Source organism: Biomphalaria glabrata, chromosome 1, assembly GCF_947242115.1.
Source record: "Biomphalaria glabrata chromosome 1, xgBioGlab47.1, whole genome shotgun sequence".
Classification (NCBI taxonomy): Eukaryota; Metazoa; Mollusca; class Gastropoda; family Planorbidae; genus Biomphalaria; species Biomphalaria glabrata.
Genome location: NC_074711.1, coordinates 21,201,985 through 21,257,977, shown reverse-complemented (window position 1 = coordinate 21,257,977; position 55,993 = coordinate 21,201,985). Strand labels below are relative to the sequence as shown.

Sequence of the window (55,993 nt, the reverse complement as noted above, 5' to 3'; positions counted from 1 at the left end):
ATTAATTTCTCTCTTCCCACTTTAACTACAAAAGATGGCGCTATTCTGTCACGTGTCTGTTTCCACCCGCGCGGAAATTCCAAGCGAAAGAATTGCAGAGATTTCCCTAAGCCCAGCGTAACATCTTTCAATAGGGTGCTTCCACCTGGACAGCTCAAACCAGCTCTAATACCTGCCGGACAAAAACAGGATTATACAGAACACAGTTGGGATCATTTTGAAAAGATGAGATCTATTGGCTATACACGTGAGTTGAAAGGGAGATTACTGTGTCGATTAAGTCTTTCTGGTCCTTTATTGTTGGTCTCAGAATGTCACGAGCCTTGACTTCAGAATCAATCTTAAAGCATCAACTTAAAGGATTAAAACGTGACTAGTTAAAACTTTATTAGAAACTTTGTTATCAAGTGTTTTTTTTTTGGTGTGTGTGTGTGGGGGATTTTTGTGTCTGTATGAGAAAGAAAGAGAGAGAGAGAGTGAATAGAGGAAGAAAATGAGAAATAATGGAAAGGGAGAGAAATGGAGAGAAAGGGAGAGAAATGGAGAGACAGGGAGAGAAATGGAGAAACAGGGAGAGAAATGGAAATGGAGAGACAGGGAGAGAAATGGAGAGACAGGGAGAGACAGGGAGAAAAATGGGGAAACAGGGAGAGAAATGGGGAAACAGGGAAAGAAATGGAAAGAGAGAGAAATGGAGAGACAGGGAGAGAAATGGAGAGAAATGGAGAGACAGGGAGAGAAATGGAGAGAAAGAAAGAGGAAGGGAGAGAAAGGGAGTAAAGGGGAGAGAGATGAAGAGAGGGGAAGGAAAGAGTGGGGAGGAGAGAAAAAGAGACTGGGAGGGAGAGAGGAGGAGAGAGGGAGTGAGAGAAAAGGAGCTAGAGAGACTGTGAGGTAGAGAATGTGAGGGAGAGAGTGTGAGAAAGAGACGGAGAAAACGATATGGAGGGATGGATAAAGAGAAACACACAGATTAATGATTCCTCTGTTATGGATTTGAAGAATTAAAAGAAGACTCGTGAAAGACGTTGACACGAAGTACCTTGTGATGTACCTTCAGCCTGTTGGACAGAATGTTCTCAAAGCCATATTTCTTCTTCTCGTCTCTTTATTCACATGTACACTATTTCTTTGAGTCGATACATTGTAACACAATGAAAGTCAATATTAACCTTTAAAAAGTTCTAGCTTGACTGGCATCTATACAATTTGAGATAATGTTTATCTTCATTCAACAGAGTTGTATTGATATAAATAACATTTAGAGTAAATTATGAATTATAACTAGCATACTCCTTAGTTGTAATTGTAAATTCCATTGCGCCTGAGTGATATAATTGCGGGTTAGGAATCTACAGATATAGGGCCACTATTTAAATGTTGAATAAAATGAAAAACACACAATTTTTTTTCGAGCTTGCTTTTTTTGCCCAATGCTCAAACAGTACTCAAAACTTATTTGAACTTCCATAACAATACCCTTAAAGGTAATTATAATTCACATATTTTCCATATGCCTAATTGTTTTGTAAGTCAAAGCTCATGAAACGCAGGGAGTTATCCGTAGACTTATGTATACTACTCTTGACTGGACATGGAGATATTTTAACACTACAAAAATGTTGTGAAAATTTTTTAGAAAGTTGGATCAAGGCGTTGTTTTGTAAAGTAGTTAAAAGAAGTTACGGTATGTTTTTTTCAACCCTAACCTATGTAACATATAATTTAATTTATAAATCTAGATCTAGTACTTGAACATCAACAGTAAGAGTACTCTCGTCTCATAATTATTATTTTGCAATTTTTAGATACATAATCTAAAAAGATCTAGGTAATCAATCTATTTAAATGTACATAAGATTATTTAAATCAACATGAATTATTTCGATCTAGGATTTTTGAAACATTATCTCAATGGAAACAAACTGGAAATGGCTTTGTTTCATATATTTGCATGAATATCCGAGAAATGATTTTGCATTATTTCTAATCTTTGAAAACTAAAGATCATTACTTTTCTAAGACAGAAAAGATTGATCGGGGCGACTCCCATTAGAGCTTGAAAAAAGAGTTTACGTACATAAAAATCTATATATTGTTATAAACCTGGTGGTGGCACAGATGGGGGTAGTGGTACGTGTGTAGTCAACCGACGCAAATCGCCCCAGGCCAGCGCTAGACGAGCGGTCAACCGTGACGAGCTACGACGGTCAGTCGAGACGAGTGTCAACATGACGGTTCGGGAAGGATTGCCGTCGTGAACAGAGCTCAGGAGCGTTACGAGGGATGTAGTCATGTGACGAAGCTAGAAACGTCCAGCGACATTCTGTCCGGTTCTAGAAGGCCAGCAGGGACCCTATATAAAGAGCGGAGATGTCGCAGTCAAGACGGTTCACGTCAGAGGGTTCACGACAGGGTTCAGAGCCCGGTTCACTACAGTCCGGTTGACTACAGCTCAGTTCAGCGGTGTGGTTCTGTACGGAGCATTACGACGGTTCAGTGCGGAGTACTGTCAAGTACAGTTGAGACGACTGGCGTCTTGATCTTGGTCTGTGATCGAGTCCGACACAACGAGCCTAGTGTGTGAAGTCAGTCCTGAACTGTTGAACCCAGTGCAAGCACGCAACGAGACGTAGAGGCCAGTGCAAGAGTTGATACGGCGGTACGGTTTTATCAGAGAGATATTTGTACAGTGTGCGTTTTGCCTATTGTACAGTATTGGCTCATATTTATTCAACTATTAAAGTGTTACGTTATTTTGGAGACCTGAGTTTTCAAGTTCTTTAAGTTGGTGGTATATGGTGCAGTTTGCAGAGAGCCTGGATAGTGAGATTCGTAACAATACATATAGGTCCGTGAATCGATCAATCGCGGATAAGAATTTATTTCAATTTTCCAGTCTAGATATAATATATGTCTATGGAGTTATTATTTTTCAAAAGAAACGTAGAGTTGCTTGCCCTTGAAATACGTTCACTAGCTACAAATCCTTAGAATACACATTAGAGTTACAGTTCTTTGATTATTAGTTTATTGTGTTTTGTTTGTTTGTTTGTTTTCACTCTGTAGTCCAACACTAAACGCAGACAGGAAATTCCAGTGAATGCTTTGCCATCCACTTTACGCTAACAACCTGGTCTTCACTTGCTGAACACCAGTCATGAATAAATAATTTTCAATTAAAAATCAAGTATCCTCTGCAGAGAACATTATTTCTCCGGGAGTTAAACCCTTCTACTCTTAAGATAGTCAAACGGCTCTGTTATTATCAGGTTTTAAAAACTCAAGATAGTTGGATGTCGTCCATTCTCAGGTTGTTTTCCCCTCAGTTTGTGATGTGAAGAAATATCTCAACGCTCCCCAGCACAAGGTGACTTTATCGGAGCACTCATGTTACGGCAAAGCTTGAGTTCTCCGGTACTGCAATATTGATGACCTTAAAGACTTTTTAGAGGATACAAGAAGACGGCGGCGACTGACTTTAAATTACAGAGAAGTCGCCAAACATAATTAGATGAAACCCTAAGCTCGGCTGGGGATATTTCTTTGCAGTCATTCTCATCCAATCCACTTTCTAGATTATAGTCTGCAGTGTGTACTTAATATGTCCGTTAGTATTGTGGTATTGTTACTGACTTGGTAAGTCTACGTCTTTAGTTACTTTATGGATTTTTATGTAAACAATTTATATAATAGACTGGAGGAAAATGAAATTAATTAATTGCTTGTTTCAAAGAACTCAAAAGAAAGAAATACAAATACTTACACAACTATAAAATAAGAAACCTAATGTTCATGTTTCGCTGGTCCTAACATTGGAATAGTCGAACCTAGTGAAACATTGGAAAGAGAGGGTCCCGTTAGAGTCCCGGCGTAACATTTTAAAACTATAAGTTTTCAGGCGGAGTGGTGTCAGTTCTTCTTGTCATTTGGTGCATTCTACTTTTGGCCTTGTGAGAGTCGAGCACGGCCAATAGCTTAAACCAGTGATGATCAAAATACGGCGCGAGGTCCAGATCCGGCCCGCGACGTGGCCTGCCGAAACGTCGCCACAAAATCTAGAAAATCGCCCTTCCCCCCCCCCTTTTTTTTTTCCAAAAAAAAAAAATTAAAACGTTGAAAAATGTACCTATGTTGAACATTTGTTTGTGAAATAGGACTCTGAATGTAAAATCTACTAGCAAAAATTGGACGGATTTTTACTTTTTTTTTATGTGGAACATCATGATAATAACCCAACATATTAATTTATTAGCAAATAAAAGATTGTTAAAGGATCGATGGAAAGGTTTACCCAAATAGAGACAAGAAAATGAGCCGGTTGCTACGATGTTGCTCAAATTTTAAGTAGAAAAAATAATCAGGTCAATTTGATTTCGTGTTTGTATCTTTTCGTTGATATGGAAATTAAATTGGCCCGCAGGTCGAATAAGGGTGGACATCACTGGCTTATACTATCTCTGAAGTAAAGCCTCAGTTAGTGATTTCTGTTTATTTCAGCAGCTTTCCATAAGCTACACACCAAGGTAAAGACACAAAAATGGAGCAATTTATATATGCCTTCTTGTGCGAAATTCCTTATGATACGAAAAAGTAAGATCTGTCAATTTCCACAAGCAGCGAGCAGTTAGCGCGATCAACATGGAAAAACATGCGGACTCCGCTCAGAGTTCTTCGCTGCATCCAATGCACCAGCCACTTCGCCTTACATTAGACAAGCATGCGTCCTGCTGACAAGGTTAGGACAGCAGCAGACAGACTGATGTAAGTACATACCAGACTCTCTGAGGCTTTTGGCACTTGTTCCTGCCTCAGTTCCCGGACGTTACACTTGAGTCATAGTAAAGTTACCTGAGTCAGCGAATGACTCCATACAACAAATAGTCGTTCTGATTGCATAAATACCATACGAGACACTTTTTTTTAACTATTCGAGAAATAGTGTCTAATTTTGGTTTAACATTGAATTCAAATTATATGGCGAGAAAACTAATATAAAATAAAGGAAGGATCCCGGATTACAGATGTCATACACTACCTTGGAAGAAAGAAGGTTAAAAATGCAACGGCGCCTGATGATTACAGATGCCCAACCTGTGACCGCAGCGGTGTATCAAGGATTGGCCTTTTTAGCCACACAAGAAGTTGCAAAGAAAAGACATTGTCTCTCGAGACGTAAAATGCCACAGAATATAAACTAACACTTGAAACAAAGATAAAATGAGATTGATAAGTTTTAATTTGTAGGCATGTATAATTGAGAGAAGATCGAAGATTTAAATCCTGTGACTATAGTGTTCAGAAGTGATTTAAAATGACAATACTTTCAAAAAGATATGTATTTAATTGTATCACTTTAGCAGGTTATCGGGTGCTGCTTCACAGCTCTAAACAAACACGCGCCTGCAGTACTCAAATATGAGACCCTTCATCTTTTTCTGAACTATTTCCGTGGTAACTGGACCTGTGAACAAGTCTGACCACAGGCTATTTTCTTGATGGACTCTTCGTGCACGTCTTCAACATTTCTCTCACCCCCCCCCTCCAACTACTTCTGGGCACTGGAAAGAAAGGAAGGGTAGGGCGCTAGAAGGCGTTTCTCCCCCACCCACCCACCCCCCCTTTTTTTTTCTCCCTCCGTCGTCGCTGTACTCGATTCTTCTGTTCTACTCCGGAAGTTTCCAAAGGGAGGCAATGCATGCGCAGAGACAGTTGGAGTTGATCGCAGTTGGTCGTCAGTTAAAAAAGGCGCATCTGTTACAATTAAAGTTCAAAGGTCAGAATTGGAGGGTCCCTAATAGCGTTAGTGAGTGCTTCAAATTGTTCTGCTCACGCCGTAACTAATGACTGCAAGGGAAGGGTGAGGGGAGCGGAAGATGACAAGGGACGTTACTCTTTGGAAGGGGGGTACAGGTGCACATGTGCCATTTTCTCCGGAACCCCAAGCTGTGTCGTGTGACGGACGAAGTGTCACAACTGTCAGAAGACATTGATTTAATATTTCGTAGTCCATCAACCTTAGGATGGAAGAGCGTTTAAAATCGATTGTAAAAGCAGTTCAAAGGCTTTCAGTGGTTTAATGCATATGTACAGAGAGAGATTGTTATGGTCGTAACTCTTTTTCAAACTGTTTGGGAAGTCGCCCGGAATCTAGGAAAATCTTTTCTGTCTTAAAAAAGTAATGAGAAAAAATGCAATTATATTTTGCGGTTTTTAAATAGAATGGGCGATTATTAATATTGATCACAGCACGATATATTTACGCAAATCTATGATATAAAGAAACTTAGAGAGTCACTAAAAGAAATATGAGAAAGCTCCAGACCTTTGTTAACAGATGCCTACCCCGGATATTAGGAATTAGGTAGCCAGAAAAGATAACTACTATCGAGTTGTGGGAGAGAACTAGACAGAAGCCCATAGCCCAAGACATCACAAAACGAAAATAGAGCTGGATAGGACACACCCTGCGAAAACCAGCTACCAATGTTGCAAGGCAGGCACTTGACTGGAACCCACAAGGAAAGAGGAAAGTGAGCAGACCCAAGCAAACCTGGAAGAGGTCAGTCAGCAGTGAAGCTGATGGTACTGGAATGACATGGGAGCAGATGAAGAAAGCTGCTCAGAACCGAATTCGGTGGAGAGGTGTGGTTGCGGCCCTATGCTCCCCTGGGAGTGCACAGGATTAAGTAAGTAAGTAAGTATGATATAAAGCCATTTTCTGTTGATTTTAATCATCTTTTAATTCTAGATTATACATCTAATAAATTGATTGCATAGATCTTTCTAGATGTAGATTTTGAATCTAAAAATTGCAAAATGATAATTATGAGACGGAAGCGCTTTTAATTTCGATGTTAAATTACTCGAACTACTAGTAGGCCTACTAGATCTAAACATATGTTACATAGGTTAAGGCTGAAAAAAACAACAACACTTTACCCCTTACACGACTATTTTGTATAGTGCTGGAGAGCTCCATGTTCAATCTAGGTATAATATATATAGGTCTGTAGTTGTGACATTTCTTTAAAATTATTGTTTAGAGCTTAATTTATGCGTAATAATTTTTTAAAACATCTGCACAAGAATAATTTCTCCTAGAGGCTCATCGAAATTCGATGTCTTGAAATTAATTTTAGCCACCAAAAAATGTGCTTCAGAGAAACGAAACCTCTCCGCATACCTCCCAAATATCTAGTTGGATTTTTTTTTTGTTTCTCTTTTTGCAAGTTAGTTTAATCTGGTTTAGTGTGAAAGCTTTTAATATAAGATAATTGTAGTGTCGCGCAGCAATTCTGAATAAAGTGGGTTCAAATCTTACTGCTTGCAAGTGCTGTTGGTGTACCGTTGATCTTCCTCTCGCTATACAGTTCTAGTTCAAAACCATCTCCTTATAAAAAGAAAGACTTAGTATTTCAAACTAAAAGATGTCAGCGCTTCCCTAAAGATTTTTCATTGGTGTAGATGTCCGAAAAATAATTTCAGCTTTTTTTTTTAAAGTCGTGGGCACTGGGGGGGGGGGGCAGGAAGTCATCCCTAACGCCGTCCCTTTTTATTTCTCTACGTGATTCTCTCCCAGGTGGAAAAGTCGACACAGAATTGTATTGAATCGTGTTGAAACATCGCAAGTTTGGTTGCTATGTCCTCTGGTTGGTCAAGGGTTGGGAAATAACTGTTCTGTTGATCTTTATGATTTGACTCTTGGTGTCTGGTGTTCTTCTCTCGATCGTATCCTTCTTTTGACCTGCAAGTCCTCATAAGCTGAAGTGACCATACCATCCGATCATACCGATCACTTAACAGTTGTTAGGGTGTCGTCATAGATCTATGACTGAAAAACATCTTCCTTTAAAATCCGTTACTTTCAGGTGAAGGAAAAAGAAGTAAAAACAAAAGACAACAAAAAACTATAAAATGTCGTCATCAACTCTTGTGTTTCTAACAATAAATGAGTGAAAGTTGAGCAGCTCTAACTATTATTTATTATGCTGTAGGCGTGTCTACTATTTAAAATGAGACAGTCATCGTCACTACATAAGTTCATTTTCTTATTTATAGCATCTTATTTTACGTTGGTAGGCTTAAAATGATATAATTAGCTATGAGTTTAAAAAATATATTTTATTTTATATTTTTGTTTTGTGTAATAATTGTTACAATTTTATTCTGGTTGCCAGGATTGCTTATTATAATATGACCTTCTTAGGTCATTGAGCTCAACTGTGACAAGCTCGGGGATGGAGTCAGCAACTTCAGATCATGAGAGCGTCATTTCGTTAATAGTGAAGATTCGTGTTTATCATAAGAGAAAAAAAAATCATTGATCTACTATTGATCCCTATTCAATGTAAAAAGTTCAAACGTGTGTTAAAAATATTTGATTCTAAACGAAGTTGGCCTGTTTTATGAGCTCCACTACAAATAAATTAAAACAGTTTGTGTCACTTTTAACTCCTATGGCTACTGTCAGGGACATACTAACTAACTACTGTAATACTTTCACACATTAAATACACATTTTCTTTTTACACTGTGTACTGTGTAATTATTTAAAATTGTTTTCTATAATACAAGAAAACTGTACCGAACAAGTTTAACAAGTTGAAATACAAGAAAAGCGAACATAATATTACGATATATTAAGGCCTATATTTTACACAATAAAATTACATCTACCGTTCATGTATTTATGCCGCATCTATCTATCTATCTATCTATCTATCTATCTATCTATCTATCTATCTATCTATCTATCTATATATATATATATATATATATATATATATATATATATATATAAATAATGTCTCTAGACACTCTAGTAATATGGCATTGATTAATTCAATCCATATAGACGAATGCTGATCAGTCCAACAATTTCATTATGCCATTGATGTTCGCTTGTGTTGAACGCATAAATTTCCATGTATTAACACTTGGTCATCTCCAAAAGCCCATATATCTCTGAATCAGAAAAGCCCCAAATAAATCTCTATCCACTTTATTTATCCACAACTTGTCCTCAACATTGCACCACTCAAGAGATAATGCTTGATCCATCCCGTCCTGTAGTTTTATATGTTCCTCTGGCCAAACAGTTATGACGGAATGTTGTGTGGCTGTGTGTGTGGCTGTGTGTGTGTGTGTGGAGGGGTAAGGAAGGAAAGGGGGGGGTGCCTTTCCCGAGCCAAAACACTCCATTTCTTTTTTAATTTCATAACGGGGTGAAAAGGAAAGAGGGGCGCTTTTCAATGTTTATATTAGCACCCTGGCTCATTGTCGCGTGATCTCCTGATAAGTTTAGATGAGCTGGTGAGGGGGATGGGTGGAGGGTAATCTTTGTAGACAGACATTATTCCGTCTTCGGCTTCTATTTATCATCTGTGTACAAGTCATTTGAAAAGCTGACATTTTGGGCCCAGCTCGGGGACACCTTAGGGGACGTGGAGTTTCTCGCCCCCCCCGCTCCTACCAGGGTTGATTTGACTTGCACGCTCACGGCGGGAATGAAAGCCTGGAGGTTCTGTCCGAATCGAAACGCAAACATTAGTCGCGGGTAATTCCCGGCCTCTCGGACCCCAGGGACGGGCGCTGGCGAGAACACAACCCGCAGCACAATTTAGGGGAAGGAGGGAAAATTTGTCTCCAGTGACCCCAGGACGGAGGGGGGGGGGGGGTAAGGGGAAGTAATAACGGTATAACGTTACACTTTCTGTAGTCAAATGAATTACGGGTCATGATATTTTTGAACAGTTTCTCCAGGGTACCCTCCCAGGATGGATGGTTGTACGGTCCTTGGGAGCGTTCTGGAATGATAATTCGGCACTAAATCAGCTTCATTCATAGCCTGTTGTCTTCGTACATTCAGACATACACACTACTGAAAAGAGATGCACTCGGAAAATATGGCTTCCACCATTAGCATACAAGTGAACGTCTAGTAGTTCCCGTCAAAAGGCAGGCAAGAAATGGTCTAACAAAACTCATTGGCTGTAGTTTACGAGAACCAGCAGATATGTTAAAATGGTTCTAGATTCTGTTAGCGTGCCTGGACTTAGGGGTTGCTTTATCATCCCAGAATTGAATGTTGGGAAATTGTTTTCTTTTTTTCTTGACTACAAATAATTCATGTTTTTACTGGCTAACTAGACAGTTGTTATTGCGTTTACTGTGGAACATCATTTCCCATGTGGTGCATTTGAATGGCACATTTCTTGGTTTGTCTTTGCAGATATTACATTTACTTGGCTAAATGTTTTCATGCTATTTTTTCTGTCTGTAAAGTAACTCTCACAAACGATTGGCGATATATATATATATATAAGTGAAAATCCTCATGAAAATTAAAGCGGAATGTTTTGTTTGTATTTAATATTTCACTAATCATCTATCCATCCCACAGGAAACACATTTTTACGAAGAAAATGGACCAAGCTCCTATAGCTACATGAAGCAGGAATACGGATTAAGAGTTGATTGAATTCTTGGAGTTGAGAAAAGGACTAAGCTCCTATCTACATGAGGCATACATACAGATCAAATATACCGACTTCTTGGATTTGAGATCAACTTCTGTGTGCAGGAGCTTTACGCTCTGTCGTTCTGTACAGTTGCTCAAGTCCTATTGTTGTCCATGCATGCATTCAATCTGGTTGTCTCTCTATCTCTTTCGCTCTCTATCTCTCTCTCTTACCGTATCTTTTTCTCTTTTTCTTTCTCTCTCTCCTTTTGACTCTCTCTCTCTCTCTCTCTCTCGCTCTCTCTCTCTCTCTATGTGCAAGCACTGCTAGTAAAACTTGACCAGTTGTGGACATAATGAAAAAAAAAACAAAAACTGAAACTTCCCACTGACAACGAGTTGCTATATGACTAGAACCGATCAGTGAGTACCTGCTATTTGAAAGACTATCAAATTAGTCTAAGCTCTCAATTGTCACTAACAGTGGGTCTCAAAATTGTTGGCTTTCTGTTCACTGATGACACCAGAATGTTTTTTTTTTTTATTGCCACTTCCTCTACCCCACGCCTATTTCCTTACTATTGAAGCAATGTATCGAACACATATCTTTATTTCTGGACATCGCGTTATATGTTCCAGAACATTCATGTCTCAAATCAATGTCAAAATGTTGATCAACATAATGGATGGTCAATGTAAAATAAAAAGAACTTTAAACATTCATTATGAAACACGAAAATACACGTAGGCCTGCCAGCGTTACAATGACAGCGCGAACAAAATTGCTCCATATAGAAACCTTGACACCTTCTATATTTATGGTAATTAAACTCAGTTATAGACAACTATTACAATCACTGATCTAAGACACTATGAGGGAAATAAATCAAACAAACAACTAGCAACCAACTAATGATTGCCTTTTTTTGTTGTCAGGCCAAACAGAACAACAACAAAGGTTCAATACTACAGCTATTTAGTTCTCATTGGAAGTGGTCCATTGAAACATTGGATGTACGGAGTAGAAGAGTTTAGTAGCACAGTAAGTTGTGATGGAGCAATGAGCCTATCACGTGAATAATTTCATTTAGCAACACAGCATTGAAAGAAGAATGAATACTGGTATCGAGTTTAATTTGTAATGGAGTAATGAGTCTATTATGTGATTGATTGTATGTTTTTTAAATTAAAATATTTTACTGCAACATTTTTAAGCTCATTCAGACACTAATACAAGTTCTTAGGGGGAATAAGTTTTTTTCTAAGTCTGTTGAAATGTTAATACTTGAGATAAACAAAATAATTAACAGAAGCTTTAACATTTGCCCTGTGTGCGTCATAAAACTGCAGAGGATCAGTTCAATAGGAACGAACTTGTTGTTTGTTTGTTTGTCAAATGTTTTCCATGTTTCGGATGTTCCTTCAGAGTTGACGATAGTTTACTTCCTAGACCAAACCTCCCGTAGGACGACGGGCGATGGGGGCGGGCAGGGTTTGAACCCGGGACCATCAATAAATCCAAAAGACAGTTCAGCGCGCAAACCGCACGACCAGGCAGCAAACAAGTGACTTGGCAGACTTTAGTTCCTTGGCCAGTGACCCAGTTGTCAGAAGTTTATATGATCCTATGTCAGAAACAGGTTCGACAACGATTCTTCAAGGCATTCCTGAGTCAGCTAGGAAAACCAGTGACTTGGCAGAGTTTAGGACATTGATTAACATGCCTCACTAGGTTGACATAGGGACACGCGTAGGACGTGATCATCTTATTTTTGAAGTAACCACTGTATTTTATAAGATAAGAACCGCCGTTTCAATAACCTACAAAGTAAAATGTAACAGGAAAAAAGTAAATCCTTATTTTAAGAAACAAAATAAACAAACACTCGAATGTTTACTTTGAAAAAAAAAAAAGCGTTCAACTTGGAAACATGATCTATCGATTGAATTAGAAAAACAAAGTTTGAACTTTAATATGAAAGGAAGACATTAGTTGAAATATCATTTTCATTAGGCTCGACGCAAAAATAGGAATAAATGATAATGCTGGGAAAATAATGGAGTAGGTGATTGAGTCGTGACAAGTGAAACTCGTTGCATTAAGATGTGCATGAAGAGCGGCTCAATTGCTTGACTGGAAACTATGATTAAAATGCACACCCAATGATAAGATCCAATATCATCGTTTTGCCAGACAAGCACGAACGCACACACTGACGGACAGCTGGATCAGAGTCTCCCTTTCTAGTGTATTTTCTATCTCTGTGTTACTCATAATTACAAGTAGAATTGGTTGCTTCAATAATACATAGGCCGGCTATATGAAAATCTCATGGGGGATATTGTAATTGAAGAAAAGGAAAACACATTTTGAAAATGTCAAATTTTCAATATTTTAATTAGTTGAATTTTTAAAAAATGAATTACAATTTAACCATTTTTTTTTCTTTTACCAATACCACAGATAACTCTGCGAAATGGCGGGGAGGGGAAAAAGTTGTTGTTTACGCTTAATTAACTCCCCTGTTGCCCGAAGAGTGACAAGAGGAGCAATCGCTGAAAAAGAATTATCTCACCCTGAGTGTAATTTTAAAGACTATGAGGACTTCTGACATCCCAATGGGAGACAGCTATTGAGTTAAAGCGATTGGGCAGGTACAAATTTGAACCACAAATTGAGCGCAATCGGGGGATAGCTATGGACGCTGTTCATTGCTAGTAATGAGATTAACCCTTGGCCGAGTAACACCCAAGAGGTGTGTGATCCGAAGAGAGAAATGCTGCCTGTATCCCCAGCAGTTGACAGTCCTCATCAATGCTAACTGTAGGCTTTGGGGAGTAGAGCTAGAATTGAAACTGCCACTGGCCTTCAGCTGTACCAAAGAAAAGAAAAATTGTTTTGGTTGAAATACACAATACACTATTTTTAATTCTTCTTTTTTTTTTCCTTATTGTGAATATTTTTTTTTTACATATATATTTTTTTTTTTTTAATTTCATTATTTTGTAAATTTCTGTCTTTGTAGGTCTACTCTTCATTTCCACCAACTTATTTATTTTACACACACACAATACATGTATATATAGAGATAGATTCCTTAGTGTTTTTTGTTTTTGTCACGTTACAACAAATCTTAGAAAATAGATCTATAAAAAAGTTGCTTTTTTTCTGTCCTAAATGGGGTCTGTCCATCAATACATACGGAAGTAAGTCTGTCAGTTTATGAGCTCAGAAATTAAAACTGCTAATGAAATTTAAATTCATCATAGTGTTTCATTAAGAAACTTTCCATCAAATTTGAAGAGGGAAAAAAAAAGGTTACCATTGCCACGTATGGTCCCATTCTTTCTTCTTCTTTTTCGTTTTAAGTCACTATTGTGTTGGGGTGGTTCAGATAATTAGTCAGATAATTAGTCCAATATCTTTGAAGTGTTGCGCAGTGGTTTCCAGATCAAGTCTTGTTTGGGCTTCTCGATAGAGAATGAAGCTTTTAAAGAATGTGGTCGGCAAATCTAACCAATCCTAATAATTTTCAGCTTCCGAGAAAAATGTTGTTTCATTCTATCTGCTTCTGAATCAAAAAATAAAAACCAAACAAAAAACAAACCTTATCTCTATCAGAATTTGGTCTTCGGAATGTGAATGCAAACAATATCGTTCTTAAAACTAAATATATCAACCTTTTTTGTTTTTGTATTTTTTTTTACAAAATACCATTTGTAAAACAGTCAATTATATATGTAGAACAGGTATAAATCTATATTACTCCTTATGGGAGTACAAACAATTGTATCTTTGAGGGGAAATAAATAAATACATTTTACCTACAATTTTTATCAGATATATATAAGTATACATAAGGTTTTACGAATTATATGTATATATTTGCACAAATAAACTCTACAAATAAAAAAAGCAAAAATGAAACACCTTTTACCCCCGCCCCCTCTCCGAGAACAAAATGTTGGTTAATCGAATGTAGTCATGTATCAAGGGGTGAACTGGGTATCAAAATCGGCCCGGGCATTTCTATACCATCCGGCCCATAATTTATATTTTATAAGATTGACATCCAGTTCTAAGTCTATCTGTCCTCAAAATCATTATGTTAAATTTGATAATGTATCAATAGCTGTACACATGCTAACAGTAACACTAAGTGCTTATAAAGAATAAAGGCTTTATGTTGCTTTTTAATCTCAAAGTGTATAGCCCCTAAAAGGATGAAGCTCTATGGATGTAGGGCATTGTAGGCTATTACATTATTTTGGGAAATGTGTTAGATTAAATTAGTAGGCCTTAGTAGAGTCTGTAAAAGACTTAAAAAAAAATATTTCGCTCAGAGGCCCCTTCCCCTGAAAAAGGAATACTATAAAACATTTAACAGTGGTATCCATGCGGCCCTTATCTTATAAAATACAGACGTGATTTAAAAAAAGAACATGCTTACTGTGGTCCTACCGGCCCACCGGGCATTTGCCCGAATGCCCATATAGCCAGTCCGCCCCAGCATATATCTACTACTATTTTAATGATTGAGCCTTTACATCTAAACCCTAGACTGATCTAAACATAGAGACGGTTCCTGAAAGATAATCAATTAAACTCTTGAAAGAATTGAGCCTACAGGCGGAAATATCCGAAGACGTATTGGTATTTATTGGTTCCAGATCATTTTTTTCTCGCTTTCTAGCCAAATTAAAATGTATTTCTTTTTATGCTTTAAAAAAATTATGAATGTCAAACTGAAATTTTTCGGTGTGGCCAACGGGGTAGTTATTCTTTTCTCGGCGATATACTTCAACTGTTAAATTTCTAGGAAAATCGTTAGAGCCGTTTTCAAGATCCGTGTCCACCCAGGTTTTTGAGCCCACCAGAAGGTTTTAGTTTCCTCGATGGTATAAGTTTTAATAACATGCAGTGGTTTAAATTATTTGATGGTAGTACAAACGAAATGTCTACGAAATGTTGACAGCCATCTTTTAGTTACACTGACGGACAGGAGATTAGCAGGCTCAATGGCGTAGTTAGGATGGAGGGAGAAGGGGGAAGAATTTGAAAATCCCCCCGGGCCCCCACTTGAGAAGGGCCCCAAATGAGTGTTTTTTTTTTTTTTGCATTAAAAATTAAATATTATGCAAAATGCAGGGGCCCCAAAAGAGTTCAAGCCCCCCCCCCCCGGGCTCCCAAACGATGGAAAATTCCTAGTTACGCCCCTGTTGTACGATGGGTGTGGTGAGTGATCGCAGGCTATCTTGCTTGGACTGAACATTGTGCACGGTGGAAGAATGGGTTAAGGTCATTGTTAGTTAGTTGTTCACAGTTTGTACTATTCCACACATAAAGGTTCCCTACGACTTTTTATTAACCCAAAGGTTAGGCTTAGTTTTTATTATTACAAAACTAAGTCAACTCACTCTGTCTGTCTGTCAATCTATGTGTCTGGTACAATTTTTGTACACGTTATTTCTCACACATCTAAACTCGGATCAAGTTGAAATATTGCACAATTATTTGTTGTACCTGTCAAAACAAGAATCTTTTTTTTAAATAACCAATTAATTAATTATGTATTTCTTTAGAGAATGGGAAAGAAATTGTATTTTCCAGATGTGGCAGTATGAGTTAAATAAGCCCCCTTTATATTTTGTTTAAAGAATAAGGTCTTCGCTTAAAAGTTTGAAACTAACAATAGATAGCTATGAAACCTTCTACCTTTATAAGCACTTCACTGGCACAGTGGTTAGTGTATTGGCCTGAGGAGGCTTGAGTCCTCGAGTTCGGATTCAAGTCGTTCAACTTATATAACATTTTAGAAGCTAGCTTGGTAACGCACCATTTGGAATTAACATAAAAGATCTTTAAACACTAAAGATGTAATTGATATTTAAATTTAAGAGCTTGTGATATAGACGTCGAGATATCTATTCACTTAAAATCACTAAATCTTTTATAAAAAAAAATTAGTCACCGCCCCCGAAAAAAAACCACAAATATTATTAATACAACAAAATAAATAACACTGGCCTTTATACAAAATTACAGTTCAGTGTTAAAAAGATTTAAATTCTAGACATTTCTTTGATAACTCCTGAACACATCAAACGTTGTGAAACAATATACATAAGAAAAAAATGTCATTCAAATAGGCTGCAAGTTTTAAAATGCGAAGAATTATTTCATGAAAGTGTGTTAACATTCTATGATGTTGTCCTCAAGAGTGAATTTGTCAAGACAGTGGCTCAGGTGCATGTACAGGACAATATAACAAAAAACAATTTTCTTTTATGGTTACTTTCAACTGTGGCAGCTAGATCTACTTGTGTCTACAAAGAAAAGTAGCTAAAATATTTTGATGTAAGAAAAAAACCAAGGAAATATGTTTTCTTTCTCTAAATAAAGATACTTCCCAAGTCTTCTAGTCCTTGTCATGTCTGTCATATATCATGCTTTTTTTTTTTTTAGATGCCAAGATTCTTTTTTATTTTCAAAACTCCAGTCAACGATCAACAGATTCTAGCTATTGGCGAGTTGACCTATCACAACCTTCTAGGGTGAAGATGCAGTGGGACACAGAGTGAACTATTTTATAGAAATCGTGTATCAAATATGACAAAGTACCACAGTGGAATAATTGGTTTCTTTTGTTACTGGTGTAGTGGTAGCTATCCATGACAGCTATTGACAACAGATGAACAAACTCCCGCAAGCCATTGTTTAACAGTGATATAGTGTCATTCTAGTTGACCCTCAGCGTCCCCGCCCCCTGCACTTAACAGCCTCATCTGTGATGACCACATACACAGCAATGGGGGTGTTTGTACACAGGTGAGAGACCCGACTCCGTGACGCCGACATAATGTGGATAACCCAACATAGTCATCTGCCACCTGCCAGGGCCTGGACTAACTGGACTGAACAATCACTATTATGACCATAGTGCTTTTAGGTAGTACTTCATTACAGCTTTCTCATATTGTGTTCCCAAGCTATCTTCTACAACCCATTTCTCTCTCTCTCTCTCTCCTCTTTCTCTCCCCCACCCCTTTTTTTTTCGTATCAGTCCATCGAGTGTCCTACCACCGTGAGCTCATTTCATGCCTCCAACTACGAGTCCGACTATAATTTTCTCCTCCCATGGCGAGCTAGAGGACGTTCGATAACGGACTATGAAAGTGGTGGACAGAACGAGGTCCCTGCTGCTATTTGTTTCAATTGAAAGACTATCAACATACAGGGACAAGAGATGTGTCGAGGTAGGGCAAGGTGGAGATCATACAAGCGAGGGCGGATCTGTGACATCATAAGGACACAGAGAGGGATACCATTGCTAGGTGAATTTTTTTTGCCAGTAAATTTAGAGTTATTGTTATTATTACTTTTGTATAACATTCTCCAAGTTTTATAGGATTCTCACTATGCCCTGGTGTAATTTCTTTTGCGCGCTTGTAGCGAGAGGGGACGCTTTACACAGCTCACCAAACAAGCTCAGTTAGAGTAGAATCTCCATTACAATATGCCTAAGTCTAGTCTACAAAAGACTACATTTAAACATGATATTGTACATTCAGTAAAATAGCCAAGATGTTTATGTCACTCTACCATACATTCCAAAACTGGAGTGCGAGAAACAATGTTTTATTTGCGTTTGACATTCTTTAAGTTTTAAATCTCATTCTACATAAACTTTTATACACCTGCAGATGGATGCATGCAAAACATTATTTTAAATAGTTTTATTGTCAGGTAATAATAAGATCAAGCTTGTTTAATTCTATAAACAATAATCAGCACGTTTACATATTGAGCTAACTGCAGTCATTTTTCAAATACTTATTTTTTTAAATCGCTAAGGTAATTAAAAATGGGTGCTGATTTTTTTTTTTTGTAGGAGTAGCTAATTTTAGAAAAGGTATATAAAAAAAAGACATTTAAAAAAAAGAAAAAAAAAAAGGGGGGGGGGGTGTTGGTCAGACAAAAAGTTTCAAGCTTCAGGTTTAGTCTACTTTTGTGAATTTATTATTGAAGTGGTGGTATTAGTGTGTGTTTAATCTTTTCTACTTGGATAATTTAAACGTTTAATTTAGCATAGAGGTATGCAGTTTATATACAATAGTTCCCAGCATTTAGAGTTCGGATGTGAGTTTGGTCTGTCTGGTGAGAACACGGCAATCTCGTGGAAACGTAACCAGAAGAATGTGACGATTTTTATAGCCTAGCAACCACATAGTGTGAACTCTATAGAGAAAAACTTCAATGACTGCATATAAAGAACATGAACTCTAACCTAACTGTTAAGCCCAGCTCAGAAATTAAAAATAATATTATACAGTACCTGAACCTCAAGTATGTAGGGAAATAAAGCTAAAAAGATTTCGACTGAGTAATTTGTCTAAATCACAATATGGAAACATAAACGTGATGGCGTTAGATTAAACATGAAATATAGTGGTAAACCTAAAATGTTTCTAGTCCCCTTTTTTTTTTATTGCGACTCTAACAGAACCCTATGTCGACTTGATACCATTGGATGGAGATTCATTGTTTTAAGTCTTACAGCAGCGGTTCTCAACCTTTTAAGCTCGGCGACCCTTTTTACAATCCCCCATTCTGCCGCGACCCCCCCCCCCACACACACACACAGCAATAGAAGAATAGACAATAACAATCCATATTTTCGATGATCTTAGGCGACCCCTGGCAAACCGTCAATCGACCCCCAATGGGGTCGCGATCCACAGGTTGAGAACCCCTGTCTTACAGTGAACACTTTGTTGCTAATGACAAAAAAGACTCTATTAATTTAACTCCTTCCTACCTACCATGTTTGTCTGACCTGTATCAAGACGAAACATAGACACGTTTCTTGACTGTATGCCAAATGTGTCTGTCCTCTGGGTCAGACTATCGCTCGTGATTTCCCAACTTCTACACTACGTTATTCAACTAGGTGGAGAGACGAATACAAAGATGAAGACATATACAATGATAGTTCTGTACTCAAAACTACAGGAAAACTGATATCAAGGATTCATGAGGCTGCAATGGAATACATAACATTAACATAGAATTGTTTTATTTTTTTAAATTTTGTTTTTAATTAATTATTTATATTGATGGCTTGAATTAATCGTAAGTAATTGTAATATTTGATAATAAAGTTGGTAAAAAAGAAGCAAAAAAAAAAATGGAGCGCAAAAAAGAGGCAAAAAAAAAAAAACCCACAAAAAAGGCAAAAGAGGGCATAAGCCCGAGATTCTTATGGTGGAACTGTCTGATGAAATAAGCAAAAAGCGTAGCTTTCCAAATAATAATTATAATAACAGACATTGTCATCTTTACATAAATTTCAAATCTCTATATATTTTAGAATAATGAGCAAGCAATCAACATTTATGATTCACTAATTTACAAATAGATGTAATGGGAAACATTCATGAGGAAGTATAGCTTTTCTTTTGATCTGGATACGTGCGCATGTCCCTCTGCTAGACAGTGAAACTCTGTATTTCTTACAAGTGTAGAGTGTTGAGTTTACGAGGAGCAGACTTCATTTCTAACTAAATATGGAATCATTTTGAAATCTTAGTTCACAATATCTCGCTAGAACACACAAACTAATGTTGGAATCACTGCGTTAGCCAACCTGGTCTCCAATGGACGGATATCAAATCTGCCCACAGACTTGTACACACATTCTCTTTAACATAACACCACGGGATTACTTCCCTTTCTGTGAAGGTTTCCAATTCGTCAGTTCCTGGAGTCTCTGAAGTCATCAAATTCTGTAACATTTTTTTCCCAGTTTTCTTAGAATTTGAGAGTCTATCAGTCTGATAGTAGTAATATGACTAGTAATAATTGCCACACATGGAATTTTGGTAACACAACAACAAGAAACAATGCATACACATGAATTTTAAAATATCCATCCCTATATATAAATCCTTTGGAAAATGAACTTATTTTGGGTATAAGTTTTATTTTGTATTTGAAATACCAAATTTATTTTGAATAGATTAAATTGACCTTTCTGAGAAAAATTGTATTTCTATGTGTAAATTCTAATCTGAAGTATGTTTGATGCAACATTTAATTCTGTATGTTGTATGATGTCTACATCACGGGAAATAAAGAAAATCCAATTAAATATGTGTAAAACAATGTTTGGAACTTTTGCTCTAGTCATTATAGGATTCTTTGTCGACTATCAACTGCTGCACATTTTATAATAATTTTTTTTTTATTGAAAGAGTGCGAGAAACGCTGAGTGGTAAAGCGCTTGGCTTCCAAATCGAGGGGTCTCGGGTTCCCCACTTGATGAGGATAAGGATTTGGAATTTCGGGATCTTTAGGACGCCCCTGAGTCCATCAAACTCAAACGGAAACCTGACATTAGATGGGTAAAGTAAAGGCGGTTGGTCGTTGTGCTGGCCACATGACACTCGTTAACCGTCAGCCATAAAGAAAGATAACCCTACATCATCTGCCCTATATATCGCAAGGTCTGAAAGGGATACTTTACTTATTTATTGAGGCAAACAATACATAACCTGGAATTACATACAACCTTGTTTGAAAAAAAGGCCTACATTTAATATAGTTTAATATAGTATGAGTCTTCCAATTTAGATGAGTTATGCCAGTGATGCCCAAAATACGGCCCGCGGGCCAGATCCGGCCCTCGACGTGGTTCCATCTGGCCCGCCGAAACGTCAGCACAAAGTGGAAAAAATCCCTCTATAAAAAAAAGTTGAAAAATGTGTCTTTACCTATTTTAGGGCTCTGATATTTTCTCTGATGGATTGATACCATGACCTTTAACGTTTGTGCGTTTATGAACAGGGACTCTGAATGTAGAATCTACAAGGATAAGTGGGCGGATCTTTATTTTTTGTGTGGAACATGATAATAAGCCACACCTTTGTTTAAAGAGAAAGTGTGGCTGTTTAAAAAAAATAACAACATATATTTCGGCATTATAAAATACATATGGCGACATCCTTGGTTTGAACCACGAATAAAAGATTGATTAACTACAACTAGCGATTGTAGGATCAATGGGAATATGTACCAAAAAGAGACAAGAAAATGAGTCGGTTTTAAAGTACCTACACTGTTTTTATTAGAGAAATGAAGCTATTTTCTGACGCTTAAAATATATAATCGTCAAATATCACATGAATGTATTACTAATTAAAATGACCCGCAGGTCGAATTAGGTTGGGCACCAATGAGTTATGCATTTGTAGGTCAATCGTTCTTTTTGACCTCCTTCAAAACTGATTTAACGAAAATACTAATATAATTATCTAGATTGAAAAAAAAATAGCTTAAAGCATTACAATAGCGCTGGACAATTTGTGAACATAATTGTAGGCGTTGACAAATTGTCCAATGTCGGAAACGTAGTGGTCAGCAGGTGGCGGGCGCATACAAATATGATACCTCACTACCAGCATGGTGGCGGCTGATTCGTCTTTCGCGCCTTGACGGAAGTCACGTGGTCCGACATTGCGTTTCCTGGACACAGATTGCAGCGTGTACCTCATTAGTGAACAGTGTCGAGTCGAACTCCATCTGAGACCACAGACTATCATTCTTCATTTTTTGTAGATTTTTTTTTTCCTCCTTGATTTAAATCTCCTAGTTGAAAACTTGTATGCACCCTTCCCACCCCAGTCCCATTAGAGATTGAACTATTGTCATCACTAGACTCTCATGTCTGTTTCCTCTCATAGCTTGTACTTTAAAGTCTGTATTTGAACGAACTAAAATACAGACAACAAAATGGTATGAAGACAAGAAGAAAGACTATTTTATTATATGTAAGCTCTACAACGTAAAACCTATTTCTACTCTAACCCAAATTCCACTTTCTGACAATACTTTGGTAAAATGTTCATACTGCGTCTTCATAGAAAAAAAAAGGATATATAGTGATCTTTTCTTCAATTTTATCATACAATCTTTTGTTTGGCCAGACTTTGTTCAAATATTCTGGTATACAAACCTTTGAAATATTTAAATCTCTTGTGAAATGGTCTTACTACTCGAGTTAGTGTTGTATTTTTTTTCAATGGTCAGAAGTCAGGAGGTTCTCATAACGTTCAATCAACAATTCGATGTTGTGTAGTTTTACAAAGCTTATATTACCTCGTCTGTCTGTCTGTCTGTCTGTCCGTCTGAATTCTTTTACGCCTTTTTTTTGTCTGCCACTTTCGATTCCCGGATCAAGCTCAAACATTGGACAATTATTTATTGTCGATGACAACACATGAATCAAGACAATCAACACACTAGTTAATTACTTAGTGGTCATTAATTAATTTTGTTTTATATGGGAAAAGGGAAATAAATCTTGCAGTGTTGAGAGAAATTGCCGTAATTGGGTAGTTCTTTACCTTATAAAGCTTTGTTGTTTGTTTGTTGTTTTTTTTAAATATTTTTGAACTATATTTGACGTGTTTCTTATTTCATTGAACTCTGTGTAAGTGACACGAAGTCTGTTGTTAGAAGGAAGAAATATATTTGTGCTTGGTAGATATTACTTTAATTATAAATACACATCCTTCATCAAAGTCAGGCTTATCTCTTGTGTGCACAACAACAACACCCGAGTTCAATCAAGGTAGCAGAATGTTGATTTAGTCTTCTTTTCACTTTTCCTTCACTCCTCTGCCAATAAAACAAATATATAATCAAATTGTTGTGATTAGTTTTGTATTAACAAAGATAACAACATATTATCTTTTTCTTTCATCAGAGAAATGTTGAAATATTTTAAATATTTTTCTGGTCTTAGAGAGAGAGAGTGAGAGAAAGAATGAGAGAGAGAGAGAGAGAGAGAGAGAGAGAGAATGAGAGAGAGAGATAGAGACAAGTAAAAGGAGGAATAAAGAAATTTACAGTCAAGAACAAATCACACAAAGCGAATGACAAATGTCTCTATATCTACAAGTTCAATATCTAATCATTTCACAAACAAATTTACTGATCACAAGATTTAGATCTACATAGACCAGTGTTGCTCAACCTAATTCGACCTGCGGGCCATTTTAACTTTAGACATGCGTGTTGCGGGCCACATCAACAAAAAGGTACAAAAAGCGAAATCAAAATTCTCCTGAAACTAGTTGAAACAATTGGATCTAGTACTTACATTAGTTAATGAGATATTAAAAGTCTATCTTATTTAATGCGTCTAAAAATGGCTTAATGTCTCTACTTAAAATGTGAGCAACATTTACCATCAACTTTTTTTCTTGTCTCTTTTTGGTAAATATTGCCATCGATCCTCCAATCTCTTGGGCGTCGTAGTTGAACCAATCTTTTATAGGCCTACGTGGCACTCACCAAGAAGACCTTCATATTTTTGTTTAATAATGCCGCTGTATATGTTGTTGTTTTTGAAACAGTCAGACTTGATTTACAAAACAAATATGTTGGCTTATTATCATGTTCCACAAAAAAAGATCCATTCACTTTTCCAGGTAGATTCTACATTCAGAGCTCCATTTCATAAACTCTTAAACGCGCAATCATTAAAGGTCATGGTACCAATCCATCAAAGAAAATGTGAGGGCCCTAAAGAAGAAAAAGATACATTTTCAACTTTTTGTGCCGACGTTTCAGCGGGCCGGATGGAACCACGTCACGGGCCGGTTCTGGCCCGCGGGCCGTACTTTGGGCATCGCTGACATAGACTATTTCTGACACCAATGTATTTTCTCACACTGGTCTAATTAATGATCAGTCTTAACATGTAGATCCAGATTTTGATAGCATACACTAAAAAGTTCCAATGACTCACTTGGCCTTCTTCCACTCAATATTTGTTTAGACCAAGAAAGAAGAAACCCCAAAACACATACACACAAACAATAAGAGAAGTGAATAAAAAAGAATGGAATCCTAAATGTCGCAATTATCGCCTTTCTGTCTAGACTGCCCATGTTTTCACTCCGTAATGCAGCGTTGCATCAAGTCGGTAAACAGTTTCCTCCCCTTCCCTAAGGCCTGCCCTCACATTCCAGCGTCCCCAAATGTATGAGTCTCCATCTCGAGGTTTGTTTTAAAGACCACGAAATCGCTCTTCTGCCTGATTCGTGGAAAACACGAATTGGCGCTGGTGCCATGGGACAGGCAGACAACTGTATGTAGATCTAGTCGTCTGGTAACTTTTAGAAAATGTAGACAATACCAATAAAACTAAATGTTGATTTAACTCATGACTTTGAGATCGAGTAAATGTTCCTTTAGCTTCATCGTGCACATAGTTTCAATCATTTTTATTTGGACATGTGGTTTAAACTAATATTTTTAATAAAACATTTTATTTACACTACTTAATTACATTATAGAAAAAAAAAAGGAAAAAAGTCACTTTTCAGCCCATTCGATCTATGGAAGCAGGTGATGTAAGGCTCATCTGTTTCTAGGGCCGAAGAATGTATGGTACCTGAACTTAAATTATATTTGTAATACTAATTGAATTTCTTTTTAACTTTCGATGTACAATATTCAGTACTATATGAACACAATAATGTGTAAAATATTTTTTAGTTAGTAATAAACGAATGACATAATCACACTTATATATATTTTGTATACATATATTTTTTAGTATAGTTTATTATAATATACGCAAGTTCTAGTGTCAATGTTATATCCTGATTTAAAAAAAAAATACATATGAAAATCCCGATGTTCAAAATTCGCAGAAAGTGAAAGTTAGGGCCCGGTGCCACTCAACCTCCACACCCCCCCATACATTGTGGACATAGGTTTTTGAAATAGACGACATCCATTCAAGAAGTTGAACACTTTTATTGTATTTTTTTGTTTGTTTTATATAAAATATGAATCCCTTTACAAAGTTTCCAGTTTTCTGTAATATGCAGCAAACTTTGTTTGTTTAGTTCAATCTCCAAAGATATTATCTTTATAGGAAGTTCAATACAATCTATCAAGTTCGTATAACTGGCGAAACTTTCAGAACAAACGTTATATCCAAAATATCATTTTCCTATCTGGTAAAAAGAAATTAAGAGTTACATTTCAAATATTAGGTTTATAAAATAACATCATTAAATGTGTTGTCGAAGTTATTGCGTTCCACCATTGCCTGTCCTAATAAATTGATAGAAATTTCTAGAATAAAAGATATTGATACAAAAACTGAGTCATTGTATTTCGAAGTTATGAAGTTGACAAACGTCCCTGAAAGGCTAGAAGTAGGAGCTCTCCCCTCTCACTGTGGTCACCCTGCACCCAGCTGCCCCAATGAGGCTTCTCAAATAACCAAACTGAGCAAAGGACTGTATCGGTCATTAAGACCTGCTCACACAACGAGAATTTACATCCTGAACTAACTCTGAAAGAATATTACTGAGTAGGAATGAGGGGAGATACGATTGGTTAGAATGAGATCCAAGTGCCCTGACTATGGGCCCCTGGGCCCTGAATCATCCAGTGTCTAATGAGAGGCTCCAGCTCAAAGATTAGAGTTCGAGCCTCGTGGGACATTGGAGATGAACAGTCCAGATATTCTTTTAATTGCGTTACTTTTAATGACAGCCTTTTTTTCTTTTTTTGACCTGTCTCTTACTCTGAGGACGTTTAGTTCATTGTCAATGGATTGAACATTTTTCATCTGTATTTGTATAATCTTGCTATAGCCATTTCAGCAACACTTGAGTCTATTATAATATACTAGAATTTCATAAATATATATGTGCGCTAATTTATGTTAGTTGTTTAGTACTAAAGAGATATTCCACACAATATCTAGTTCTTATAGTTGGTAATAGTATACAATGAAGTATACATCGAATGTTTAAACACACACACACACACATATTATATGAAGAAAGCTTTATTCGGTTGTATTATAGGTTTCTTTCCTAATCCTGGGTAATACATACATTGATAAGTTAGAAGTGTGTTTGTATCGTTCTTGAAGTAACCAGTGAGGCTAATAGAACGTGTTGACATAACAGAAGAAGAACTTCATTTGATTCGAGAGAATGGCGTCTTATGAAATCAAATGGCACGCGATCTTCGGTGTTTGTTGCTGTTGTTGTTGTTTTGTTTTTTGTTTTTTTTTTGTTGTTCTTTTTTTTTTGTTTTACCAATATCTACAGAAGACATTGTGAAGCGTGTCAAATATTACAAGATGTGCTCGCATGCTCGAACAGACAAACCAGTGAAAGAAAGAAGCTAAAATACAATTAACCCATTTCTAATTATGTTCAAACAAAATAGTAAACTAAAGACTCATAATTTATTTTTTCCTAAATTTGTAACATCACTATTTATTATATATAGCTCCTATATGATCTTCTTCTTCTTCTTCTAGCTTTTAGCTGCTGAGCTGTGAGCTCTTTTGCTGACTGTGCCAAGGAAAAATGATGTGCTGTTTTCTTCAGTTGTTCAGCACTGCCGTACAGGCATTATACATAGCCCCTATATGATAAATATCACAAAACACGCAAAATAAGAAGTAATTCTTTTTCTTGTATTGTCAATTTCCTTTTCCTATGAATGAAAAATAGAAAAGAAAATGGTCATTGTGAGGATTGGACATTAAATCCACACTGCACCACGGTCTAACCATTGAGATAAGTAACCTCACAATAAATGGTCAACCATAAATACATAGACCTAAATGTATAAATAACATCTTTAGGAATAGAAAATAAAAATGATCGCTAAAGAATTGTTAGTAAAATGTTGTACATGTTTCGGATGTTCCTTCAGAGTTGAAGATAATTTACTTCCTAGTCCAAACCTCCCACAGGACGACGGGGGATGGCAGCGATCATCCAGGTACCCCGTTCTTTCTCCCCCTTTCCGACTGGCCCAGACAAGTGATAGGATCATAGCGTATTGAGAACACCAAAAGCATGAAATCGCGCTAAACAAAAACAATAGGTAAAGAAATATTTCTAATCGCTCAGATTAATTATTGTTAGTCTAGATGTATTAAAAATTGAATTACATGACTGATCCAAACTAATTGATACAACTAAGATCAATATAAGCTTTTTTTTTAAAGTATTTTTTTTCATTTTGCTTGTTTTCAACTATTTCGAAAATGTAAAAAGTAAGAATTGAAATAACGAAACTATTTGGCATGTGCTGGTCTTTTCTTTTAGACGTAACGAGAAAATAATTCTTGCGTGTGCTGAAATTAATTTTTTTGTAGATTGTACATCTGTCACCATGAATGTATTAATGATAAAAAAAGGGGAGGGGGGATGCATGAGGTTAATACTTTACCCTTACCCACTTTGTACTGTCACGAATCGACAGCGCAGTTAGCTGTGAACTTGTTCCAATAAGTCAATTCAATAGGAAATCTAGAATTATTCACGTGTTAATTAATAATAAACCAATTAGATATCGAGGTCAAGCCGAAATTCGCTGATGTCAGTTTCTAGAGAAAGTCTGGAAAAATCTCGAGAGAAACACTTCAAGGTCTAGAACAAACGATTGTAAAAATATAAATAGAAAATGTATTTAGCCAAGATCATCGGGAGTTTGGAAGTAGCAGCTTAAAAGTAAAGCTGCAACTAGAAATGTGAGTTGAGTTGAAACTTAATTCATTTTATTCTTGTGCTTTGTGGCTTCAGTGTAACTGTGAGAATGTTTAGTGAATACTCATTCAATAATGCGAATTTATAAAGGAATACTGAAGATAATATTTGTGTATATAGTCAAGGAATATTACTCACGTGATAGAAATAAATATTGAAGCCTCTTCAGTGCTTTGATAATTCTGAATTCCCGGCGTGAGTTCGTGTTTTGTGTAATTAGAAAAATATATAAAAAGTAAAATAAGAATTGTACAAATGACACAATCCCATAGTAAAAACACACCATCAGTCCATCACATTGGCCCATTGTTACATCTACAACGGGCTATACACATTCGTCAAATACAGATTGCTTTTCAATCATACTCTGTGAGTAAATCTTGAAGACAAAAAAAAAACAAGGTTACAAAAGACAGTTTGTGTGGAAACACAAACTCAAAATCGGCCCGCGAAGAGGTCCACCCAGGCAGGCTTCCATATTTTCAGAAAGAACATCAGAATGAAATTATATCAAAGACAAATGAGAGATAGAATAGAGAAAGAATGTTAACAGATCTTGTGTAGTTCCTTAACAGTCCCGCAGATCAAAGGATAGGTGAAAGTGAATGTAAAGTTAGATGTGAACCTGGCCTAACTAGTTCCCCTTTCAGACCTTGTGGTAGGGCAGATGATGTAAAGTTCATCTGTTTTTGTGGCCTACGGTTAGCGAGGGTGTCATGTAGCCAGCACAACGACCAACCGCCTATACTTTTCCCCAACTAATGTCAGGTACCCATTAGAGTTGAGTGGACTCAGAGACGCCCAAAGATTCCAAAGTTGAAAATCCCAGTCTTCACCAGGATTCGAACCCGGGACCCCGGTTCGGAAGCCAAGCGCTTTACCGCTCAGCCACCTCGCCTCCCCTGGCTTAAGTGATGTCTTATAATTGATCTAATTGTTTTGAAAAGGATCAATCTCTTATTCGAATCCTCAAAAAAAAAAAAAAAAAAAAAAATTCTCTTTAAAAAACTGCTTGCATAACTGATTTTAAAAATTAGATTTTTCGCTTTCAGAAAAAAAAAAGTAGCCGTTGCATCAGAACTTTGAATGGTCTAAAATATAGTGATGTCGGATTTTCAATATCTTTTCTAGTTTACGAGATCTAAACGGGACGGACGGACAGACGGACAGACAATTCGCACAAAACTAATAGCGTCTTTTCCCCTTTCGGGGGCCGCTAAAAAAACAATATTGTTACTCAGAAGATCTATTACATAAGCAATAAGCAACCAATCAGAAATGAGTAGAAAAGTATTCAAAATATAAGGAAGAAAGGAAACACAATGAAATGTTGGAATGAAATGTTGAAATATCAAAAAGTTAGGGTTTAGTTTAAGAGTTACACTAACACACGATGAGACATATTCCTTACATTCAAATGTATGGTCTGTTGTTCTAAGTGGGATATACAGTGAAACCACCCGTACCTACATATGATTTATCCCCTCTCTTGGCTAGAGTGATTAGTCAAAAGTGAAAGTGACTTTAGAAATAGAGAAAAAGAAAGTCAATAAAATAATTGAAGAATCAAAGTTTAAAAAACAAAGCAGAGAGGAGAAACAATAGTGGAATGAATACCATAATGGTGATAACAATAGTGAAAGTTATTCCCCCTTGAAACATTTTTTTTGTCCGTTGTAATTTTGAGCGCGCCCCCCCCCCCACCCCCAGTCTCTATGTCTCTAAACACTCCAATAAGATGAAACTTCGGGAGAAATTACGAGATCTCGGGAGAGCGTGGAGTTCATGAAAGTGAGCCCAGTGGTTCGCCTGGGCACTCCTGGTAATGGAGTAAAGTACCCGGGGCACCACCCAAATTGTGCTGTAATCATAAGATTAACGCCCTTATTTTGCCCACATAAAAGAATGTAATTCCATTAGCCCCGAGTGAAGGGAGACACCAGGAAGAAAAAAAAACACTAGCAGATATTCCCTTCTTTAAAAAAACACAACACACAATTTGAAGCGGAACAAAAGAGGGCTGTAATTAATCTAAGATTGAAGAAGAAAAACTGTAGCTGTTATATTTTTATAGTCCGTTAAATTTAGGAAGTTTAAAAAGAATAGTTGACAAGTGATTGGATAGCTAGGACAGGAAGTTTCTCCATTTTAAAACAATTCGGTCGTTACATGACTGGAGTAATCGCTCTTGGAAATGCAAAAAGAAATCATTGTATCAAGAATAATTCAAATTGTCGTCGCGGCTATTCGATTATTTAGACTTTTGGATCGCTTTTAGAATTGAAACCGAATTTGGCTTCGGGGAATTGAGAATAATGGATAAATCGAATAGTAAAACAACGCATTCGAAAAGCTCTACATTGTTCACATAGTTTTTTTTATTTGGCTTTGACTTCAAAATGTTCTGTTTTTACAATTCTTTTTATCAGCTTGCAAATTCTGGAGATCGGAAACGGCTCTAACGATTTTCCCAGAAATTTGACCGTTATAATTTTTCAAAGTATAATAATTTAATTACTAACTTTGGTCTGGTGGTCTAGACAATCTTTATCTTGAACACTTTTACACCTACGTCAGCGGGTATTCCCGCATATAGTCACTAAAGAGTGAAATAAATAGACGCTAAGGAACATTCTGGTTAACGCCTTCTAAGTCTAGATCTATAGACCCGTCTTTTAATTTTGCCATCTTAGGAGAAATTGCCGTTTAAAAAAAAAAGCAACTCTTTTCTTGTTATTTGTTTGCTTTTAAAATCGGTCACAAAATGTAGTGTAAACAAAGAGGATGTTTCATCACATCAAAGTCCACTCCCTTGTACAACTGGTTCTAGAGCTTCCTTGACACCAATGCTGTAAGGTGAGCCCAAACTAATGGCCCCCTGAACTATCTCGTGTTACGTGTAATGAAACGAATAGATCATTTCACAAATGGATCAACCAGCGAAGTGTTGAACTTTAATCAAAAATATAGTATAGTCATGAATAATTTATACTCTAATATACAGAGATACATAAGTAACACTAAGTAATGACCTTTCTTTTGTATTAGATACATGATACTCCATTAAAATAATGTCTTCAGTTTCATTCATACAAATAGCTAGTTAAAGAGGACAAGGGGCGGGAAGCGACTAGTACAGGTTCGTAAAACATAAACGAAGAATTACAAAAGGGAAGTTAATAAAGAAGTGATCCAGTGAGTTCCTCTCTCCTTCTCATCTCTTTTAGAGTTCATTAGCTGAAGTTTCATTTTCTAAGTCAATGCAATAGTTCATAATTTGTTACTAAATTTTAGGAAATCGAATAGATTGACAATTAATTCTTTACATAATACCAAGACAATAAAGGTTAGAAATGGGATATTCAGTTCTTCACATAATGTAATCGTATTTTATATTTGTTATACAGTATTGGTCGTTGTAATTAATGCCACAATAATTTCGACAACAGCCACAAACTACAACAGAATGCCATTATTAGAATATTAATGATACAGTTTATGACAATATATATAGTATCCGTCAGAGCAGGTCATTGTTAATGGTTTTCTGTATTTTTAAAACCAGAGTGACTTCAATTGTTATTACGGCAGCAAGCATTGTTATCATAAATAAGAGCTGGTTTTCTTGTCATAAAAACTGACATTATTATAAGAACAGCTCATCTACAGCTGGAATGGTTCAAACTGTAACCGACACTAATAGCAAGTTAACAATGAACCGAATAACTCTTCTTGAAAATTGAAAAAAAGTGAAGTAAATAGAATAACTTACAAGGAATTACAACAAATGCCAATGTTTGATCATTCTGCACGCATTGTTACTAGGTATTTATAGCTCTATTACGTACGTTCCTATTCTGTTCAGTCCCTGGCAGACGACATCCATCATTTTCATAGTAAGACATTTTGTCATTGTTTTGTTTATTCCATAACAGTCATAACAGACTTAAGTTATAGACATTTAATATCTTAATAAGCCACTAAAATGCAAGTTCCATGACTAATAGAATACAATGTATATAATTTTGTTCTAACATCTAGATATACAACACATTGATTAAAAGGAAAATTTGATTCTTTGGACTATGGTAGGATTAACAAGACTTTGGAAGATGACGGATGCGCTATCGTAAAAAGCCCCCACCCCAAGATAGTGTGTGTGTGTGTGTGTTCGGCTAAACTCCATCTGTCCGCCCGTGCCGAGGAGCCATGCATCAATTTTTAGGGATAATCCAGAATCCTGTAATTCTCTGGCCTTAAAGCATGACAAACTACAGTTTGTATTAATGTCAGCATGTCATAGCAAAGGATGAGGAGAAGGGTCACGGACTTCAAACGTCTGGAGCCTAATGAGTATCTAAAACACACTAGTACAAACAATGCATGTCTGCTTATAAATCTCTTTTTTTTTGTTCACATTTGTAATACATGTTTTGCAATTTACTTTTACGACTGTTGTGTGGTGGGATGTCCACACTGAGACCAGATACGGGGTCTGCGGGTAGCGCTGTAAGCTTCCATGGCAATCCTCTGAGTAATTTTCTCCAAAATCAGTTTCTCTTAACTCTTAAATATTTATCTTGTACTAAGTAGGCCTTAAATAGTTATTTAACCAAGCACCGAAAAAGTTTTTACAATAATTTTGATTATACGATTTTTATTTTTGTAAATATACCTGATAATTTTGAAAATACCACACAATCGCTAAATGATGTTAAAAATGGGAAATTGGAGGAGGGGGGGACATACAGTAGGCAGGGCAGGCGGGGCTGCTATCTCAGGGATGTCTTAATAGATGGGCCTCCACAAAAGAGGTCTAAAAAATATCCAAATGTCGACGGTCAGCAACTTGTACGTTGTTTTGTATTTTAAACCTTTTTTTTTTCAAACAAGAATATTTTCAATCTTACGGTTAGCAACATTGTTATGTTTAATCTTTATAATGCTGAGCGGTTTTACATTTACCGCAGCGCATTAAAAAAAGATGATCTATTTGATGTTTACAAGCTCGACTATCAAACGTGTCTTAAGAAGTGTCCGCTTGTAACATACTCGCAGAAAGGGAATTAGAAATAACAAGCTCCTAATGACGAGGGGACACAACCGGCTATAGGAGTTAACCATACTAGATGTTGAAAGTGATTTACTCGGTAGATATATCCCGGCGAGATCATTAATAACTTTTCGTCGAAATAAGCTGGAAATTTTTTATTCGTTAAACAAGTAATTTAGTTTCTAATTAAATTGTATTTGACTTTTACATCTTACATCTTTGTTGAAATGATTTTATCTCGTGGCAATACATTTTCAAAGACGGAACGGAAAATTATAAGGGGCCTCCACTCCGTTCTTTCTCCTGGGCCTCCACTCCGTTCTTTCTCCTGGGCCTCCACTCCGTTCTTTCCCCTGGGCCTCCACTCGATTCTTTCTCCTTGGCCTCCACTCCGTTCTTTCTCCTTGGCCTCCACTCCGTTCTTTCTCCTTGGCCTCAACTCCGTTCTTTCTCCTTGGCCTCCACTCGATTCTTTCTCCTTGGCCTCCACTCGATTCTTTCTCCTTGGCCTCCACTCCGTTCTTTCTCCTTGGCCTCCACTCCGTTCTTTCTCCTTGGCCTCCACTCCGTTCTTTCTCCTTGGCCTCCACTCCGTTCTTTCTCCTTGGCCTCAACTCGATTCTTTCTCCTTGGCCTCCACTCCGTTCTTTCTCCTTGGCCTCCACTCCGTTCTTTCTCCTTGGCCTCCACTCCGTTCTTTCTCCTTGGCCTCCACTCCGTTCTTTCTCCTTGGCCTCAACTCGATTCTTTCTCCTTGGCCTCCACTCCGTTCTTTCTCCTTGGCCTCCAGTCCGTTCTTTCTCCTTGGCCTCCACTCCGTTCTTTCTCCTTGGCCTCCACTCCGTTCTTTCTCCTTGGCCTCCACTCCGTTCTTTCTCCTTGGCCTCCACTCCGTTCTTTCTCCTTGGCCTCCACTCCGTTCTTTCTCCTCGGCCTCCACTCGATTCTTTCTCCTGGGCCTCCACTCGATTCTTTCTCCTTGGCCTCCACTCCGTTCTTTCTCCTTGGCCTCCACTTCGTTCTTTCTCCTTGGCCTCCACTCCGTTCTTTCTCCTTGGCCTCCACTCCGTTCTTTCTCCTTGGCCTCCACTCCGTTCTTTCTCCTTGGCCTCCACTCCGTTCTTTCTCCTTGGCCTCCACTCGATTCTTTCTCCTTGGCCTCCACTCCGTTCTTTCTCCTTGGCCTCCACTCCGTTCTTTCTCCTTGGCCTCCACTCCGTTCTTTCTCCTTGGCCTCCACTCGATTCTTTCTCCTTGGCCTCCACTCCGTTCTTTCTCCTTGGCCTCCACTCCGTTCTTTCTCCTTGGCCTCCACTCCGTTCTTTCTCCTTGGCCTCCACTCCGTTCTTTCTCCTTGGCCTCCACTCCGTTCTTTCTCCTTGGCCTCCACTCGATTCTTTCTCCTTGGCCTCCACTCGATTCTTTCTCCTTGGCCTCAACTCGATTCTTTCTCCTTGGCCTCCACTCGATTCTTTCTCCTTGGCCTCCACTCGATTCTTTCTCCTTGGCCTCCACTCCCTTCTTTCTCCTGGGCCTCCACTCCGTTCTTTCTCCTTGGCCTCAACTCCGTTCTTTCTCCTGGGCCTCCACTCGATTCTTTCCCCTGGGCCTCCACTCCGTTCTTTCTCCTGGGCCTCCACTCCGTTCTTTCTCCTTGGCCTCAACTCCGTTCTTTCTCCTGGGCCTCCACTCGATTCTTTCCCCTGGGCCTCCACTCCGTTCTTTCTCCTGGGCCTCCACTCCGTTCTTTCTCCTTGGCCTCCACTCGATTCTTTCTCCTGGGCCTCCACTCCGTTCTTTCTCCTGGGCCTCCACTCCGTTCTTTCTCCTTGGCCTCCACTCCGTTCTTTCTCCTCGGCCTCCACTCGATTCTTTCTCCTGGGCCTCCACTCCGTTCTTTCTCCTCGGCCTCCACTCGATTCTTTCCCCTGGGCCTCCACTCCGTTCTTTCTCCTTGGCCTCCACTCCGTTCTTTCTCCTCGGCCTCCACTCGATTCTTTCTCCTTGGCCTCCACTCGATTCTTTCTCCTGGGCCTCCACTCCGTTCTTTCTCCTTGGCCTCCACTCCGTTCTTTCTCCTCGGCCTCCACTCGATTCTTTCTCCTGGGCCTCCACTCCGTTCTTTCTCCTTGGCCTCCACTCGATTCTTTCTCCTTGGCCTCCACTCCGTTCTTTCTCCTTGGCCTCCACTCCGTTCTTTCTCCTTGGCCTCCACTCCGTTCTTTCTCCTTGGCCTCCACTCCGTTCTTTCTCCTTGGCCTCCACTCCGTTCTTTCTCCTAGGCCTCCACTCCGTTCTTTCTCCTTGGCCTCCACTCCGTTCTTTCTCCTTGGCCTCCACTCCGTTCTTTCTCCTTGGCCTCCACTCCGTTCTTTCTCCTTGGCCTCCACTCCGTTCTTTCTCCTTGGCCTCCACTCCGTTCTTTCTCCTTGGCCTCCACTCGATTCTTTCTCCTTGGCCTCCACTCCGTTCTTTCTCCTTGGCCTCCACTCCGTTCTTTCTCCTTGGCCTCCACTCCGTTCTTTCTCCTTGGCCTCCACTCCGTTCTTTCTCCTTGGCCTCCACTCCGTTCTTTCTCCTCGGCCTCCACTCCGTTCTTTCTCCTTGGCCTCCACTCGATTCTTTCTCCTTGGCCTCCACTCCGTTCTTTCTCCTTGGCCTCCACTCCGTTCTTTCTCCTTGGCCTCCACTCCGTTCTTTCTCCTTGGCCTCCACTCCGTTCTTTCTCCTTGGCCTCCACTCCGTTCTTTCTCCTTGGCCTCCACTCCGTTCTTTCTCCTTGGCCTCCACTCGATTCTTTCTCCTTGGCCTCCACTCGATTCTTTCTCCTTGGCCTCAACTCGATTCTTTCTCCTTGGCCTCCACTCGATTCTTTCTCCTTGGCCTCCACTCCCTTCTTTCTCCTGGGCCTCCACTCCGTTCTTTCTCCTTGGCCTCAACTCCGTTCTTTCTCCTGGGCCTCCACTCGATTCTTTCCCCTGGGCCTCCACTCCGTTCTTTCTCCTGGGCCTCCACTCCGTTCTTTCTCCTTGGCCTCAACTCCGTTCTTTCTCCTGGGCCTCCACTCGATTCTTTCCCCTGGGCCTCCACTCCGTTCTTTCTCCTGGGCCTCCACTCCGTTCTTTCTCCTTGGCCTCCACTCGATTCTTTCTCCTGGGCCTCCACTCCGTTCTTTCTCCTGGGCCTCCACTCCGTTCTTTCTCCTTGGCCTCCACTCCGTTCTTTCTCCTCGGCCTCCACTCGATTCTTTCTCCTGGGCCTCCACTCCGTTCTTTCTCCTCGGCCTCCACTCGATTCTTTCCGCTGGGCCTCCACTCCGTTCTTTCTCCTTGGCCTCCACTCCGTTCTTTCTCCTCGGCCTCCACTCGATTCTTTCTCCTTGGCCTCCACTCGATTCTTTCTCCTGGGCCTCCACTCCGTTCTTTCTCCTTGGCCTCCACTCCGTTCTTTCTCCTCGGCCTCCACTCGATTCTTTCTCCTGGGCCTCCACTCCGTTCTTTCTCCTTGGCCTCCACTCGATTCTTTCTCCTTGGCCTCCACTCCGTTCTTTCTCCTTGGCCTCCACTCCGTTCTTTCTCCTTGGCCTCCACTCCGTTCTTTCTCCTTGGCCTCCACTCCGTTCTTTCTCCTTGGCCTCCACTCCGTTCTTTCTCCTTGGCCTCCACTCCGTTCTTTCTCCTTGGCCTCCACTCCGTTCTTTCTCCTTGGCCTCCACTCCGTTCTTTCTCATTGGCCTCCACTCCGTTCTTTCTCCTTGGCCTCCACTCCGTTCTTTCTCCTTGGCTTCCACTCGATTCTTTCTCCTTGGCCTCCACTCCGTTCTTTCTCCTTGGCCTCCACTCCGTTCTTTCTCCTTGGCCTCCACTTCGTTCTTTCTCCTTGGCCTCCACTCCGTTCTTTCTCCTTGGCCTCAACTCGATTCTTTCTCCTTGGCCTCCACTCCGTTCTTTCTCCTTGGCCTCCACTCCGTTCTTTCTCCTTGGCCTCCACTCCGTTCTTTCTCCTTGGCCTCCACTCGATTCTTTCTCCTTGGCCTCCACTCGATTCTTTCTCCTTGGCCTCAACTCGATTCTTTCTCCTTGGCCTCCACTCGATTCTTTCTCCTTGGCCTCCACTCCGTTCTTTCTCCTGGGCCTCCACTCCGTTCTTTCTCCTTGGCCTCAACTCCGTTCTTTCTCCTGGGCCTCCACTCGATTCTTTCCCCTGGGCCTCCACTCCGTTCTTTCTCCTGGGCCTCCACTCCGTTCTTTATCCTTGGCCTCAACTCCGTTCTTTCTCCTGGGCCTCCACTCGATTCTTTCCCCTGGGCCTCCACTCCGTTCTTTCTCCTTGGCATCCACTCCGTTCTTTCTCCTGGGCCTCCACTCCGTTCTTTCTCCTTGGCCTCCACTCCGTTCTTTCTCCTTGGCCTCCACTCCGTTCTTTCTCCTTGGCCTCCACTCCGTTCTTTCTCCTTGGCCTCCACTCCGTTCTTTCTCCTTGGCCTCCACTCCGTTCTTTCTCCTGGGCCTCCACTCCGTTCTTTCTCCTGGGCCTCCACTCCGTTCTTTCTCCTTGGCCTCCACTCCGTTCTTTCTCCTTGGCCTCCACTCGATTCTTTCTCCTTGGCCTCCACTCCGTTCTTTCTCCTTGGCCTCCACTCCGTTCTTTCTCCTGGGCCTCCACTCCGTTCTTTCTCCTTGGCCTCCACTCCGTTCTTTCTCCTTGGCCTCCACTCCGTTCTTTCTCCTTGGCCTCCACTCCGTTCTTTCTCCTTGGCCTCCACTCCGTTCTTTCTCCTTGGCCTCCACTCCGTTCTTTCTCCTTGGCCTCCACTCCGTTCTTTCTCCTTGGCCTCCACTCCGTTCTTTCTCCTTGGCCTCCACTCCGTTCTTTCTCCTTGGCCTCCACTCCGTTCTTTCTCCTTGGCCTCCACTCCGTTCTTTCTCCTTGGCCTCCACTCCGTTCTTTCTCCTTGGCCTCCACTCCGTTCTTTCTCCTTGGCCTCCACTCCGTTCTTTCTCCTTGGCCTCCACTCGATTCTTTCTCCTTGGCCTCCACTCCGTTCTTTCTCCTTGGCCTCCACTCCGTTCTTTCTCCTTGGCCTCCACTCCGTTCTTTCTCCTTGGCCTCCACTCCGTTCTTTCTCCTTGGCCTCAACTCGATTCTTTCTCCTTGGCCTCCACTCCGTTCTTTCTCCTTGGCCTCCACTCCGTTCTTTCTCCTTGGCCTCCACTTCGTTCTTTCTCCTTGGCCTCCACTCGATTCTTTCTCCTTGGCCTCCACTCGATTCTTTCTCCTTGGCCTCAACTCGATTCTTTCTCCTTGGCCTCCACTCGATTCTTTCTCCTTGGCCTCCACTCCGTTCTTTCTCCTGGGCCTCCACTCCATTCTTTCTCATTGGCCTCAACTCCGTTCTTTCTCCTGGGCCTCCACTCGATTCTTTCTCCTTGGCCTCAACTCCGTTCTTTCTCCTGGGCCTCCACTCGATTCTTTCTCCTTGGCCTCAACTCCGTTCTTTCTCCTGGGCCTCCACTCGATTCTTTCTCCTTGGCCTCAACTCGATTCTTTCTCCTTGGCCTCCACTCGATTCTTTCTCCTTGGCCTCCACTCCGTTCTTTCTCCTGGGCCTCCACTCCGTTCTTTCTCCTTGGCCTCCACTCCGTTCTTTCTCCTGGGCCTCCACTCCGTTCTTTCTCCTTGGCCTCCACTCCGTTCTTTCTCCTTGGCCTCCACTCCGTTCTTTCTCCTTGGCCTCCACTCCGTTCTTTCTCCTGGGCCTCCACTCCGTTCTTTCTCCTGGGCCTCCACTCCGTTCTTTCTCCTTGGCCTCCACTCCGTTCTTTCTCCTTGGCCTCCACTCGATTCTTTCTCCTTGGCCTCCACTCCGTTCTTTCTCCTTGGCCTCCACTCCGTTCTTTCTCCTGGGCCTCCACTCCGTTCTTTCTCCTTGGCCTCCACTCCGTTCTTTCTCCTTGGCCTCCACTCCGTTCTTTCTCCTTGGCCTCCACTCCGTTCTTTCTCCTTGGCCTCCACTCCGTTCTTTCTCCTTGGCCTCCACTCCGTTCTTTCTCCTTGGCCTCCACTCCGTTCTTTCTCCTTGGCCTCCACTCCGTTCTTTCTCCTTGGCCTCCACTCCGTTCTTTCTCCTTGGCCTCCACTCCGTTCTTTCTCCTTGGCCTCCACTCCGTTCTTTCTCCTTGGCCTCCACTCCGTTCTTTCTCCTTGGCCTCCACTCCGTTCTTTCTCCTTGGCCTCCACTCCGTTCTTTCTCCTTGGCCTCCACTCGATTCTTTCTCCTTGGCCTCCACTCCGTTCTTTCTCCTTGGCCTCCACTCCGTTCTTTCTCCTTGGCCTCCACTCCGTTCTTTCTCCTTGGCCTCCACTCCGTTCTTTCTCCTTGGCCTCAACTCGATTCTTTCTCCTTGGCCTCCACTCCGTTCTTTCTCCTTGGCCTCCACTCCGTTCTTTCTCCTTGGCCTCCACTTCTTTCTTTCTCCTTGGCCTCCACTCGATTCTTTCTCCTTGGCCTCCACTCGATTCTTTCTCCTTGGCCTCAACTCGATTCTTTCTCCTTGGCCTCCACTCGATTCTTTCTCCTTGGCCTCCACTCCGTTCTTTCTCCTGGGCCTCCACTCCATTCTTTCTCATTGGCCTCAACTCCGTTCTTTCTCCTGGGCCTCCACTCGATTCTTTCTCCTTGGCCTCAACTCCGTTCTTTCTCCTGGGCCTCCACTCGATTCTTTCTCCTTGGCCTCAACTCCGTTCTTTCTCCTGGGCCTCCACTCGATTCTTTCTCCTTGGCCTCAACTCGATTCTTTCTCCTTGGCCTCCACTCGATTCTTTCTCCTTGGCCTCCACTCCGTTCTTTCTCCTGGGCCTCCACTCCGTTCTTTCTCCTTGGCCTCCACTCCGTTCTTTCTCCTGGGCCTCCACTCCGTTCTTTCTCTTGGGCCTCCACTCCGTTCTTTCTCCTTGGCCTCCACTCCGTTCTTTCTCCTTGGCCTCCACTCCGTTCTTTCTCCTTGGCCTCCACTCCGTTCTTTCTCCTTGGCCTCCACTCCGTTCTTTCTCCTTGGCCTCCACTCCGTTCTTTCTCCTGGGCCTCCACTCGATTCTTTCTCCTTGGCCTCCACTCCGTTCTTTCTCCTGGGCCTCCACTCCGTTCTTTCTCCTTGGCCTCCACTCCGTTCTTTCTCCTTGGCCTCCACTCCGTTCTTTCTCCTGGGCCTCCACTCCGTTATTTCTCCTTGGCCTCCACTCCGTTCTTTCTCCTTGGCCTCCATTCCGTTCTTTCTCCTTGGCCTCCACTCCGTTCTTTCTCCTTGGCCTCCACTCCGTTCTTTCTCCTGGGCCTCCACTCCGTTCTTTCTCCTGGGCCTCCACTCCGTTCTTTCTCCTTGGCCTCCACTCCGTTCTTTCTCCTTGGCCTCCACTCCGTTCTTTCTCCTTGGCCTCCACTCCGTTCTTTCTCCTTGGCCTCCACTCCGTTCTTTCTCCTTGGCCTCCACTCCGTTCTTTCTCCTTGGCCTCCACTCCGTTCTTTCTCCTTGGCCTCCACTCCGTTCTTTCTCCTTGGCCTCCACTCCGTTCTTTCTCCTTGGCCTCCACTCCGTTCTTTCTCCTTGGCCTCCACTCCGTTCTTTCTCCTTGGCCTCCACTCCGTTCTTTCCCCGTGGCCTCCACTCCGTTCTTTCTCGGCCTCCACTCCGTTCTTTCTCCTGGGCCCCCACTCCGTTCTTTCTCCTGGGCCTCCACTCCGTTCTTTCCCCGTGGCCTCCACTCCGTTCTTTCCCCGTGGCCTCCACTTCGTTCTACCCCGGGGCCTCCACACATTACAATTAGAAGGACTCTTTTTTTTTTAATATAAAAAAAACATTTTACAAAATAGAGCAGACATACACATCTAGGCCTACTAGATGGCTACCTTATCCGTGATATGTCTTCCGGACTGTCGTCGTTTGAACCCTGCCCGCAGACAAGGTACCGTTTGGGCTAAGATGCAATAATCTTAAATCTCCAATCTGAAGTAACATCCGATAGCCTACATAAAAAAATACTACGTTTATAATAAGCTATAATGTATATTTCTACCCTAGATAAAGACCTTTAGATCTAATATGTAGATACGTCTAAATCTATCTACCTAATTTTAATTTCAAAATTTATTTATTTGACTCAAAATATGTAAGATGTGAAATCAATTCAAATTTATTAATTTACGGTAAAGAAGAAGAAGACCATAAATTGCCCCCCCCCTCCAAATGAAGCTGATAACGTATGTACGAGCAATTACTTTACTCTTAATAGCTAATGAATGAGTGATTAAAAAAATAAAAATAGAGCACTCTTTACCCCGCCCCAAAAATGGTCAAACTAGAGTTTTCCTAGTGTGGTCAATATATAGTACTTTGTTTTTATCAAAGATATACATCAACTGTCAAATTTCTAGGAAAATAGTTCAACCCAATGAAGAATTTGCAAGCTAAGAAGAGGAATCGTCAAAAACAAATACACACACAGACACACACACACACAGACTCACACACACGTGTCATTGTTTGGTTGGAAACTTTTCAGACCGGTCTTGTAAGTGTTACTTACCTTTCTAGTACAAAATATGACTTGGTTTACTAGCAAACGGCTAGACCCAAATATTTAGTCAGCGTTATCTTAATTATGAAACTTCTTTTCTTGAAGAAATACTTTTTAAACATGTTGAGCCTGTTTCCTGAAATAAACAAAAGAATTCTTAAACTCTTTTGTCAATGCTAATATTGTTTTCAAAGATAAATAGACAATAATTCCGGTCTGCTTCAACGGCAAGTAGGTGGCCAGGAAAAATCGTTTCTAAGCAGGCATGATGGTATAGTGAGAAATTAATATGAGAATTTTTAATATATCTTTAATGAATCCATAAGGCATGGAATTGTTTTTTTGTTGCTTTTTTTGCATTTAACTTAATTAACTTAACTGGTATCAACTTCTCATACCATACAACTGACTGTAGTCTGATCAGGTCTAATACTTACATCTGTATATCTCGATATTTACGTGGGTAAGGGCGATATGTCTTACTTCAGACTAAATTGACATCGACAAAAAGGTCAAACTAACAGGTAGACTTTATCATCTAATCTCATCTAGTGTTTCATTTATCATTTTTGTTATAACTTTACATGAAATTGATTCCGTCACAAGAGAGCAGAGAACAATCAGATACGTTTTTGTTGAGAAGAAAATTAAAAATTAAAACTATAAGTCGTTGAACTTTTCTACAAACTTTTACATTCGTTTTATTCAGTCTAGCAGTTGGAAAACACTTTCACCTACAGAGATCTAGTTACTGGACAAATTCGTGGACAATAGGGGAGACCAAACATCCGGAGGAAAGAACAAAACAAGAAAAACAAAAAAAAATACTTAAAAAAAACAAACAAACAAAGCTTATACGCAGTCCAATTGTATCCATGAGTTTGGATTAGCCATGTCATTCAGTTTGTAGTAGACCTAGACCAATAACACTACATCTGTGCCAATGGAAATATGTTTACCAGTTGTTTTCGTTTAGTGCTATTTCATGCTTTTAGCTTTCTCATTACGCTCTGATCTGATCTGGACATGGGGAGAGGGAGAGGAAGAACACATTTCACCGTAATCGTTTTTTAAAAGCATTTTGTTAAAAAGGCGGAACGACCTGAATTTGAACTCACGAAGCAAGCCTTATCAAGCCGACATTCTAACCACGCTGCTAGTGAGATGCGTATGAAAATGAAATATAGTATAGTTATCTATTGTTTCTTTCAAACTTACTTTAAAGCGGCGACATATAAATGGGACTAATTCCGCGTATACCACCACCTCAGTCAAGTACAATTTATTTCCCTTGTTCGAGATATCAATAAGAATTAATTACCAATACTTAATGAACTAATTTATTAATCTTTTTTTTATTGATTTTTGTGCTTTCAGGTAAAAGTAATAATTGTGCAAAATTTCAGCTTGATCCGAGATTGGGTTTGGGAGAAATAACGTGTACAAAATTTTACCAGTGAGTTGATATAAGATTTGTAAAAAAAAAAACATTTCTCAAAAAAAATAAATAAATAAATTAAATAAAATACCTTATGTGAGTTAAGTTTTTAATGGATCAAGTCAATCAGGGGCGGGCTGCTATATGGGCAAAATATTCTACTTAGAAGTAAAATGTAAACTTTCCCTTTCAGACCATGCGATCTATAGTGCAGAGGACATCTGTTTCTGTGGCCCACGGTTCACGAGGGTGTTATGTGGCTAGCACAACGACCAACCGCTTTTAATTTTTCCCCAACTTATGTCAGGTACCCATTAGAGCTGGATGGACTCAGAGGCGCCTGTGACGAAATACGTCCCCCTCAATACGAAACTGACCAGTGCAGAATACCCCCCACCCTTACTCATTAGTTTAACATTGTACAAATATCCTATTAGACCGATGTTAGATCCGATCACCCGTTATAGGCCACAAACACACACCCTGACCCTAACCCTAACGCCTAAACACACACACACGGCCATTAATTCCAGGGACATTGAAATTTGGTGTCCACATACATCACTTTTTCTAACGCCAACTGCTATTCAAATCGTTCCTGTCCACCATGGCATCGGACGATGGTCAAGCCTGATAAGTGTTACGTTATTCCACTGTCTTCCTCCCTTGTCCCGGGATAATGTAGACCAGGTGGGTGAGTTCTAAGGAAACCATTGGTCCAAGTTAACCATCCTAATTCGTAAAACTTGATGACCATTGAATCCGGCACGACTCTAACACACCGCGTGTGCCTCGGGTACCTATAAAGGCTGGAGACGAGAGTCTCGGATTAATGCCACACTGTATCAGATTCACTGAGAAGTCAGAAGACTCACAAGTCAACGACTTTGTTTGGGAACATGTGCAAGGCAAAGCGGGTGAGTTGGAAAAACTTTATTATTATTATTCAGTGTGTCTTCACCTAGAACCGGGGTCGGCAACCTGCGGTTCGCGAGCCACATGCGGCTCTTTGGATGTGAAGCTGCGGCTCCTGAGTTCCATACACAAATATTATTTATTTTATCGAAACATTTTTTTTTGAAATAGTTCTGAATCGTTTAAAGAAAATTAGGCGCCGATTCGATCTCTCAGCCATTTGTACTCACATTTCACCACACCCCTGGTTCCTACGTGCATCTGAAATACTGTTTCATGATATCAAAAACTAACCAGAAATCTTGAAAAGAATCACAGATTAGCCACTATTCGCCAAAACAGTACAAGATATATTTGCAGGCGGAAGATATTCAACTTTTTTTCTGTCTTATCACTTGCTATAGATGAGTCTTGCGACATTAAGACACAGCACAAGTTGCCCATTTTGTCAGTTATATGTCCTCCCTAAAGTCCAAAAGAACAACGTCTTGGATTGTTACCGATATAGCGAATGTCGTGCAAAAATACCTTGAAAACACTAAGAACGATATTAAATGAAATCATTTCAATAGCAACTGATAGAGCCAGAAGTATGTCTGGAAACAAATAAAAAGGCGACAGCGATTCGTCTAAGCAAAATAAACCAAGAAATTCTTATGTTTCACTGAATAATGCACCAAGAAGCGCTTTGTGCCCAATTCCGACCGAAATAGATGAGTTCATGACTCTGGTAATCAAGATTTTAACAGCATCTTGTCAAAAGCACTCTACCATCGTCAGTTTAAAGAATTCTTTAACGAAATGGAGACTCAGTATTCCGACCTCCTTCTTCCCAAAAAAAGTGCCATGACTTTGCAAAGGTAAAGCGATGAAAGTTTTGCTTTGTGCTTGAATGAAATAAATACATTCCTAAATGAAAAAGGCATTAATGACACCGAACGACAAATAGTTGCAAAAATTTTATTTATGGTGGATATAACAGAGAAATTAAATGAGCTGAATCTAGAACTGCAAGGAAAGGGAAACCCATCCTATGTTTTGATGGAAGAATTCTTTTGTTTTGAAGAAAAATAAATTCTTTTTGCAGAAGAATTTCAGAGCGGTCAATTACTTCAATTTAAATGTCTAAAGCAGTGCATCTTTTGACACAAAATACTTCAGCACAGTTAGAAACAAATCAAAGATTAAGTTCTTGACAGATTCGAGCAGTTAAAACCAACAAAACCATTCTAGCATTCCTAGTACACCATCTCAACACAAATAGTAATGAAATCCACGTTGATCCATTTGGAATTGATACTAAATCTCTATAAATGCAATTGATCGATTTAAAAAGTAAAGCTTAGTTGGGTGGAATATTTACAGAGTTGAAAAGCAAATTAGAAGTGTTGGAGGTCCAGAAATGTTTGTGCCTAACGCAACAAAAGTGGACAGCTTTAAAAAGAATGCACAAGTTGATTCGGCGCATGGAATAATCTTCCAGATTGCTACTGTGAGGTGAAGAAGTTGGCATTTGTAGTGCTATTTTTGTATCGACATATTCGTGAGTTTTCTTGCATGATTAAAGTAAAGTAAGAAGCCAAAAAACAATTGAAAATTCAGAGTTGTGTTTGAAACTAAAAACAAGTTGCGTATGAGCCAAATGTCTCCAAACTTTCTAAAACCATGCAAATCAAACGCTCCCATTGAATTTGTTTGCTCAATTGTTAGTTAGTGAAGTACCAGTTAGTGTTGTAAGTAAATGTTTAACAGCTTTAGTTGTTACCGAAATAAAAAAAATAATTATCTAATAATGCCATCTATACATTATTTGATTTGTTGTGAAAAACACTACTTATATATGTATTAGATTTTTTTTCATTAAAAAAAAAAATAAATTGTCTCAGTACTATTTATAATTGGCAAGAAAAAAATTTTGTGGCTCTTTAAAAACTTTGAAATTTTGTAAATTGTAATTTTTGGCTCTTCCGACTGAAAAGGTTGCCGACCCCTGACTTAGAACATGTATGTGTATGTATCATTACCTGTTAGCATTTAGTTGCATCTAACTGTTACATTTGTAAATTTCTATAAATATGTATTCCTCATTTATTTGTTAATGTTAACTGTACTCCCTACAATTTAGTATTTCTAATGTCTATTTATGAATTTATTATTTACACATGTCCATGTTCATCTAGATCTACTAAGTCTCGGTTATTTTCTCACCTGTGCACATATACCTGTATATCTATGCACATGTATACATATATAGTTCATTCTTGTCTTGCAGTGCGCATACTTTACTTTAACCTGCACCCTCAGACCGGAGAGTCAGTCTCGCGTGTCTACCCCATCATCTTTGGCCAGTCAGCATGCAATGGCTATTTGACCTATTTTACTCCCCCCCCCTTTTTTTTTTGTCTCGGTCCGCCTGTCATGACTCGTTTACCTGTAGGTCAATAAGATCAAAGGTGCTACGACCCCGCAATATAGTTCCGCCCCTGTTTCCCTCCTTATTTATGCCCCTGCCTTGTACATTTATATATGTATTTGTATTATCTCCCATAAAGCAGCTGTTATTAGATTTAGTAAAATGTTGTTAACATGTATTTTAGATAGTCTGAGGGAGACGCTCCTATCAAGGATGCGCCCCTCGCCAACCAGCCTGTATGGTTTAATAATTCAGGCTCCTTTCACATCTCATCTCATAGCCTCCTACACCAGGGCTGGCGTGTTTTGTTGCCCGAAGGGAGATCCCAGCAGCTCTCCACACATTCCCGTTGAGGGTGAGTCACTCATCACCCTCGACTACAACTGAAGGCATTCCAGGCTGAAGTCCCAGGACCGGCCTGTACCTACTACATCACACTATTACCTGCTTACCGCAGGACGGCAAAGGACTGACTACCAGCCAAGTGGAGCCCTAACTCACCCCCCACCCCAGAAGGAGAACCTTGGAAAAGAAGATAAGTGAGAGACAGCCAAATAAGCTAACCGTATATGAGCACTTGAGCAACATCCCAGTGGAGATATTATCTTATAAATTATCCTAAACCTATATGTACATTCCCCCCCCCCCCACACACACACTCATCGATTGTATATCTTTTAATCATTTCCTATTAAATATTTTCTTTTAAAAAAATCAATAAGTTTTGGTTCTTGCTTATGCCTGTCCACGTGCCTATACAATATCAACATAATATTTATCGCGTTGTGGCCCTAAGACTTTTCCCCAGGCCCATCATCCCCATCGGGAAGTGCAAACTGACCGATCCGCGGACATATTCCACCACAGCGCCCTAAGATTACGATATTGAAAACCCCAGAGTCTTCACCAGGATTAGAACTCGAGAATAAGTGTATATATATATATGGTCTGAAGGATTGTGTGGACGGTGGGTCTATGCTTTGGTTTATCGATGGTTTGGGTGCAAGCACTTCACGATGGTCTGCTGTATTTGTCGATTGTATAACTCCAAATAAGCTGTATTTCTATCCAAGAAAAATATTCTAAAGATATATGTGTATTTTATAAGCTAAGACAAATGTATGTGGCAAAGTTATGTAGGTAGATAATTAAGTGTATGTGTCTTTGGAATGATAAAATTATTACTCATATTAAAGTGAAAGTTGTGAGTTCAATATAAAAGCTTAAAATATAAGTCTCATATAAAAGCTAAAGTTAAGAGTCTTATATTATAGCTGAAGTTACGTGTCTATCTAAAGTTGTGCAGATCATGAAATAGTGCTACATAAAGTTTGAAGTTATGTTGTTTATACGAAGACGAGGAGTCAGTGAAGAATGGAACATGTCCAATTTAATCACATTTATGACACTTGAGAATAACAATAATACAAAGTTAATTGAATATTACTGGCGTCTCCGCCCCTGGGGAGGGAGGCAATGGGGGGTAATGCAAGGCTGTAAAACAAATGAAACCAAGAGGAGAGAGAGAAAAAAAAAGCTAAACGATTTTGGACAAATGCAATCCGTTCCCGGACCAGACTAAGCTGGCCATACATCAGAGGGCCCGGATCTTAACGTCACGTGGTCTCCCTTGTGGATCATTCTGGAAGGATCGGCGCCATTACGGGCCATGTGTCACTGTTCGTACATAGGTTAGTCTGATTGTATGTGTGTTCAAATGTTGGTCTTGCTGCATGTTAGTAGTTGAAATGTTGGTGGCAAACTTTAATGTACAGATAGTATATATAAGTGTTAATTTCCTTTACAGTCATGATGTTTAAAAAAAAACAAAAAACAACTACATAATTCCGCGAATAGAGATTGCAAACGAGTCAATAATATCACATAAAAAATATGTAGTCTCTATACTCTGCTAAATGTTCTTTGTCTATAATAAAATGTAAGAAATTCAAATAGAAATAAATGCATAACATCTAGGATCTCGAATCACAATATAATTCACAACCCTTTATTCTGAACTTTGAAAGACTAATGCTAGATTATAAACTTCCTATTCGATAACCAACATCCCCCCCCCCCGGTGCAGGATTTATTTGCCCCCCCCCCGCCCACTTTTTCAAAAATAAAAATGTCCGAAAGATCAATTGTCACCTTCACTTAAATATATTATCGATAATTTTGTTAAATCCAATGCCCGTAACTTCAGTAGTTTTAGACATTTTTAGCTTATCTTATAAACGCAAGGGCCCTGATTGATTGACATATAACTACTTCTCCATCTTGCCGTGGACGGAAAAATACGAAAATTTAACCAGTTATCATTTGTTCGTGTGCCTTGCTGCCTAGGACAACTGAGCACCTTTCACGATTGAAACCGCATCGATTAAATTTACCAAAAACGTTTCTTTTTTCGCAATTTTTAAAGCACTATTTAAACCTTTTTTTTTTCTGTGCGTACATTTCTCCTTAGCGCAAAACTTGCTTTGTAGACTTTGATGACTTTGAATCACTCACAAACATATATATATATTATATCTAGACTGGACATGTAGATCTTTTAAAACTAAAAAAATGTCGTGAAAATTTTTTAAAGATTTGAAACAAGGCGTTGTTTTGTAAAGTAGTTCGTCCTTTTTTTTCAACCCTATTCTATGTAACATAAAGATCTAGATCTAGTGATTGAACATCGAAAAAAATAGCATTCTCGTCAATAATTATTATTTTGCAATTTTTAGAAACATAATCTAAAAAGATCTAGGTAATCAATCTATTTAAATGTGCATAAGATGATTAAAAATCAGTAGACGTGAATTATTTCGATCTAGGATTTTCAAAGTATTATCTTAATGGAAACTAACAGGAAATGGCTTTATTTCATGAATTTGCATGAAAATATAGTTCTGTGATTAATACATAACAATCTATATATAGGTCTGTGAGTTGATTAATCGCGGATAAGAATTTGTTTCCGATTTCCAGTCAAGATATATATATATGTATGTATATATAGGTACTGTCTGCGGTATCATTATAAAAACTATTTCTCTGTTACTCTGCTACATTTAACATGTGAAGGACACTTATGCGTGATCCAACGGACGAGACAATATTTTTTACTTTTTATTTAGTATTTACAACCTCAGTGGGTTTGCTTTATAATTTGATTTGTTTACAGAATCTAGAAAATAGTTTTTGTATTATCATTGTTTATTTAATCTTTATTTACACATGATCGTCTCTCGAGACGTAAAATGCCAAAGACAAGGCACAAACATATTTAGAACAGTAAAAAAATTGATGTCATTTTCTAAATCTTTAAGTCAACATAACAGTACACTTTGCATCATATCTATTGGTTGTAAAAAAAAAAAAAAAAGAAACACGAAAATATATTGCAATTAATGACAGCTTTGAAAAAAATTGTTTAACCCTCAAAGTGCTGAGCTGTTTTACGATGAGTACATAGAAAATGGAATGACAATTCTGATGTTTAGAGGCTAAAACTACCACACGCGTTTTAAGGGTTAAGGAATAAAACATGAGATACAATATTTACAATAATAGAAGTACTCAATTGCATACTTCAGTGAATGAAACAACAAATATTAAGTGGTATAAACCAGAGAATAGTACCAGCACACAAGATTTAGCATAAAATACAAATAGAATGTTAGGCTATGGACTGATTTAAGGATGACATTTTATACTGGGTAGACAAAGGTCCGTCAGCACTCAAGTTGCTCATTTGAAAAATGAAAGAAGTTTTTTGTAAGCCAAAAAATATATTGCTCAAAAAGCTTGTTCTATCCCAAAGGACCAATGAAAACATTTTACTGTGAATGGATATCTTATTATTCGCAGCAACTGGTCAAGTTTTATGTGTCGACTCTTTTCAGATTCTTATTCTACACAAATATCAGCGCACCAGCTTTCTAATTGGAAGTTATGAAGAGCAGCTGAATGAAGCACTGGAACAATGTTCTTCAATGGAGGAGGTCATAATCACTATTTCAGAACGTGATTCACCTTTCAGGGGAAACATTTGGGTCTAGAGGAGATAAGGAAACATTTGGTTCTAGAGGAGATAAGGAAACATTTGGTTCTAGAGGTAATAAGGAAACATTTGGTTCTAGAGGAGATAAGGAAACATTTGGTTCTAGAGGAAATGAGGAAACATTTGGTTCTAGAAGAAATGAGGAAACATTTGGTTCTATAGGAGATAAGGAAACATTTGGGTCTAGAGGAGATAAGGAAACATTTGGTTCTAGAGGAGATAAGGAAACATTTGGTTCTAGAGGAAATAAGGAAACATTTGGTTCTATAGGAAATGAGAAAACATTTGGTTCTAAAGGAGATAAGGAAACATTTGGTTCTAGAGGAGATAAGGAAACATTTGGTTCTAGAGGAAATGAGGAAACATTTGGTTCTAGAGGAGATAAGGAAACATTTGGTTCTAGAGTATGTAAGGAAACATTTGGTTCTAATGGGGATAAGGAAACATTTGGTTCTAGAGGAGATAAGGAAACATTTGGTTCTAGAGGAGATAAGGAAACATTTGGTTCTAATGGGGATAAGGAAACATTTGGTTCTAGAGGAGATAAGGAAACATTTGGTTCTAGAGGAGATAAGGAAACATTTGGTTCTAATGGGGATAAGGAAACATTTGGTTCTAGAGGAGATAAGGAAACATTTGGTTCTAGAGGAGATAAGGAAACATTTGTCATGTCTAGTCCTTCTAAAACAATATCTGATAAATTTATCAAAATTATGGTAAATAAAGTAAGAGCCTCAATATTGGGTGATTAAAGTTCAGTTTTCTGTAGATTGTACAGTAGGCCTGCACCAGATTCACCAGTTCACTGTGGAGAATGAGGAGAAAACGTTGACCAGTATGGAAATCAGAACCAGGACATTCGTGATATCGGTGCGATGCATCAACAGAGTTAACGAGCCATGCTACTTTGTGCAACATTTTAGCTAGAAATATTTTTTTTTTAATTTACTTCCAACTTCCACTTTCCAGCTTCCACTTTCCAACTTCCACTTTCCAACTTCCACTTTCCAACTTCCACTTTCCAGCTTCCACTTTCCAGCTTCCACTTTCCAATTTCCACTTTCCAACTTCCACTTTCAACTTCCATTTTCCAACTTCCACTTTCCAACTTCCACTTTCCAACTTCCACTTTCCAACGTCAGAATTCCACTTTCCAACTTCCACTTTCCACCTTCCACTTTCCACTTTCCACCTTCCACTTTCCCACTTCCATTTTCCAACTTCCACTTCCCAACGTCAGAATTCCACTTTCCACCTTCCACTTTCCACCTTCCACTTTCCAACTTCCACTTTCCAACGTCCAAATTCCACTTTCCAACGTCCAAATTCCACTTTCCAACTTCCACTTTCCAATTTCCACTTTCCAACTTCCACTTTCCAACTTCCACTTTCCAATTTCCACTTATCAACTTCCACTTTCCAATTTCCACTTTCCAACTTCCACTTTCCAACTTCCACTTTTCAACGTCAAAATTCCACTTTCCAACGTCAAAATTCCACTTTCCAACTTCCACTTTCCAATTTCCAATTTCCAACTTTCACTTTCCAACTTCCACTTTCAAATTTCCACTTTCCAACTTCCACTTTCCAACTTCAACTTTTCAACTTCTACTTTCCAACTTCCACTTTCCACTTTCCAACTTCCACTTTCCAACTTCCACTTTCCAACTTCCACTTTCTAACTTCCGCTTTCCAATTTCCACTTTCCAACTTCCACTTTCCAACGTCAAAATTCTACTTTCCAACTTCCACTTTCCAACTTCCACTTTCCAATTTCCACTTTTCAACTTCCACTTTCCAACTTCTACTTTCCAACTTCCACTTTCCAACTTCCACTTTCCAATTTCCACTTTCCAACTTCCACTTTCCAACTTCCACTTTCCAACTTCAACTTTTCAACTTCAACTTTTCAACATCAAAATTCCACTTTCCAACGTCAAAATTCCACTTTCCAATTTCCAATTTCCAACTTCCACTATTCAACTTCCACTTTCCAACTTCCACTTTTCAACTTCCACTTTCCAACGTCAAAATTCCACTTTCCAACTTCCACTTTCCAACTTCCACTTTCCAACTTCCACTTTTCAACTTCCACTTTCCAACGTCTAAATTCCACTTTCCAACTTCCACTTTCCAACTTCCACTTTCCAACTTCCACTTTCCAATTTCCACTTTTCAACTTCCACTTTCCAACTTCCACTTTCCAACGTCAAAATTCCACTTTCCAACTTCCACTTTCCAACTTCCACTTTCCAACTTCCACTTTCCAACTTCCACTTTTCAACTTCCACTTTCCAACGTCAAAATTCCACTTTCCAGCTTACACTTTCCAACTTCTACTTTCCAACTTCCACTTTCCAACTTCCACTTTCCAACTTCCATTTTCTAACTTCCACTTTCCAACTTCCACTTTCCAGCTTCCATTTTCCAACTTCCACTTTCCAACTTCCACTTTCCAACTTCTACTTTTCAACTTCCACTTTCCAACTTCCACTTTCCATCTTCCACTTTCCAACTTCCACTTTTTAACTTCCACTTTCCAGCTTCCACTTTCCAACTTCTACTTTCCAACTTCCACTTTCCAACTTCCACTTTCCAACTTCCACTTTCCAACTTCTACTTTCCAACTTCCACTTTCCAACTTCTACTTTCCAACTTCCACTTTCCAACTTCCACTTTCCAACTTCCAATTTCCAACTTCCATTTTCCAACTTCTACTTTCCAACTTCCACTTTCCAACTTCCACTTTCCAACTTCCACTTTCCAACTTCCACTTTCCAACTTCCACTTTCCAACTTCCACTTTCCAACTTCCACTTTCCAACTTCTACTTTTCAACTTCCACTTTCCAACTTCCACTTTCCAACTTCCACTTTCCAACTTCCACTTTTTAACTTCCACTTTCCAACTTCCACTTTTTAACTTCCACTTTCCAACTTCCACTTTCCAACTTCCACTTTCCAACTTCCACTTTCCAACTTCCACTTTCCAACTTCTTTCGATTGTGGAGAAAGTATGACGTAATAGTAGGAATATAAAAAAAATGTTCAAGCAGAGAAAGTAGTTTAGAATTTCATTGAAAATAAACTGAAGATAAAATAATTTCTGACATTCTGACAATATGTTCAAAGAAGAGAGCTATATAATAATGTTTCCTCTTAAGATGGTACGCAAACATATACACACAAAGAATATTAAACTTTATTTTTATTTGTCCAATATTTAATCTAATTTTTTTTCAGGAGAGAGAGAGAAAGAGAGAGAGAGAGAGAGAGAGAGAGAGAGAGAGAGAGAGAAGAGATTGTCTTGAAAGGAACCGACTGTAAAAATTGAAATGAACAACTGAACTGGTTTCTGAGAGCCCAATAGTTTTAATTCACTCTCCACTTTAGTTTTTTTTCCCCCTTTCTTTCTCATTCAATTGAAGCTAATTTAGCTTGCAAGTTTCTTGCATTGTGAATTCGTGTCATAACTGTGGCCCTTCCTGATGCCAATCTATGAACACTGGGACAAACGGAGATGAACCCCATGACTGGAGGAGCTCCCGAGGGATTCGCACGCAGAATTCTGGCGCTGTTTCTTTTCCTTGGCGTTCTCAAAGAACTAATTGGCTGAATAAAAATACATGTCCGAAGTTCGTGAGGTCAAGAAAATGGTCGTTTTAGAATGTACTCTTCAATTCTTCTGACCTCTTCCATTAAATATTTTTTTTTGTCAATTAGATTCTAGTCTACTTGTCAACATCTTTGATTAGAATAGAAGAACAGAGACATAAAACATGTTATTGAAGAATTAATATAGGATTCCTATAAGTGGCAGATTTAAGAGAGAAATTAGACAAGCAGGGAGAAAGTGATTGAAACAGCTTATTGAAAAGAAAGGTGGACAGAGGGAGAAAGGGCCAGAAGAGACAGAGAGAGAAAAAGAAATGGAAAGGAGGGGGAGAGATCATACAAAGGTAAGAGGAAAATAAATACACAGACAAAAAGGATAGAAAAATGGCGTTGTAAGATCTGTGTGCCAATCTTAACACATACACACACACAAAGATACATTTTTCAAAAATAAGGCACACAGTAATTTTACAAGTGACCACAATTCATTTTTGTTTTTCCGTTTGATTTTTTTTTTCTTTAGCGAATAACTTTAGATAGTTTTTTTTAGAATACGTTTCTATTTAGCATAAGCTTTAGGCCTAATAAGTGTTCATTATCTCTGTATTCTTACAGGTTTAGGATCGCTAAAGGTCTACAATAATGTTTTGCGCACTTGAGAACATCAAAAGTTTGATGAAATGAAACTTAAGGAGATGGGTGTTGTGTTTTTTTTTTTTTTTTTTTTGGGGGGGGGGGAACAGCAAGTGTTTTTTAACATGCTCTCAATAGTGTATGTCCACTTAGCTCTAAATGTTTTCCCACAGTATTAGTCGTTGGAATAAAATATAGATTCTGGTGGTTTCTTTTTTTCTTGAGGTAAATGTTGGGAAAAGCTGGCTTGGCCAAAAACGCAGTATAAAAATGTGCACAGATCACAAGTCTCAAACTCATGGCAATGTCAGAAGATATGTATGTATACAGAGAGAGAGAGAGAGAGAGAGAGAGAGAGAGAGAGAGAGAGAGAGAGAGATCTAATGACAGATTACAAATCATTTGTCCTTATGAAAAGCCGAAATGGCCGAGTAGTAATACCAGTTCAAATCCTTGTAAAGTATGTCATTATCGCTTTGGTATCTTTTTACAAAACGAAGGAAAAAAAAAAACAACGGATGTAAACATTACAAGTATAAATACAGACTTAAACGCATGTCCTCTCTTATGATTTTTTACTAAAATATCTGTGCAGTAGATGATGCTAGTTATGTTATGAACTTAAGTCTGGTTTAGGAATATGCACACAATTCGCCGAAAACACAAATATATATATATATATATTGACATATACCTCTTACCTTTAAAAATTAAGCATAGGCGTATACCATATGTAGGGGTAAATTAAAAAATAAATACAAGCAGTACGCTTTTTCAGCGCTGAATTTTCTTTAGATAAAAAAATCGGTCTAAGTTTAAATTTACAAGCCAAAATAAAAACACCACCACTCCTCCCCACCCGTTTGCTGCTCCGACTAGGTTTTCCACTTGGTTCAGCACCTCACAGAACGTGTTGATGTGGCAATAAGAAGGTAATTAGTCTTTCCAGCCAGGCCACTTCGTGTGCACTAGGTGGCGTCACGTCGCGGCAAATGCAAATCACACACCAAAACGAGCCGCCAATTAAAACGACTCTCCACCCTACTCCCGATATTCGATATTGTTAGTGAATTACAGTTCAGTTTATATAGCCTAGTCAAGGACTAATGTGAAAATTGCTTTCATTAGTCCAATAATCTAGTCAGGAATAGTTTTTACAAAATCTTACATTTCTCCTCGGAGCATAGAAAGATACGTTTAATTATGAAGATTGACGATAACTAAATAAGAGCAAGTC

At 39.1% G+C, this 55,993-nt stretch overlaps 1 long non-coding RNA gene across 4 annotated transcripts; it reads right to left on the bottom strand.

Annotated features, from left to right (window-relative positions):
• Nucleotides 1–12,915: 12,915 nt before the first annotated feature.
• On the bottom strand, nt 12,916–55,663 carry LOC129926058 (uncharacterized). Of its 4 annotated transcripts, none has more exons than XR_008777741.1 (6): nt 55,458–55,663; nt 41,700–41,826; nt 22,868–23,141; nt 19,286–19,502; nt 13,786–14,034; nt 12,916–13,335 (listed from the first exon to the last, which is right to left on the bottom strand). It is a non-coding gene; the product is annotated as an uncharacterized LOC129926058 (long non-coding RNA). The 4 variants fall into 4 exon arrangements; XR_008777746.1 differs by having other exon boundaries at nt 13,786–14,031; XR_008777753.1 differs by having other exon boundaries at nt 19,286–19,409.
• Between the last annotated feature and the right edge of the window lie 330 nt (nt 55,664–55,993).